The sequence below is a fragment of the Ovis canadensis genome, chromosome 4 (assembly GCF_042477335.2).
Source record: "Ovis canadensis isolate MfBH-ARS-UI-01 breed Bighorn chromosome 4, ARS-UI_OviCan_v2, whole genome shotgun sequence".
Taxonomy (NCBI): Eukaryota; Metazoa; Chordata; class Mammalia; order Artiodactyla; family Bovidae; genus Ovis; species Ovis canadensis.
This window is the reverse complement of record NC_091248.1, coordinates 49,411,762-49,483,850: the sequence shown is the minus strand read 5'-3', so window position 1 is coordinate 49,483,850 and position 72,089 is coordinate 49,411,762. Positions and strand designations below refer to the sequence as shown.

Genomic DNA, 72,089 nt, shown 5'->3' with positions numbered 1-72,089 from the left:
TAAGAGAGCATAATACCATAAAATGATAAACTATTTTACACTTTACTATGGTGGAGCAATTTGAAATTTTATTAATATATCTTTGAAATTTTCACAAGTATTGCCTTGAAAATAACATGATCTATATACATTTTACCAAATATATGGTATTTATCTACATTTTTTATGAATGAAAATTGTGATAATTTTAAGAGAAATTCTTAACTATATATCATGAAAGGTAGTTGAAAAGCATAATACTAATCAGGCTTATTTTTTGCTGATCCCTTTGTTTTTTCTACATCCAGCTAGAATGTCAAGTTGGATCACATGGAATTAGATGTCAATGTATGGCAAAACCAATACAGTATTGTAAAGTAAAATAAAGTAAAAATTAAAAGTTAAAAAAAAAAACAAACTACTGTAAAGGACATCATTCTGCTGCATTTTATGGCACAAAGGCCTTAATCTTGGAATCCAGAAGGAGTACTTTTTCTTAGGGTGTAGGATGTAATGAAAAGCACATAACAGCTACACCCAGTCATCTTTTCCTTTGTTATTTAAAAACTTGGATCATTTTTGGTACATTTCTCCCCAGTGATGTGGCTCCTTATGCAAAATATGCCCTTTGGACAGAAAAGTTTTATTCATTGTTCTTGAAATTCCAAGAAAAAGGATGGGATGCTATTCTTCATCTTCTCAGATGTCAGTGGTAAATTTGAAAAGTTATATTAGGCTTTCTATTGAATTATGGATCAAAGTGGTTTTCCTGTTCAGTCCTGCAGGAATCTGCAGAGGACAACAGAATCCCAGAAATCAATACAGAACATTTTGTGTCAAAATTAGTTCTGTCATGTGAGAAAATATTTTGTCTGAAGGAGATGGCTGGCACAGATAAAGAGGTGCTGGAGAGAGACATCCTCAGATACCTCTTGCATAGACTTGTCTTTTCTAGTATTGATGTTGATGCCCTCATGCCCTATCCTCATGCCCTTGGTTCAGAGCTTACTAAATTGAAAATATATGGAATTTAATGAGTAACTTTCCCCACTCCATTAGGGATGACCAGGGTCAGTTTCAGAATGTGAAATTATAATACATATGTTTCCGATTTATTTACAGCTAATTCAGAAAAAAAAATTACTGGCTCTGAGCAGTTTTGTGTCCAAGAATGCTACAGAAAAAGTCAAAGGTCGTCATCCTCCTCTATCCTCCCCTTTTGGTGTAGAATTCCTGTCTTGTCTCCACCCTCTTTCATTTCCCCTGATAAGTTTTGATAGACACAGGGTATCTTTTACTTCCCCAGGGAGTGGATTCTATAATCTAATCATTCTGTGGTTTCCCTAGAATTTAACATAAACTTTTCTGTGGTTTCTTCTCTATACAACCCAATATACATTTTATTATTATTTTCCCTATGACTGTAAGTCACTCTTCCTCTTTTAAGGGATACCTAATATTGCGCTGATAGCATATGAATCAGGAGCCGTTTTGACATTTTCTTTGCAATGTTTAAAATAATTATTTTAGTCATCAAGGAGTACTATTAGGCTGAAATGTGTATTAGGTTTTCAAGTGTCTGATATGGTTTAAAACTGAAACTTTTGAAGGGTGGGAGTGACTAAAGTACAGTCTGCCACTGCAGATATGCTCTATGTAATATTTATATAGATTTCTTTAACTCGGTTTTTAGTTAATTATTCCTTTTATCTATTCTGATCCATTTCATTAAGTCTACTGAATCAATTGGTGTTAATAGCATATAATCTTTCATTAATGTATTCATGAAAATGAAATTGTACTTTGCTTACAGCATTTGCTGTATTCTGTCATTATGTTGTCAGCATTTTGTATGTATTTTTATAGCCTTTATACATGTATTTTACCTAAATTTTTACTTTACAGTCTCTGTATAGACAAGACTTTTCCATAGCCATATGGATTCTTATTGTTTTTTGGTGTTTACAAATAGCATTGATATATAGATAGGCAGACAGAGAGATATAATATATTCTGTCTCTTTTCACAGCAATCCTATCCAGTAGGGTTACAAGAGATATTTTTCTTTATGAATTAATTAATATGAGAACTGAGATTAAAGAGAGGTAAAATGATATAGAAGAAAACATAACTCGTAAGTAGCAGAACTAAAATTAATATCTAAGACTTCTGATTCATTATCCAATCATAATTATCAACATTAATTAAATAGTAATCATATGAGAAATATTGAGTGATGTAAAACTTCACTGTTTACATGAAAAAGTAAACATTATCCTTACTACTCTATTATAGTGTTCTCTTCTTGCTCCAGTATCTAGTTATATTAATGCCATTAACAAGACAGAAATCCAATAAATGTTAAGTTTGAAAATCTCCTTTTTAGATCTCCGTTATTTTTTAGGTACCTTTATAGCTTTCCTAAGAAGGAAATAACTTAGTTACAAGGTTCTGGAGCACAATGAATGCACAATCTTTGTAATTACTATCATCTGAGTGTATAAATGGTAAGTGTGTATGCTAAGTCACTTTAGTTGTATCTGACTTTTTGCGACCCTATGGAGTGTAGCCTGCCAGGCTCCTCTGTCCATGGGATTCTCCAGGCGTGCATACTGAAGTGTGCCATACCCTCCTCCAAATGGTGTATAGATGTGTAAAATAAGATGGGCAATGTATTAGTGAATATTAACTATGTATTATCTCTCACACTAAATTTTAGCCACCAACAACAATTTGCCTATCCCCTAATTTCCTTTTCTGGCTTTTTCTACCTCAATTTCAGCTCCATTTAAACCTCAGTTTTCTTGGTGGCTCTCTAGAAAACAATCTTTTCCTATAATCCCAAATGATTCCAGGCCTAAAGCACACTCTAATTACTTACTTGCATTTTTTGCTAATTTAACTTGGGCACAAATCCCAAGCACAGAACATCTTTTTACCTAAAACTACTTTCAACTTCTTCCTCACTGCCTTCCCCACCCCTATTCATCTCAGTCACTTCCTGAGAGTCTTATTTCTTCAGCCTTTATATAGAATACTCTTGCTCCTTTTAATATTGAGCAATTTTCATTTTTAATTTGTTAATTGAATCTCCTGGACCCTATCAATTCACTTCTTATAGAATCATAGATTTGATAGATAGGAAATATTATATATGTTATGAATAAGGACAATAAGGACCAAAGAGATTACAGAAGTTTACATATCTTGAAATGTCTTTCCCTTACTGGTTTTATATTTCTGCCTTAATCCCATCTGCTTTTACCTGAAGTTGATTTTTTTTTTTTTTGCTAGCCACAAGATGTCTCTTCTTCAAATTTCAAGTTATGACCTATTATAAAATCATCACCCACAAAATTATGTTTAAGTAATATGTGTACAATTATATTTAATATGAATTAAAGGGGTACATGTATTCAAAGAATACTTTTGACTAATGTGCTTTTAAAAAAAATTTCCCATATTTGATATTAGAAAGTACTTTTCTGCTTTATCCATTTTTAAGATTTAGTCTTTTTAACTAATTGGAACTTGAGTTTTCATTTTGATGTTAAAATATGAGATATAATATAAAATCATAAATCCTAATTTAATATTATATGAAATATCATAAATATGAGAATCTTTAATTGTCTATGTCAGTTATAATTTTTGTTTAAGACAACTGCTTTCACTAGCCCATTAATCATATTTCAGTGCAACTGTTTGTAACCATATAAAGATATTTTTATGTTTCTGTTTACAGTATTTTGATTAATTTTTATTTTCTATGACAATGAATAACAAAGTAAAAATTATTTCATATAATAGTCCTCATAGGTATTCACTTTGACCAAAATAATTCTATTTTTCCTTCATTATCTGCAAATTTTAGTAAAAATAAGATTCCTTACTCACAACTGAACTATTACCTCAGCGTCAGATTATACATTTTTAAAGTAATAAAATGTTAATTGCCTTTGTTAGGTGCAGTGCTATTACAGGTTCCTATTACCCACATTTCTCAGAGTTTCATATCTTCATCAAAACCGTGTCTTTCAGAGATCATATTCTACCTTCTAGATATGATGTGAGGGTTGTTTATTCATATCCTGTGATTTTGAAGATGAAGAAACCGAGGTTTAGAAATACAAGTTTACAGACATGCTTTAAGTCACACCATTTTTAGATACCAGAATTGAAGCTATCCTTCCATGCTGCTTCTGAAATTCCCAAGAAGTGATAAGGATTTTTGAGTTTTTCCTTATGTTCCTGCCAGGGATGTTTACTGATTTCCAGTGCTTAGAATTTGAAGATAAACAATTTGAGGTTTTGCCCACATTTGACCTTTTATATCTCTTACAACTCTTGATTTTCTATTGTTTTTAGAGTAGCTGTGGTAGGCAGAATACTGATCCCTGCTGCTTAGTTGCCTCTGACTCTGTGAGACTCTGTGGACTACAGCCCACCATGCTCCTCTATCCATGAAATTCTCTAGGAAAGAGTACTGGAGTTGGTTGCCATGCCCTCCTCAAATGAATCTTCCCAACCCAGGAATCAAATGCTGGTCTCCTGCACTGTAGGCAAGTTCTTTATCACTGAGCCACGAGGAAAGCCCATACTCACTCCTAGGTGGTGTCTATACCCCAGTCCCTGAAGCTTATTGTGTTATACGACAAAGGAGAATTAAAGTTTCAGGTGAAAGTAAGATTGCAAATTATCTGATCTTCAATTAAGGAGAGTAGTTCTGGTTATTAAGTGGGCCCAATGTAATCACCAGAGTACTTAGGTGTGAAGGGGGGAAGGAGTAGAGCTGAAGAGTCAGAGTCAGAGTCAGGATGTTTGAGATCCTGCTGGTAAGTGCCAGTCCAAGAAATGTTGGCAGACTCTGGGAAGGAGCTTGGCCCCAATGACACCTTGTGATACCTATTTTGGACTGCTAGCCTTCAGAACTGTAAGATACAATATTTTTACTGTTTTAAGCTGCTTGGTTTTTAGTAGTTTGTTATGGCAACAATAGGACACTAATTAATACAAGTGGAAATCTTTCTTCCTAGCTGTTAACTTTGGAAAACCTGACTTATGGAAAATGTTCCACTGGGGCAGTATTCCACAGGGCTATTTTCACCTATGCTTTCAGTTGTTTTCACAAAGTCTATTCCCTGGTGGTTCAGCAGTAAAGAACCCACATGCCAATGCAGGAGGTGCTGGTTCAATCCATGGGTTGGAAAGATACCCTGGAGAAGGAAATGGCAATCTGCTCCAGCATTCTTGCCTGGAAAGCCCCATGGACAGATGGTCGGTTACCATCCATGAGGTCGGAAAGAGTTGGACACAATTGAGCACACACACACACAAACCCTTTGCTTACTGGATGCACAGTGATCATGTTTTAATTGTGTTTGTGTTGTAGAAGAGAGATGGCTCAGGGTGCGTTCTGGCCCGGGCAGGGTAATTTCATACAGCTGGGTTTGGATTTTTTTCACAGACCTCAGATAATTGGAGTATGGGAACTAGGGCATTTTGGAGTTTTCTTCAAAAGACAAACTGGGCCTTGGTAACTTCCCTACTGCGTACTGTTGACATGGTCTGCCTGACTTGAGTTCCTTCATCTGTGAATTGAATATAGTAATACCTCACTGGTGTTGTACAATTAAACTATGTAATACATGTGCAATACCTTGCACAGAAACTAATATACAGTAAACACTTTAAAGCCAACATTTGTTATACACACGGTCCTGGAACAGAGAATCCAGTTTATTCTTATTTGGGTGCATATCCTTTCTAAGAAGGGAAACAAAATATGAAGTGGCTCTTCTCTTGAGTTATTAATACCAACATGATAGGTAAAAAAGTTATGATTTGCTTTCCTTTACCATCCTAAAGCTTTTCATTTTTCTTTCTTTGTTGTATTAACAAAAACAACATGAAGATGTCTAAGTATTATCTTCATTTTTATTCTATAGTTGAAGCAAAAAATAATTTGTAAAAAAAGATAGCTTTTTTTTTTCCTTTAGAAAGAGAAACCAAATCAATTCTTATTTATAGGATGATCAGGGAATACAATTAAGTATTTCAAGATGGTATTGCTTCAAGTTCTAATTTTTGGAAGCCATCTTGATGTCAGAAACAACAATGATTTAATCAGGAGAAGTTTTCCAATTGCTGTTTACTTGAATAAAAGCCCTTGCTGGAATGATTCCCAGCCAGTGTCAATAGATTACCCACCTCTACAATAAGCTGTGTGTAAAAATGACCTCAGTTTGACTCATCAGAGCACACACGTCTGAGCATAATTTCCATTAAAGAAAAAAGGGGGAATTGGTTTGCAGATGTCAGGTCCCTCCTTAGATTTCTCTCTTCTCTTTTGCTCCTATATTCTCCATGAAACATCAGCATCTGGAATCCTCAACAACTCTTGAGTCATAAAACACCCTACAACACAAACTGCTCATCTTCAATCCAAGCTATTGGCATTGCTTCTGAAAATGAGGAAGTGTTCACTCACTTCTCTGCTCAATCAAAATCCATATCTGCCAAAACACTTCCATGCAGATCATTTGGCACACTGGGGAATATCAGTGTAGCTTATTCAGTTGTTAGTAATACTTCTTAATTGCCTTTTTAAATTTGCTGTTGTGATGTTTTTAATTACCAATTTTCTTCTGAGCTTTTCTATAAAGTCTAATTGGATTTCTTGTTTATAATTTGATAAAATTTTGCTTCCTGTTTTTGAACTTGTGATATTTATTATTTTCATCTACCTGGGGTGTTGAAGAGATTGGAGGGAACACTAAATGAGAATAGGAATGTGAAACTATAAAGCTATAATTAGTAGTAGCACTGCTGTATCTGTGACATGCTTGAATAAGTACAGAGATTGTATACATATGGAAAACAGAGCCTCACAAAAGGACAGAAAGTAAAAGTCAAAATCATGGGCAAGATATCAACCTATTTTTAATGATAATGACTGCATTATAATCATTAAATGTTACATATTATTTTGGTTGTAATTTTTATTAGGATCTTGATAAAACTGCATATTTTTAAGCAGCTGGGTTTTTTTTTTTCTTTCTTTCTCTTTCTATCCATGTTGTGTATATACATGCCTAGGTGTATGAAAGAGTAAGAACATGAAAGGGAGAAATAATGTGTGAGGAGATTAGATAGCTCTTGTCCACCCCCACCCCCCTCAAAAAAAAAAAGTGTTTAGCCCTTGCTCCTTGATGTCCCTGTCCCAGTCCCATTTGTCAAAGCATTTTGGAAACAAAAGTGTATCTGTGTGAAATAAAAATTCTGAAGTTTAGGTAAATATTAATCCAAATTAAGCATAGTCACACTCTAAATTCCAAAGCCTTTGATTCAGTTCAATAAACATCTATTAGCCTGGCTGAAAACAGAGGGATAAATGAAGCCACATTCAGGATAAAAAGGACATTTCCTTTGAGAAAAGAGACAGTTGGTTCTTGCACAGTAAGGTTATTGCAACTCAGACTATATGTCCATCTCTTTGTAGGAAGGAGTGTAATAGTACCATCAGACTCTTGTTTTATTCACCAGAAAATGAAAGATTTTTTTTTCAGAAATACTTCACACATTTCCAGTTTTGCCCCACTTGATAAGAAATTTGTTGTATGCTGACATCTAACAGCAAAAGAGAGGAATAACGGCAATACTTAGATGAGCTTGTTACTCTCCAAGTCAAAGATCTATGTTTTGTTAATAAGGATGAGGATGTGGGTATTGTTAAGTCACAAACAGTTTCTGCTATGTGTCCCAGGAAATGACATGGTTACTGCCAATGCCCCAGAAGAAATTCAAGCATTTTCAGAAAGTCTCAGAAAAAGAGATAAAAAAGTTAATTTATTCTCCATGGAACTATCTGTTAGATATGATTTGGTAGATACTACATGTTAGTGGATATTGTGATAGAGAAGGAAGTTTAAATAAAATTGCCTCAGTATTTCCTTTTAACTTGTTTCATGTAAGCTATCACAGAAAATTAAGTATAACTTGTTTTCTTCATAATGAAATTCAGGGTATAAGAATATATTCATCTCAAGTCTTTGCTTTGTAGTTACTGGTCTGGGCAGGGAGATGGGGTGGGGAATGGGGAATGTTCTTCAGTAATTTTCTTTCCATTCCTAAATTCTCTTTTCTGGAGTTAGACCTAAGCAGCAGTGTACATATGTGCTCAGCCTTGAGGTCAGTCGCAGAAACAGTCTTGGCATTTAGCGCATTCTGTTGACTCCTCTGAAGGTGGTCTGAATCAATTTTTATATTTTTAAATAATTTTTAAATAATCAGATTCTAATATCTTATTGAATTCACTTGGCTGTTTCTGTCCAGATACTCAATGTTTAAATTTAGAATAGATTTGAAATCTTATAGATGTTTACCACACTTAGTAATGTAGCTTAGTGGTTTTCAAACAGGGATGAGTATCAGATCTGTGTATCTCCAAAAAGTAAAGTGCCCGCATCTACTCTAGATCCTATTGGATTAGAATCAAAAGAGTGGTCTCAGAGCCTGTAACTTCTACACTTGATCTTAGCCAAAAGGCTGAGAAGCGATTATAACTTCTAATTCCACAGCTTATTCTGTCACATATCCCTCATGAGAGCTAGACATTTCTGGGTTATTTTATGTCCAAACATGATTTCAAAAGTCAAGTCAATAAAATCAGATAAAGATTTATCCTCATATCTCCCTACCATTTCCCTTTCCTAGGAGTTCAAGTAGTCTGTTCTAAGAACCACTTTGATTCCAAAATCATCTTTATTATTTAGCTGAATCCTGTCCATTTCAGATATTTCTGAAATTACACACACTTCTTTGTAGAGTTTGTCAGTGATTATATATTATATATCTGTAAGTGTACAATCTTTCCAGTTTTATGACACAATTACTATATAAAATATATATTTCAGATTTTTTTTTGTATTTTTACTAAGCATTGTTCTAAAGGTATATTAAAAATATTGCAAAAGACTAAAACTTCTCTGATGTAGATACCAATAACTTTCAAGGAGAGAACTTTAATCCCAAATATCAAAGAACATCTTTAGAGCAAATGGGTTAGGATGTATATACATGAAAGTGAAATAGAAAATGTTAGTTGCTCCATTGTGTCCAACCCTTCAGGGATTGAACCCAGGTCTCCTGCATTGTAGGCAGATTCTTTACCTCATTTGAGCTACCAGGTAAGCCTCTGGAGAAAGAGCGAGCAATTACCCATGTCAGGCAGTCAATGGTAACTCCATTTTATAGTTTAGGAAATGTAGAGACAGATATTACAATTTATCCAAAGGCAACAGTAATAGACTGCAGTATGGACCACAAGCAACTGTTTGCTCTTTGGGGGTGGGGGGGGAACTATGATGAACCTAGAAAGTGTGTTAGAAAACAGAGACATCACTTTGCCTCAAAGGTTTCTATAGTCAAAGCTATGATTTTTCCAGTAGTCATGTATGGATGTGAGAGTTGGACCATAAAGAAGTGCTAAATATTTAATGCTTTCAAATTGTCCTGGAGCAGACTCTTGAGAGTCCATTGGACTGCAAGGAGATCAAACCAGTCAATCCTAAATTAAATCAACCCTGAATATTCACTGGAAGGACTGACACCAAAGCCAAAGCTCCAATCCTTTGGCCACCTGATGCAACAAGCCAACTCATTGGAAAGGAACCTGATGCTGGGAAAGAGTGAGGGCAATAGGAGAAGGGGGCAACAGAGAATGAGATGATTGGATGGCATCACCCATTCAATGGACATGAGTTTGAGCAAACTCCAGGAGATAGTGAAGGACAAGAAAGCCTGACGTGCTGCAGTTCATAGGATCACAAAGAGTCAGACACGATTTAGTGACTGGATAACAAAAACAAAGGTAATAGGTGAAACTGAGTGCTAAGCATAAAATTAAATGTATTTGATTTTTAAATCAAAGCAATCTTAAGTTGCATCTTGTTCCCTACTCACTTTATTTCCTAAATGAAAATACACCATTTTTCTCTCAGACACATCATAATGTCTAAGGGATATACCTGCTTCCCACAGGCTTGGACATGTTATTTTCTATCCAGGTACTCAAGAAATATTACATAACTCACAATTGCTTAATACATTTTTGTTGTAAATAAAACTTCTGAATACATAAATGAAATAAGAAAGAATTACTATAGATTCTAAATTCAAGACAGAGAAAGTCATTGACAAATTATTAATAGATAAATTAGTAGAAAAAATGGCATTGAAATCTTTGTATTTTCTTATTCAAGAAGGAGTCATTCAAAGAATAAGATTCGGGGCGGTCCTAAGATGGCAGAGGAATAGGACGGGGAGATCACTTTCTCCCTCACAAATTCAGCAAAAGAACATTTCAATGCTGAGTAAATTCCACAAAACAACTTCTGAATGCTGGCAGAGGATATCAGGCACCCAGAAAAGCAGATCATTGTCTTCAAAAACAGGTAGGAAAAAATATAAAAGATGAAAAAGGAGACAAAGGAGGTAGGGAGGGAGCTCCATGCTGAGAAGGCAATCTTAAGAAGAGAGGTTTCCAAACACCAGGAAACATTCTCACTGCCGAGTCTGTGGTGAGCCTTGGAAGCACAAAGGGCAACAAAACAGGAAGGAAAAATAAATAAATAATTAAAACCAACAGATTACAAGCCCAACAGTAACTCCTCCAGTGGAGAAGCAGTGCAGATGCCTGCATCTGCCACTAGTAAGTGGGGGCTGGGCAGGGAGGCACGGGAGGCGTGGGCTGCAGTGCTTTGTAAGATTCTGGCTGGAATGCCCCGCGTGTAACCAGAGGGAACTAACTTGGGCTATCAAACCAGACTGTGGGAAAGCTACCACGCCAGAAGCCTGAACATAAGACACTGCCAGGACTGCGCACAGAACAAAGGATGGAACAGAAATAGCTGGCTGCAGACCATCCCCCGCTGGGAACAGGCAGCCAGAGCTGTAAGGGCTGGAAGGGGGAAATTGCAGCCCAAGAGAGACATTACCTACCAAAATGCAAGCAGGCTTCTTTGCTAACTAAGACTTCTGGGGGTTCTGGACAGTCATCAGCTGCCAGAGAAGGGACACCAGTGATACACCCAGAAAACTGAGCAGCAGAGACAGGAAAGGTGATAAGTCGCAGCGACTGCACTCGCCAAACACCTGAGCTACTTGGACATAGGAAGGGCACAAAACACAGGCCCAACTGAATCTGCGCCTCTGAGGGCTACCTGAGCGCCAAACCTGAGCGGCTTAGACTGGGGAGGTGCATGCAGCCTAGGGATGGCCTCAGATGGTTCCCGGCAGAGCAACGTAGAGCCTGAGCGGTGTGCGCCACGAGCAGGGGCAGGCCCAGGGGGGCTGAGACACTGCAAGCACACACCAGTGTTACTTGTTTGCAGCATCCCTCCCTCCCCACTGCAACTGAACAAGTGAGCATAAAAAGAAAGGCTCTGACAGGGCAGAAATCAGACACTGAAGAGACCAGCAAACAGAAGAAGTTAAACAGAGGGAACCGCCTTGGAAGTGACCCCACACTGCCCACAACACCAGAGAAAGGGCCAGATATATCTTTACTATTTTTACAATCATTCTTTTTTTTGTTGTTGTTGTTGATATTGTTGTGTGATTGTTTTTTCTTTTCATTTTCCTTTTTTTAACCTTTAAAAATTTTTAAGTCCTCTATTTCTCCTTTAATTTTTATTTTTATAACATACTATTACTTTTCAAAAAAAGGCCCTATTTTTAAAGCAAATGCCATATATACTCTTTCTGTGGTTGTTGTTTTTTAATAATTCTTGTGGCTTTGTTTTTTTTTTTTCATTCTTCTTCTTCTTTTCTTTAATACTATATTTTTGAAAATCAGCCTCTACTCTAGATTTTTAATCTTTGCTTTTTGGTCTTTGTTGTCAATTTTGTACATTTAAAAACCCAATCTTCAGTACCCAATTTTACCTGAGAGCAAGATTACTTGTTTGACCACTCTCTTCTCCTTTGGACTCTCCTTTTTCTCCACCAGGTGGTCTCTGTCTCTTCTCTCCCACTTCTCTTCTCTACACAACTCTGTGAATCTCTGTGTGTTCCAGACGGTGGAAAACACTTAGGGAACTGGTTACTGGCTGGATCTGTCTCTATCCTTTTCATTTCCCTCTTTTATCCTCCTGGCCACCTCTGTCTACTTCCTCCCTCTCCTCTTCCCTGTATAACTCTGTGAACATCTCTAAGCAGTCCAGACTGAGGAATGCACATAAGGAAGTGACTGCTGACTAGCTTGCTCTCCTCTTCTGATCCCACCTCATCTCATTCCAGTCACCTCTAACTACCCCCTCCCTCTTCTCTTCTCCATGTAACTCAGTGAACCTCTCTGGGTGTCCCTCAATGTGAAGAAACTATTCATCTTTAACCTAGATGTTTTATCATCGATGTTGTATAGATGGAGAAGTCTTGAGGCTACTGTAAAAATAAAACTGAAAACCAGAAGGCTTAAGTCCAAATCCTGAGAACATCAGAGAACTCCTGAATCCAGGGAACATTAATCGATAGGAGCTCATCAAAACCCTCCATACTTACACTGAAACCAAGCACCACCCAAGGGCCAACAAGTTCCAGAGCAAGACATACCACGCAAATTCTCCAGCAACACAGGAACACAACCCTAAGCTTCAATATACAGGCAGCTCAAAGTTACTCCAAAACCTTTGACGTCTCATAACCCATTACTGGTCACATCATTGCACTCCAGAGAGAAGAAATACAGCTCCACCCACTAGAACTCAAACACAAGCCTCCCTAACCAAGAAACCTTGACAAGCCACTGATACAACCTCACTCACAGTGAGGAATCTCCATAATAAAGAGAACACCACAAATTCCCAGAATATAGAAAGGCCACACCAAACGCAGTGATATAACCAAGATGAAGAGACAGAGGAATACCCAGCAGGTAAAGGAACAGGAAAAATGCCCACCAAACCAAACAAAAGATGAAGAGATAGGGAATCTACCTGAGAAAGAATTCCAAATATTGATAGTGAAAATGATCCAAAATCTTGAAATAAAAATGGAGTCACAGATAAATAGCCTGGAGACAAGGATTGAGAAGATGCAAGAAAGGTTTAACAAGGACCTAGAAGAAATAAAAAAGAGTCAGTATGTAATGAATAATGCAATAAATGAGATCAGAAACACTCTGGAGGCAACAAATAGTAGGATAACAGAGGCAGAAGATAGGATTAGTGAAATAGAAGATAGAATGGTAGAAATAAATGAATCAGAGAGGAAAAAAGAAAAATGAATTAAAAGAAATAAGGATAATCTCAGAGAGCTCCAGGACAATATGAAATGCTCTAACATTCAAATCATAGGAGTTCCAGAAGAAGAAAAAAGACCATGAAAAAATACTTGAGGAGATAATAGTTGAAAACTTCCCTAAAATGGGGAAGGAAATAATCACCCAAGTCCAAGAAACCCAGAGAGTTCCAAATAGGATAAACCCAAGGCAAAACACCCCAAGACACATATTTATCAAATTAACAAAGATCAAACACACACACACAAAATATTGAAAGCAGCAAGGGAAAAACAACAAATAACACACAGGGGATTCCCATAAGGATAACTGCAGATCTTTCAATAGAAACTCTTCAGGCCAGGAGGGAATGGCAAGACATACTTAAAGTGACGAAAGAAAATAACCTATAGCCCAGATTACTGTACCCAGCAAGGATCTCATTCAAATATGAAGGAGAAATCAAAACCTTTACAAACAAGCAAAAGCTGAGAGAATTCAGCACCACCAAACCAGCTCTCCAACAAATGCTAAAGGATCTTCTCTAGACAGGAAACAAAAGGGGCGTATAAACCCGAACCCAAAACAATAAAGTAAATGGCAATGGGATCGTACTTATCAATAATTACCTTAAACGTAAATGGGTTGAATGCCCCAACCAAAAGGCAAAGACTGCCTGAATGGATACAAAAACAAGATCCCTATATATGCTGCCTACAAGAGACCCACCTCAAAACAAGGGACACATACAGACTGAAAGTAAAGGGCTGGAAAAAAATATTCCACGCAAATAGAGATCAAAATAAAGCAGTAGTAGCAATACTCACATCCGATAAAATAGACTTTAAAACAAAGGCTGTGAAAAGAGACAAAGAAGGCCACGACATAATGATCAAAGGATCAATCCAAGAAGAAGATATAACAATCATAAATATATATGCACCCAACATAGGAGCACCACAATATATAAGATAAAGGCTAACAAGTATGAAAAGGGAAATTAACAGTAACACAATAATAGTGGGAGACTTTAATACCCCACTCACACCTATGGACAGATCAACTAAATAGAAAATTAACAAAGAAACACAGACTTTAAATGATACAATAGACCAGTTGGACGTAATTGATATCTATAGGACATTTCACCCCAAAACAATGAATTTCACCTTTTTCTCAAATGCTTATGGAACCTTCTCAAGGATAGATCACATCCTGGGCCATAAATCTAGCCTTGATAAATTCAAAAAAATGGAAATTATTCCAAGCATCTTTTCTGACCATAATGCATTAAGATTAGATCTCAATTACAGGAGAAAAACTATTAAAAATTCCAACATATGGAGGCTGAACAACACACTTCTGAATAACCAACAAATCACAGAAGAAATCAAAAAAGAAATCAAAATATGCATAGAAACTAATGAAAATGAAAACACAACAACCCAACACCTGTGGGACACTATAAAAGCAGTGCTAAGAGGAAAGTTCATAGCAATACAGGCATACCTCAAGAAACAAGAAAAAAGTCAAATAAATAACCTAACTCTACACCTAAAGCAACCAGAAAAGGAAGAAATGGAGAACCAAAGAGTTAGTAGAAGGAACAGAATCTTAAAAATTAGGGCACAAATAAATGCAAAAGAAACAAAAGAGACCATAGCAAAAATCAACAAAGCTGGTTCTTTCAAAGGATAAATACAATTGACAAACCATTAGCCAGACTCATCAAGAAACAAAGGGAGAAAAATCAAATCAATAAAATTAGAAATGAAAAGGGAGAGATCACAACAGACAACACAGAGATACAAAGGATCATAAGAGACTACTATCAGCAATTATATGCCAACAAAATGGACAATGTGGAAGAAATGGACAAATTCTTAGAAAAGTACAACTTTCCAAAACTGAACGAGGAAGAAATAGAAAATCTTAACGGACCCATCACAACCACGGAAATTGAAATTGTAATCAGAAATCTTCTAGCAAACAAAAGCCCAGGTCCAGAAGGCTTCACAGCTGAATTCTACCAAAAATTTCGAGAAGATCTAACACCTATCCTACTCAAAGTCTTCCAGAAAATTGCAGAGGAAGGTAAACTTCCAAACTCATTCTATGAGGCCACCATCAACCTAATACCAAAACCTGACAAAGATGCCTCAAGGAAAGAAAACTACAGGCCTATATCACTGATGAACATAGATGCAAACATCCTCAACAAAATTCTAGCAATCAGAATCCAACAACACATTAAAAAGATCATGCACCATGACCAAGTTGGCTTCATCCCAAGGATGCAAGGATTCTTCAATATCTGCAAATCAATCAATGTAATTCACCACATTAACAAACTGAAAAATAAAAGCCATATGATTATCTCAATAGATGCAGAGAAGGCCTTTGACAAAATTCAACATCCATTTATGATAAAAACTCTCCAGAAAGCAGGACTAGAAGGAACATACCTCAACATAATAAAAGCTATATATGACAAACCCACAGCAAACATTATCTTCAATGGCAAAAAATTGAAAACATTTCCCCTAAAGTCAGGAACAAGACAAGGGTGCCCACTTTCACTGCTACTATTCAACGTAATTCTGGAAGTTTTGACCACAGCAATCAGAACAGAAAAAGAAAAAAAGGAATCCAAATTGGAAAAGAAGAAGTAAAACTTTCACTGTTTGCAGATGACATGATCCTCTACATAGAAAACCCTAAAGACTCCACCAGAAAATCACTAGAGCTAATCAATGAATTTAGTAAAGTGGCAGGATATAAAATCAACACACAGAAATCCCTTGCATTCCTATACACTAATAATGAGAAAGTAGAAAAAGAAATTAAGGAAACAATTCCATTCACCAGTGCAACGAAAAGAATAAAATACTTAAGAATATATCTACCTAAAGAGACTAAAGACCTATATATAGAAAACTATAAAACATGAAAGAAATCAAAGAGGACACTAATAGATGGAGAAATATACCATGTTCGGATCAGAAGAATCAATATAGTGAAAATGAGTATACTACCCAAAGCAATTTACAAATCCAATGCAATCCCTATCAAGCTACCAGTGGTATTTTTCACAGAACTAGAACAAATAGTTTCAAGATTTGTATGGAAATACAAAAAAACTCGAATAGCCAAAGCAATCTTGAGAAAGAAGAATGGAACTGGAGGAATCAACTTGCCTGACTTCAGGCTCTACTACAAAGCCATAGTCATCAAGACAGTATGGTACTAGCACAAAGACAGAAATATAGATCAATGGAACAAAATAGAAAGCCCAGAGATAAATCCACACACCTATGGACACGTTATCTTCGACAAAGGAGGCAAGGATATACAATGGATTAAAGACAATCTCTTTAACAAGTGGTGCTGGGAAAACTGGTCAACCACTTGTAAAAGAATGAAACTAGATCACTTTCTAACACCATACACAAAAATAAACTCAAAATGGATTAAAGATCTAAACATAAGACCAGAAACTATAAAACTCCTAGAGGAGAACATAGGCAAAACACTCTCCGACATAAATCACAGCAGCATCCTCTATGACCCACCTCCCAGAATACTGGAAATAAAAGGAAAAATAAAGAAATGGGATCTAATTAAAATTAAAAGCTTCTACACAACAAAGGAAACTATAAGCAAGGTGAAAAGACAGCCTTCTGAATGGGAGAAAATGATAACAAATGAAGCAACTGACAAACAACTAATCTCAAAAATATACAAGCAACTTATGCAGCTCAATTCCAGAAAAATAAACAACCCAATCAAAAAATGGGCCAAAGAACTAAATAGACATTTCTCCAAAGAAGACATACGGATGGCTAACAAACACATGAAAAGATCCTCAACATCTCTCATTATCAGAGAAATGCAAATCAAGACCACAATGAGGTACCATTTCACACCAGTCAGAATGGCTGCAATCCAAAAGTCTGCAAGCAATAAATGCTGGAGAGGGTGTGGAGAAAAGGGAACCCTCTTACACTGTTGGTGGGAATGCAAACTAGTACAGCCACTATGGAGAACAGTGTGGCAATTCCTTAAAAAACTACAAATAGAACTGCTTTATGACCAGCAATCCCACTCCTGGGCATACACACTAAGGAAACCAGAATTGAAAGAGACACATGTACCCCAATGTTCATCACAGCACTGTTTATAATAGCCAGGACATGGAAATAACCTAGATGTCCATCAGCAGATGAATGGATAAGAAAGCTGTGGTACATATACACAATGGAGTATTACTCAGCCATTAAAAAGAATACGTTTGAATCAGTTCTAATGAGATGGATTGAACTGGAGCCGATTATACAGAGTGCAGTAAGCCAGAAAGAAAAACACCAATACACTATACTAACACAAATATATGGAATTTAGAAAGTTGGTAATGATAACCCTGTATGCAAGACAGCAAAAGAGACGCAGATGTATAGAACGGACTTTTGGATTCTGAGGGAAAGGGAGAGGGAGGGATGATTTGGGAGAATGGCACTGAAACATGTATACTATCATGTAAGAAACGAATTGCCAGTCTAAGTTGGATACAGGATACAGGATGTTTGGGGCTGGTGCATGGGGATGTTCCAGAGAGATGATATGGAGTGGAAGGTGGGAGGGGGTTCAGGATTGGGAACTCATGTACACCGGTGGCAGATTCATGTCAATGTATGGCAAAACCAATACTGTATTATAAAGTAAAATAAAGTAAAACAAAAATTTTAAAAATAAATAAATAAAAAATGAAAAAAAAAGAAAGTCTAGAGAAAATATTTTATTTTAAAATAAGTTAATATATTGGTAAAGTATGATTTAAAGTCAATACAAGGATCCAGAAGTGAATTTCTTAAATGAAAAAAAGTGAATCACTTCTTTCTCCTTTTGAAGTTAAAATAATGCTGTTATTGCATGAATAAAACAAAGCAAGAATGATTTATCATTTATTGTTGTCTAGTCACTAAATCTTGTCTGACTCTACGTATTTATTTGAAGTCTAATTAAAAATAATAGAAGCTATATTGTAAGAGAAAACTAAATCTAAATAAATATAAAACTAAATCTAACCAAATAAATAAAACTAAATCTAATTTGAGAGTCCTCAAATACAGTTACAATAATCAAGTCTAGCCTAGAAATAGTAATCAAACTAGTTGTTTCTTCTTGTAGATTACCAGTAACAGGAATTGAGTATGCCCCAAAATCAATGGAATGCGGAATGTGTGTGACTGTATGAATGACCTTAAATTAATACAGAACTGACGGTAGAATTCAACTATAGTCATCCCTCAATATTTAAGGAGGATATGTTCTCAGACCCCCATGGATACCCAAATCTGAGGATATGTAAGTCCCTTGAATAAAATGGCATAGTATTTGCATATTACCTACACACATCTTCCCATATACCTTAAATTATCTATAGATTACTTATGATTCATAAATATAATATAAATGTTATATAAACAGCATTAAAGTCTTAAAAATATCATTAAATATCCAAGCTCTCCAATTAGGAGAGTGTAATGAAAAAAAGTAATCTAAAATATCTACCAGAGATAACTATTTAAAATCAATAGTAATATTATATTAACAGGTCATGTAACATACTGGCCTATACCATTCCATTGTGTTCCTTGTTAGTGTAGTTTATATTCATCAGTGTTTCTCCAACTTAAGAGAAGCAACTTAAAAATAAGTTTGCTTTCTTTGCCAAAACTTTGAGCAAAAACAAAATTATATTTTAACAGTCTGGTTTAGTTATAGTAACATTTAGTTACAGTAATATAAATGAAAGAAAGAAGCAAAACTTCACCATTTAGAAAAAAGAATTAATTGCATATAAATAATTTTATTTTTTTACACTTTTTACTCAACTTTTTAGTATAAAATTGAGTTCAACTAAGAATATTTCAGATGAAAGAACTAAAAGCAATTTTATAAAGCCCAACTGTTGGGATACCATTTTTGAAAGTTAAAAAAATAAAATTATACTATAAACAGGAGATGAATAAAATTATCAAACCCATGGCTTAAAGATGTTGACAATGTCCTTTTGAGGACTGATCTTGTAAACATTTATTCTGTGGAGCCAGTTCCCACAAACCAATATGACTCAAGTCAAACTCCAGGTTTATTTAAACACTGTAAGGCAGAAAAGAGGCAACCATTTCAATAAGTTTTGTTTTTGTCTAACTGATGGCTGTATCGTGATGAAAAGGTTCTATATGTTAACTAAGTTTCAGTTGATATGTGTGTTTATATAATATCATTAATCCTCTAATAAAGACATAAAAATATGAAGTCAAAAGTATATCAATGATATGAAACAAACCTATATTTTTACATGATTTTCTATGTTTAAACTAAAGTACCAGCAATCCAAATGTGTGAAGTTTATTAGAGAAGTGTACATAAAATTTAATGGGAAGTTCCTTTGGGACATCTAGTGTTTCTCTTAATCTCAAGTTGTATTTGGAAATTCTGGAGTTGATACAGATATTCTGGAATCCAGCAATCTCAGTTGAAATTTCTTTTTGGGTTAATGGGGGAAGTTGGGAGAAATTCTTTGGCCATATGAAAGAAACATAAGCCACAGAGACAGAATATTGCCAGAAAACTGTAAAAGCAAATGAATTGTGTAGATAGAATTAGAATTTCATGAAAGCAAGGATTTGTTTCCAGGGTCAGTCCAGTTAGACTGAATGGTCTTAATATTTACATCTGAAATTACAACTGGAATCAAATTTCTATAAATATAATGTATTTTTATCTGAAGGGTTATGGTCTCTAATCTGGAAAATAATACAAAATTATATATCTAGCCAAAAATGAATTCCTTTTGAAATTAAAATAAATAAATAGACATTATTTCTTTTGAAACAATCATTTTCCTTTATAGTAACTGTAATATTTGATATTATAATTACTATCCCATTTATTCATTGTTTGAAATACAAGTGTGGGTCTCTATTATTTTATACACTGTTCTTAGACGAGAAGAAAGAGGCACAAGTTGATCAGGGCCACCAAGAAGATATTAGTGTGACAGAATTGAAAGTCTCTTCAAGGAAATATTTAGTCAAAAGTTTAAGAAAATGGGTCTGAAAATGGGGTGAGAGGAGGAATCAAAGGCAGAACATAGCACTCTTACAAGATAGTGTTTTTTGTTTTGTTTTGTTTTGTTTTTTTCCTTTTTCAAATTAGCTTTCTTGGAGTGAGAAGGAGAGAGTGGCTGTTTTTATATTAATCAGTGTTATTTTAAAAACACTAGTAAATTGAACTTAACACATAGAAATATATTAATTAAATCAAGATTGAATTAGAGAAGTGAAAGAGAAGCTATCACTGTCTTATACTTTGAAAATAGTCAAATGAATGCCTGAGCTTAAGGCACTAAAATGTTATGACTCCACATTGTTTTTACCAAAATTGTGTAGGTCCTAAGGCAATCATAAAGGAATTCACAAGAATCTTAAAGACTGGAAAGAGCACCTCTAAAAAAAAAATTTAGTAAGATATATTTTTATTTGTTTCATTGATGAAATATAACTGTCATACGTCATTGTATAAACTTAAGGTATCACAGCTTAACAATTTGACTTATGTATATTATGAAATAGTTGAATATTCACCATCTCATCTACATACAAAATTAAGGAAATTAATTTTTTATTGTGATAAGGACTCTAAGGGTTTATGTTCTTAACAATCTTTATATATAATATACAATGGTATTAATATTTATCATTTTATGCATTATATCCCTTGTACTTACAAATAGAAATTTGTATCGTTTGACTGCCTTTATCTACTTCACCCTCCTCTTCACCTTCCACCACTAAAAATCAAAAATGTTTTTCCTATGTTAGTTAGTTTTTGAAGTATAACTGACCTACAACACTATGCTAGCTCCTGTTGTGCAACTTAGTGATTTGCTATTTCTATACATTTCCCCTTATTCCCAAATTCAGAATTAAATTGAAGAAAGTGGGGAAAACCACTAGACCATTCGGGCATGACCTAAATCAAATCCCTCATGATTATACAGTGGAAATGAGAAATAGCTTTATGGGACTAGATCTGATATACAGAGTGCCTGATGAACTATGGAATGAGGTTCGTGACATTGTACAGGAGAAAGGGATCAAGAACATCCCCATGGAAAAGAAGTGCAAAAAAGCAAAATGGCTGTCTGAGGAGGCCTTACAAATAGCTGTGAAAAGAAGAGAAGCAAAAAGCAAAGAGAAAAGGAAATATATACCCATTTGAATGCAGAGTTCCAAAGAAAAGCAAGCAGAGATAAGAAAGCCTTCATCAGCAATCAATGCAGAGAAATAGAGGAAAAGAGCAGAATGGGAAAGACTAGAGATCTCTTCAAGAAAATTAGAGATACCAAGGGAACATTTCATGCAAAGATGAGCTCAATAAAGGACAGAAATGGGATGGACCTAACAGAAGCAGAAGTTATTAAAAGGAGGTGGCAAGAATACACAGAAGAACAATACAAAAAAGATCTTCATAGATGCAGATCATCATGATGGTGTGATCACTCACCTAGAGCCATACATCCTGGAATGTGAAATTAAGCAGGCCTTGGGAAGCATCACTACAAACAAAGCTTGTGGAGGTGATGCAATTCCAGTTGAGCTATTTCAAATCCTGAAAGATGATGCTGTGAAAGTGCTGCACTCAATATGCCAGCAAATTTGGAAAACTCAGCAGTGGCCACAGGACTGGAAATGGTCAGTTTTCATTCCAATCCCAAAGAAAGGCAATGACAAAGAATGCTCAAACTACCACACAGTTGTACTCATCTCACATGCTAGTAAAGTAATGCTCAAAATTCTCCAAGCCAGGCTTCAGCAATACATGAACAGTGAACTCCCTGATGTTCAAGCTGGTTTTAGAAAAGGCAGAGGAACCAGAGATAAAATTCCCAACATCTGCTGGATCATGGAAAAAGCAGGAGAGTTCCAGAAAAACATTTATTTCTGCTTTATTGACTATGCCAAAGCCTTTAACTGAGTGGATTACAAAAATCTGTGGAAAATTCTGAAAGAGATGGGAATACCAGACCACCTGAACTGCTTCTTGAGAAATCTGTATGCAGGTCAGGAAACAACAGTTAGAACTGGACATGGAACAACAGACTGGTTCCAAATAGGAAAAGGAGTACGTCAAGGCTGTATATTGTCACCCTGCTTATTTAAATTCTATGCAGAGTACATCATGAGAAATGATGGACTGGAAGAATCACAAGCTGGAATCAAGATTGCCAGGAGAAATATCAATAACCTCAGATATGCAGATGACACCACCCTTATGGCAGAACGTGAAGAAGAACTAAAGAGCTTCTTGATGAAAATGAAAGAGGAGAGTAAAAAAAGTTAGCTTAAAGCTCAACATTCAGAAAACTAAGATTATGGCATCTGGTCCCATCACTTCATGGCAAATAGAAAGGGAAACAGTGAAAACAGTGGCTGACTTTATATTTTTGGGCTCCAAAATCACTGGAGATGGTGATTGCAGCCATGAAATTAAAAGATGCTTGCTCCTTGGAAGGAAAGTTATGACCAACCTAGACAGCATAGTAAAAATCAAAGACATTACTTTGTCAACAAAGATCCATCTAGTCAAAGCTATGGTTTTCCAGTAGTCATGTATGGATATGAAAGTTGTACAATAAAGAAAGCTGAGTGCCAAAGAATTGATGCTTTTGAAGTGTGGTGTTGGAGAAGACTCTTGAGAGTCCCTTGGACTGCAAGAAGATCCAACTAGTTCATTTTAAAGGAGATCAGTCCTGGGTATTCATTGAAAGGACTAGTGTTGAAGCTGAAACTCCAATACTTTGGCCACCTGAAGTGAAGAGCTGACTCATTTGAAAAGACCCTGATGCTGGGAAAGATTGAAGGCAGGAGGAGAAGGGGATGACAGAGGTAAAGATGGCTGGTCGCATCACCGACTCAATGGACACGAGTTTGGGTAATCTCTGGGAATTAGTGATGACCAGGGAGCTATGGCGTGCTGCGGTTCATTGGGTCACAAAGATCCATACATGACTGAGTGACTGAACTACTAACTAATACATTTCTATATTTCCCACACTGTATTTTTTATACCTGTGACACATTTATTTTATACCTGGAAGTTTGTACCTCTAATCTCCCTTATTTTTTGTTTCCCCCCTCAACCCCTCTCCTCTGGCAACCACCTATTTACTCTCTGTGCTTATAACTGTTTCTGTTTTGTTATAATTGTTCATTTGTTTTGTGTTTTAGATTCCACATATAAGTTATATCGTAGAGTATTTGTCTTTCTTTGATAAAGTTATTTCACTTAGCATAATACCTTCTAGGTCCATCTATTTTGTCAAATATATGGCAAAATTTCATTTTTATGACAAGGCAATATATATACCACATCTTTATCCATTCATCTGGTTATGAACACTTACATTGCTTCCATATTTTAGCTATTATAATAATTCGTTATTAACATAGGGGTGTATATATATTTTTCTAATTGGCATTTCCACTTTCTTCAGATGAATATTTACCTAGAAATGACATTCCTGGATCATATTGCAGTTCCATTTTTATTTTTTTGAGGAATTTACATGCTATTTTCCTCAGTGGCTGCACCAATTTACTTCTCACCAACAGTGCAAGAGGGTTCCCTTTCCTCCATATCCTCACCAGCACCTGTTACTTGTTGTCTCTTGGATACTATTTATTCTGATGAGTGTGAGATGATATATCACTGTGGTTTTGATTTTCATATCCCTGGTGATTAGTTGTGTTGAGCATTTTTTCATGTGCCTGCTGTCTGTCTATCTTCTTTGGAAAAATGTCTGCTCAGCTCCTGTCTTTTTTTAAAAAATTGGGTTTTTGTATTTTGATATTGAGTTACCTGAGTTTTTATTTTATATATATACATATAGGATAGTAACTACATATCAGATATATCATTTGCAAGCATATTCTCTCATTCAGTAGGAGATCTTATGTTTTGTTTCATTTGCTGGGTAAATGGTTTTTAGTTTGATATAGTCCCTTTTTTTTTGCTTTTGTTTCTTTTGCCTGAGGAGACATATCCAGACAAATACAGCTAAGAGTAATATCAAAGAGCTTACCGATTGTGTTTTCTTCTAGGAATTTATGGTTTCATGTCTTACATTTAAGTCTTTAATCCATTTTGAACTTTTTCTGCATGGTATGAAAGAGTAGTCCAGTTTCATCCTTTTGTAGCTGTCCAGTTTTCCCAACAGCATTAAATCATATTTTAACATCTTTTAGTGAAAAATCTATACTTCTGATTTGATAGAAACAACACTACACTAGGAGTCATGGTACAATAACCTGTTTCTCTTTTCCCACTGATTAAATCTATCAGCTTAAGCCTGTTGTTCATCCTGTTTGGAATGTGTATATCTAATGAAAATGCAGAAGATAATCCCAGACTTCCCCTAGAGAACTTAGTCTGTGCCTTACATAATGTGGGTTATTGAGAAGGTGAAAACAGAAGGCAGAGAGAGGGCCAAGGACATAGGTGGAGTGGAAGTTGGTTTTAAAAAGGGTACACACAGGACATGGAACTGAGATTGGGATCAGCATTAGGATGGACTCAGAATGGGCTCAAAATTGGGATGATCAGAATAAAGAAGGGCTGCAGTTATACGAATGTGACTGGGAATTGCCAAAAGTTTAGGATTACTTTTTTTTAGTCATTCAGCCATGTCCGACTCTTTGTGACCATGTAGACTATAGCCCATCAGGCTTCTCTGTCCATGGAATTCTCCAGGCAAGAAGTGGGTAGCCATTCCTTTCTCCAGGGAATCTTCCCAACCCAGAGATCGAATTCAGGTCTCCTGCATTGCAAGCAGATTCTTTTCTATCCGAGCCACCAAGGAAGCCCAGGCAGGGAAGCATTAAGGATAGTAGATAACAAAGACATAGTCAAGAAAAGGAAATGAAAAATCAGTAAGGATAGAAGTCTAGAACTCAAACAAATGTCCAAAGATTGTATTTGAAATGCATATCCTAGGGTAAAGCAGTTTTCAATGGCCCAGGTGCATGGTGCTGGTCCAACATATTAAGGTCTGTTTCTGAAACTATCTAAACTGAGAATATTATGTCAAACTTTTCCATTTGGAGAAGAGATTGGATTTAGTGTTGGGATGCTTTATAATCCTGTAGGCCTAGGAAACCTTTGTTTTTTTCTAAACCTTATTAAATAGCCCCATTAACAGGGTCCAGAAACATCTGAATCTCCATAGAGATTTATCTTAGTTCAAATTGGAATAGCCTACATTTATCAGAGAGTTCTGTTTATTGCAAGAACTAAAACGATTAAGTTATATGAGCTTTTAAAATTATATGTAGACAAAATATTCATGGAAAGCTCATAATGAAAGAAAAGAAATACTAAATTGTTTTCTAAAAGGGTGCATTACAGAAACATACCCCCTTTTAAAGAATCATATGGCAAATGAATTTATTATGGAAGGAAAACAGCACCTTCTCAATGATTTGGATCAGACTTGAACAGTTGATAGCTTTCCTTGTACTACCTGCCACTAAGGCATCTGGAGGCGGGCCCCTCCCAAGCAACATTAATAAAGAAAATTTTCTTAAGTTTCCTTTCTTAAGGTGGATTATGCTTTTGCTTTGATCACCAGATTCCAGTGAACTTCTCATTATTGTTTATTTTACTCCTAATCTTTTAAAATGTGTATATATGTTTTTATTCATTTAACTTGTCAAGGATTTCCTATGAAGAGGCTTGAGCCAAGAAGCCACATTCTTGCCTCATGCCTCATTTACAGGGTTCTCCTATTCAAGCTGGCTCTGAGAGTACAGGGTATTTGTTTTCCCTAGGAAAGCAAAAAGAAATCTACACAATGTAATTGCCTCAACACTTAGCATTACCTTTATTTTATATATCATAATGTATATAAACTTGCAAAAGAAAATACTTTAAAAAATTTTATTGGCATTTAATTAAGTTTACTAAAATTGTAAAACACTTGCCAAAGATGATTTTCAGTTAATAACATTTTGTATTCAAATTTTTAAAAGGGCCTCAATTTCTTTTTATTCCCATTTCATAATTATTAGAGTTAACTGAAAAGCAAATTATAAGGTATAATAAATTGATGTACTGGAAATAATGAAAATACCATGAAGTTTCTAAGAGGTATAGTCATTTTCATCATGTTTCTAGCCCTTCAAGCAGCATTTTCACTCTTTAAACCATATAATTTTACTATAATATATTATATTATATTATATTAAAAGATAGGTAAAGATTGCATTGACCATTTATTTTCATGATTTCTATTTCAATCTACTACTATTCAATACTATCAATATATTAACAACAGTCAGTTTTTGTGCCAGGGTACTGAATCAGGTTTTAAATTAATTTTAAGTCAATTGGCTGGTACAATCAAACAGTTTTATTTAATTCACTGCTCATTTGAATTATTTAATGAAGCTGTTCTTTCAGAACCACAAGCTCTGCTGAAAAGGAAAATGGGTCAGGAGACTGGTTTCTGGACAAAGATACTGAGGGCAGAGACTCCCAAATGTCAGGGTGAAAACAACAGAAAATGTTACAAACTAAATTTAGAGAACTAACAAATTTAGTATTTTGTTAGGGAAATACTGGGGGAAGAAAGTTATCCACAGTCATTATAATGTTTAATAGAAAATATTTTTTATCTTTTCCTAAAATTCTGTAAGCTTGATACTATATCATCTGAGAGATACTTGAAAGATATAAAGAAGATCCAGTGTTTTATTTTCACTTCCTTACCAATATCATATCTTCATTAAGACATGATTGCACTTTTTATGTCAAGTCCTTCAAAGAGATATTCAAGGGTTAAGGAATGTGAGTACTTCCTGGTAACCATCTTTTTTTTCTTAATTTGTAATTTGAAGTTTATATTTAAATATATGTCAAAATATATAAATAGTATATATTATATAACAAGCATGATATATTTATGCATATTTATATAAAAGTAATCACTATGCTTAGTTCCCCTTCTTCAAAATTAGAATATTACCAATTCCAACGAATGTTCTAATGTTTCACCTTCCTATTTTATCCTCCTTTCTTTTGTCCATGGTTCAGTTCAGTTCAGTTCAGTCGCTTAGTCGTGTCTGACTCTTTGCGACCCCATGAATCGCAGCACACCAGGCCTCCCTGTCCATCACCAACTCACAGAATTTACCCAAACTCATGTTCATCGAGTCAGTGATACCATCCAGCCATCTCATCCTCTGTCGTCTCCTTCTCCTCCTGCCCCCAATCCCTCCCAGCATCAGGGTCTTTTCCAATGAGTCAACTCTTTGCATGAGGTGGCCAAAGTATTGGAGTTTCAGCTTCAGCATCAGTCCCAGAGTACATCATGAGAAAAGCTGGGCTGAAAGAAGCACAAGCTAAATCAAGATTGCCAGGGGAAATATCAATAACCTCAGATATGCAGATGACACCACCCTTATGGTAGAAAGTGAAGGACTAAAGAACCTCTTGATGAAAGTGAAAGAGGAGAGTGAAAAAGTTGGCTTAAAGCTCAACATTCAGAAAATGAAGATCATGACATCTGGTCCCATCCCTTCATGGGAAATAGATGGGGAAACAGTGTCAGACTTTATTTTGGGGGGCTCCAAAATCACTGAAGATAGTGATTGCAGCCATGAAATTAAAAGATGCTTACTCCTTGTAAGGAAGGTTATGACCAACATAGATAGCATATTAAAAAGCAGAGACATTACTTTGCCAACAAAAGTCCGTCTAGTCAAAGCTATGGTTTTGTCCCCAAGGGTAATACTATTCCAAATTGTATTTTTACCTTTTTATTTAAAATTTTATCTTATGTATGTAATATAATTTTGTTGTTGAACTTAAAGTGCTTTCAGCTCTTTATTTTCTCATGCCTTACTATTTTCCTTCAACATGCCCTGTTTGAAATTCTTATATGTTTTTGAAGCTGACATATGCACATTTTAACTGATATCATAATGTATGAATATAGAATCTTCCATAATATATGAGGTATCATACAAGATAATTTATTCATACTTCCAGTCACTCCTGTTGAGAGAAATCTTTCACATTTTTTTTGCTATTACAGCTATTTTTAAAATGTTCCTATGACTATTATAACTGAAAGAATATTCTAATCCCTACCCTCCAAAAAATAAGGGAGAGGGGCAAGATAGAAAGGATTTCAGATAAAAAAATAGATCCTTAATTTCTTCTCCTCACATTATTGCTGCCAAGGAAGATCTTATCACAAGTTAGTTTGTGGGGACACCAGCCTGGAGCTTCTGTGAATAGGAAGCACATCACTTTAACTCGACCCTATGGGCTGTAGACCACCAAGCTCCTCTGTCCGTGGGGATTCTCCAGGAAAGAAGACTGGAGTGGATTGTCGTGCCTTCCTCCAGGGAATCTTCCTCACCCAGGGATGGTACCTGCAGCTCTTATGTCTCTTGCACTGGCTGGCAGGTTCTTTACCACTAACGCCACCTGGGAAGTCAAACTTTGCACAATCAATACTTGTGGGGTAACAAGTATTATGATTATGATTATTGACCTGCTTGAGGAAATCAGTCCTGAGTATTCATTGGAAGGACTGATGCTGAAGCTGAAACTCCGATACTCTGGCCACCTGATGCCAAGAACTGACTCGTTTGAAAAGCCCCTGATGCTGGGGAAGATAGAAGGTGGGGGGAGAAGGTGACGACAGAGGATGAGATGGTTGGAAAGCAACATAGGCTCAATGGACACGAGTTTGAGTGAACTCCGGGAGTTGATGATGGACAGGGAGGCCTGGCGTGCTGCAGTCCATGGGGTCGCAAAGAATCGGACATAATTGAGACGAAAATGAATTTAACTGAACAAGATTATTATCTTTTGGGGGGCCACAGCGCCCCCTTTTGGGCTTTCCTGATAACTCAGTTGGTAAAGAATCCACCTGCAATTCTGGAGACCCCGGTTGGATTCATGGGTTGGGAAGATCCGCTGGAGAAGGCATAGGCTACCCGTTCCTGTATTCTTGCGCTTCCGTTGTGGCTTAGCAGGTAAATAATCCACTTTCAATGCGGGAGACTTGGGTTGGATCCCTGGGTTGGGAAGATCCCCTGGGGAAGGGAAAGGCTACCCACTCCAATATTCCGGCCTGGAGAATTCCATGGACTGTATGGGGTCGCAAAGAATTGGACAGGACTGAGCAACATTCACGTCAATGAAGACACTCTGTCGTCGTAAAATATTTCCTCTATAGGCAAGTATTGAACAAACCAATTTATAACATAGGACTAATGTGAAGGTGACCTAGAATAACTCATTAAAGTTCTTTAAAATATCAACAAACCAGATATTGATGCTAGCATACTTTTTCGTATTTCAAGAAACTCATTCATGTGTGAGGAATGTTCATATACAGATGTATGTCTCCAGGGAAAATGAAGTGCAGTTGCTCTTCTTTGCCTGGATATGATCTTTGTCCATTTTATCTTCAAATTATCCAGATTCAGTTGTGCTTCAACAGGTTGTCTATCAGCCCCAGACCCAGACTCTCTTCCTCCTTTTATATATAAAAGGGTCTCCTCAGTCTTTTTCTCTCTTGCTTCCTGGTGGAAAGGATGGTTCAGTTCTGTCTAATGTGGTAACTTACACAGATATAACACACTGAATCATAACTTTTAAATTGTTTTTCCAAGATTTCTAACATCTGCAGCTTTTGCCATTTTCTTTTCAGTTCCCATGTTTAGAAATGTCCTGCATTCATTTTCTTCTTCTTATTGTTAATATTCATCAGTAGTTTACTAGACCCTATGAAATATTAGAGTACGTGTGAGGCTTGCACAATATGTCATGGGCTTTATCCTCAAGGATCTCACAAACTAGGGCAAGTGATACAATGCTATAATACATACAGTTTAGATGACTTTCTCCTCGTTAATTCTTGGAGAAATGAGTAATTTCTTTTCATTTCCTGTTGTCTTTCCACTGCTTTCTTTAGCAGAGCTTCTTGATTGTGTACTCTCCTGCTACTGGGTATTTGATAAAACATACTGTTAATAGGGCTTTACACTTTTGAGTTTTATTTTTGGTTGCTCCAGAATTTACCATATGTATCTTAATCTAGCCAGAATTTACCTCAGAATTATACTAGCTGAATTTCAGTTAGAAATAGAAAATACTGTTCGTGTATAGCTCTATTTCTTTCTTTTCACTCTTTTTTGTTATACATGGTATGTTTATATGTCTTACAAAACTAATGGTACATTGTTATAATTATTTATATAATTTTATAGCTTTCCAAGAAGCTAAGAGGAAAAGGTGAAAATGTATTTAGAGTTCATTATATTAAAATTTTTACTTTTATCATATCTAGTTTTATTTTTTCCTGTGGATTTAACGTATCACCTTGGTCATAAACGCAGTTTCCTTAGTGGGAGCTACACAGCTCTGTTCCCAAGGCCTCCTCTACCTCTGGGCAGAACTTTTGTTGTCCTCGGTCTGAATGACCGCTTCTCACAGGGTGACACCTGTGTTCTATGAATGGAACATTTAGTGGTAGCCCTTGATCTTCTCAGCTTACCTCTAATGATGTGGAATCTTTGCCTGAAAGTCTGGTTTGGGGCAGAATGTTCTCAGGCTGCCCTGTCTAGAGTTGTGCTTCTTTAAGAAAGCAGCTGCATGGAGGAAGGGAGCCCCAGACATCTCAACTGCATTTGCCTGGAACATAGTTTCTGCAACAAGAAAAGTATGAGGTGGGAAGGAATGGGTGGCCAGATTAGCCCTACCGAGGAACTGGAGAGAGAAGGAGCTGTGTCTTCTTGGTTGCTGCCATGAGTGGAGCTTCCTGAGCGGGGGTGGAGGAAGAATGAAGGAGACAATGACTCAAGTTACCAAGGCTTGCACTTGTCACACAAGATGTAGTAAATTTTCTTCAGCAACTATTCTTCCACTTTCTGAAATCATCTGGGACCCTTTACAGAGATCTGAATGCTTGTTTTCACCAGTTATGTTTGTTCCACTGAAGTGAGGATCTGTAGAACTCCTCACATTGCCAGTCTGGAAATCAATTTCTATTATATTTTAAGTGACTTCTGATAGAATATGGTTGTTTCACATTTCAAAATTTTTACTCTGGCATTCTATGTTTTTATCGATGTGTTTAGGGATGTGAACATACCATATGATAAATATCTTCAAACTTAGGTCTGGCATTTCTTTTTGTTTGGTTCTTCTTGTTATACTTACTCTAGCTCCCCTTTCTATCTCCGAGTTATTTGAATATTTTTAAATTATTTAAATTTCTCTCTTCGTTGTCTTTGCATAATTCTTTTAGTGATTGTCCTAGAGATTACAGTTACATACTTATCTTTTTACTTCTGCTTAGAAAGAAAAACCTTAGCACAATATGTGTTCCTTTACTTCTCCCCTTGTGTTGTACTTGTATATTTCCCCTACATACACTGAAATTCTGTCAGATAATTTTACAATTTTGCATTCAACCATCAGATGCATTTTAAAGAACTCAAGTACAGATAAAGAGTCCATTGTATTTAGCCAAGTGCTTACCATTTCTGCTGTTCTTTCCTCATTCCTAATAATGCAAATTTACTTCTGGTTTTCTGGCTGAAAATTTCTGTTTAGTGATACTTTGAGTACAGGTCTGCTGCCAACACCTTCCCTCTTAGATTCATTTCATCTGAAAGTATTTTTATTTCCCCTTTGCTCCTAAAAGATATTTTCACTAGATGTAGAAATCTAGGATTACAGCACTTTTAAATTTTTGGCTTCACTCTTTCTGTCCTCAGTTATTTCTGAAATAAAATTTGAAGCCAATCTTCAAGTTGTTGTTCTTGCAAAATCGATGCATTATTTTCCTTTCTCCTTGCTTTGAAAAAGTTTTTTCTTTGTCTCTGATTTCCAGCACTTTTATAACAACTCATGTGGATATACATTTCTTCAGTGTATTCTGTTTGAGGTTAATGAGTTTCTTAAATCTGTAAGTTTATATCTTTCATAAAACTGAGGACATGATCAAACAATATTTATTCAATTTTTTTTTCTGTGTTACACTTAGTTTCTCCCTTCGTTCTAGGGCCATTTGATACCGGTCCATGTATTCCATAAGCTCTGTGCATTTGTTTCTCTAATATGTTTTGCCCCTGTTGTTTCGATTGCCTTCAAGTTTCCTTACTCTTTCTCTGTCATATCCACTCTGTTATTAAGCACATGTAGTGAGGGTTTGGTTTTAAGTTATAAAATTCCCATTTGATTGTTTTTCATATATTCCACTTATTTTCTGAGCTTTTCTAGCTTTCCATTCATTTTAACAGTGATCATTTTTACTTGTTGGAATTTTTTTTAAAGCTGCTTTGAAGTCTTTGTCAGTTCCAACAATTGTGTCATGTCATTGGCAAACATTGGTTGTTGTATCATATGCCTGTTGATATTTTCCTTGTTCTCTGTCTGCAAAGTATTTTTTTTAATATAGGACATTTTAAATATTGTGTAATGAGACTCTTATATCTTCCAAAAGCTCTCAATAATGTTTATACTTTTTTTTAAACAATCTTGGTTTTAAGCCATACATTCCACCCACCCCTCCATCCATCTCTGGATTGTATATTTAATATTATTTTTTCTATTGCCAGAGTATGATGCACACTGGAATAGTCTGGGAACTGTCTGGCTGGCTGTCTCTGGGTTTAGTTTCCAAGGTCTTTTGTCTACTTCTTAAGACAGATACATACATGCATATCTTGGTGATTGGGGTCAAGGTGAAGGGTAACCCAAAAAGTTTGTCAATAGAGATTTTCTTTCTCAAGTTCTTTTTCTGTAAGAAGTATCTTCCAGTTCCCTGCAAGTCCCCTTATAAGTTCTCCAATTATAATGCTGGCACTTTATTTACCCTATACTATTTCACATTACCTTTGTGTTTCATTTGCTAATAAGAATTCTTAAAACATGTTTTAACCTTTCCTTGGGACGGAGTATAGAAATACTAGCCCTTAGAGTCAAACTTTCCTTCCAGACAATGTCACAAAGATGATTTAGTGCCAAAGCATGCTTAGGAGTGGGCCCATTATGCCATGACACAGAGCAAAACAATGCATGAGTTGAATCTGAATCATTTTTAGAAAGCTGTTATCATTTAATATACAAATTATGTATGAAAGAGAAGTTCCTGTAAGACATCTGACTTGGAGCAGCAATAAGTCATTTTTTTTGAAACACCATTAGATATTAAAAAATATACACCACCACTTTCTTATACCATATTACTTAATGAAATACAGCTCAAGATTTCAGTGAATTTTAAGTTCAAAATTGGGCATGGTAAATTAAACTTCATTTACAAAGAATTAACGAGAAAGAGACCAAAGCAAAAAACTTAGTCCCATAGTCATTATTCTGGCTAGATTTTACATTATTTTGCGCTGTGTCAACAATGTTGGTGACTGTAAATTACCCACAGATCCCAAGATATGAAAAGATCAAGCACACACATTCCACACTATCTATGATGCCAAAATACAGTACAGAAATACTCTCTGAACTCAAGAAAATCCACTTTGATATTCAATACATAATCTCTTTTTGATAAACTTGTAAAAGAAACAGTTTGTACATCAAATGGTAAAAGTGGCTTACTTTAATTAGGGGCATTATTTCAGAGTGTTTTGGCAAGCTGCCTGCTATGTATATGTGTAGGCAGTTACAAGATCAGCAAAAGAAAGTCTTTTGATAGTATAAATCCAATGTTCCCTGCATAAGGTCACTTTTTGTGAGATCTAGGCTCTATCCCAAGCCAGTGGTCAGTTAACAATAATATGGAAACTGGCTTCTATCATCACTGCAGCTGAGTCCATTGAGTTTGCAATAATAACCTAGAACAGACTTTGGGTGATGGAGGCAAAGCCAAATGCCAAGACTGAATTATGATGGTTTTGCAGACAAGACCTCTCACGTTACCACAAACCTTTTATGGATGATAACTGGAATGTTTTAAATTATGACTCATACCATTTCATCTCCTTGAGTTATCTTCTCTGAACATCAAGTGGATATTCATATGGTATGTATGATTATTATGACCATCCTGTTTTTCCTCGGTAGGATAATCTTGGGTTTGGGTTTTACTTAAGGGTTTTTTGCATGCTTTCTGAATTTTAAGCAATTTAAGCAATGTAGTAGACACAGCGTTCGGGATTTGGATTTTTCCTTAAAAGGCAGTCTGTTCCTTTGAAATGTATTACATATGCATTTACTTGATGCTGGAAAATCTCAGAGTCAGTATCTAACTTGAAATGTATTTGAGAGACTAATGTGGTTATACTTAAATCTGATACCTAAAAGAGAATCTATATATAGAAAATGTGATCAATGATATGCTGTACTGTAAGATAGGGGTGTGTGTCTGTGTGTGTGATGAATTTTACATACCTAGAGAATAGTATTATATTTATAGTAGATTGAGATTACTTAGTCTATATTCAGGAGTTATGTTCCAAATCAACTTTGAGGGTTTTATTTTTTTTTAATCACAATGTTTTATTAATAAAATGTCTGCTTAAAGGGTCCAAATTTATTATATTTATAAAATCTTTCATGTTAAGATAAGCGTAAGTTCTGGCAGCAAATATATATGCTTACTAATAGCAACATAATCGTTCACACTTATTTTAAGACTGAGTCTTGGATCTGTTTATAAGCAGTGACTTCTGTGGTCATCTAATATTTTGTTATAGATCCAGACTGTTGTGTTTTTTTCCACTAGAGTGCTTCTGTCTTTTGCTCACTTGATCTTTTTTTATTTGTCCTTAACTCCCATAAGTTTTACCCCTTTTACTCCATCTTTCCATATCTTTTGAATGATTCTGCATATAACCACTGAGACCAGCATCTAAAAAAGTAGGCCCTTCCATCTCTATTTTAAATTTCAGTGTGGCAACCTAAGAACTAAAGTAACTGTTGTAAAATTGCTGTCCAAACTGTCAAAATCATAGGTCATCAGAAACAAGTTACACAAGATTCTATCCAGACGGGCCTGTGTCAAAATATTTAACTAGAATATGAGGATAAAATGACTTATGTTTTCCTCATTTTTGGTTAATTTCAAAATGATTGAATGATTTCCTAACCAATACATTAAATCACATTTACATCTGTGAGATACATATATATATATATATATATATATATATCAACATTTATTAAATAATTTCATATTATAATAATGTAATCACATAAACTGAAGCCAATGCAATTCTAAAATAATTAATAGCTATGAAACAAAGTTGTGTGGTGTACTATGGTTACAGATCTAGGTATGGTAAAGTGCTTGATTTGATATCGTTATCAGTATTACAATAAAACAATGATAATAACATATTATTATTTCTGTTAAATACTTTTGAAAATAAGAGTCTAATACTAGATATCATTTTAGATATGTGATCATGGAGGATCCTGGTTTCTTTAAGCATCAACTTGATTTGTGCCAAATGCACAGCCAAAATGTAGCAATTTGCCTAAAGCTCAACATTTCACTATTACTCAAAAAGTAATTATGTCATAATACTATTACTGTAAAATAATGTCATTAATTACAAACAAAACCCCATAAATGGCACACTTCACTTATTTACCTTCCTCTTTTACTTACTGCCTGGAAGTAACTGATATAGTGAATGGCCTTTGTGTTGTTTCAGGATTTCTGAAAGTATTTTTAAAACTCTGTCTCATGTGTCATATGTCCTTTGTAAGGAACTGAGCATGAAAATCATGCAAAGCTATTTATAATTATAGTTGTTCATGTAATTAATCACTTATGCAAATAAGATTTTTTGTGGCATAACTTTTGTCCTGATGGCATACATTGGATCTTCAAGCATATCTTCATAGTAACAAGGAATTACACCGAGAAAAGAGTTTATATCCCAACCATTACAAATATTAATAATTTTCTCTATTGCTATACTGAAAGCTACTGGGATAATCAGAAGTAGCTAAACTATTTTCAATAACATACCTAGGTATTTTTATTTAATTGCCAAGAAATCTCTGATTTGATCCTTAGAAGCATTCAGATTTACAAAATTTAATAAAATCTTTTCCTTAAATTATATGAAAATCAAAGCTTATTTCAACTTTGATTAAATGACATTTATTTGTGTTGCTTGAAGTTCACAACAAAACTTAAATACATAAAACATTAAAAATGGAGGAAGATGTTCTTATGCCAACTTCCAATTCCCCTTCACTTCTATGTATGACAAATTTTTCCTCCATGTCAGATGTACTGAGAATTATCACTCTTTGTCCTAAGAGTCTTTTTAATATTTTCATGCAGTCTTCAAGTTCTGATAAAGTAATTGCTTTAATGCATTTTGTATACATATATGCTAACTCTGGAGTTGGAAAGACATATTAATACAAAGGAAAGCCTCTATGTTAGAGCTTTAAATTTCAGTATGATATTAATTCCTAGATGCCTATTTTACTTGTTAATCATAAAAGTATGTGTTAGCTCATCTCTCATTTGACTATTTTGCAGTTAATCTGTATTCCTAGTCATTTTGCAAGTAAGAATGTTTTAAAAGAAATCCTCCACTCTCTTTAGTGACAGTAACTACTTTCCTATTCTCCTGTAAACATAAATAGGGAGACTATGACACCATATATGATATCAGTAAACAATACAGTTACCTAAAGTTTGGTATTTTCTGACACTTAATGAATGAAGTATACTTACAAAAGTTGAAGTATGTGCTGACTTTTCTACAAAGATGAATTTCATAGGCATGTTTGTGTTCACTTGAACTAGAAAAGTCTGGGTATTGTGCAACTTTATGTCATAGCCTAAGGGATGCAACAATAGGAGGACAGAGGTTATACCAAGTTACCATTCTAATTTTTAACATTGACCATATAGTCCTTTTTCCTGAGGAAAGGTTGAAGAAAACAAAATTAAGTAGAGATAATGAAACATGTGCATGTCATTGATATAGGACATTACTGAAGTTGATGAGACTGAGGGATTAAGAGCTACAGAGACTGTAGAAATAGGAGTTGAGAGGATCTAGTGCTGCTGATAGGAAGAAAAAAGAGTCCTGCTGTTACTTCAGTCTAAGAGGTGAGCCTTGAAATGTACATTGTTCTTTGCATTGTGTGATCTTTGATTCTCAAGGTAGCATAGCCAAGGTGGTTAATTTAAGTGCCCTTAAGTTAACTTAGGTGGCCTTAAGTTTTTAAGGCCAGACTCCCTAACTAATTGACAGTGGGTATAGTTTGCAAATTGATCTGTGTTGGTTTTACCATCTGTAAAACTGAGAGGACAACAGTAGTACCTAATCTGTAAAATTATTTGGGGGATTAAACCAGACTCTTGAGAGTCCCTTGGACTGCAAGGAGATCCAACCAGTCCATTCTGAAGGAGATCAGCCCTGGGATTTCTTTGGAAGGAATGATGCTAAAGCTGAAACTCCAGTACTTTGGCCACCTGATGCGAAGAGTTGACTCATTGGAAAAAGACTCTGATGCTGGGAGGGATTGGGGGCAGGAGGAGAAGGGGATGACAGAGGATGAGATGGCTGGATGGCATCACTGACTCGATGGACGTGAGTCTGAGTGAACTCTGGCATGCTGCAATTCATGGGGTCGCGAAGAATCGGACATGACTGAGTGACTGAACTGAACTGAAACCAGATGAAATATGCAAAACACTTAGAATAGTGTCAGGAAGTGAGGAATAACTGTGTAATTGATGGATTCTTACTGTTACTATTCACATCTTTGGGAGCTTGTATTCTCTGTTTCCCAGTAGCTATGTTGCACCTGTTTACCTATTTAAAAAGAAGAAGGAAACACAAAGCCTTCAGGAAAACTTTTGATTGACTACAGGAATTTTGGAATCCATGCTATGATTGTGTTTCAGATTGGAGACAGCATGTTGACAGTCTTTTTATAATAGATAATCATAAATTTGACAATACCTCTTGCTATTTCTGAATTTGTTTTTACAAATTTCAGTTTTGATTCATCAGCTAAAATACCACTTCAGTACTATTAACAGCTAATCATAATAACAAAATCATTATAAAATCAGTCGTGCTTAGCAATTTGGGGATAAAATTCTGATAAAAGTTACATTTTTTATTTTTAAAAAAAACCCTGAAAATATTTTTATTTTAGAAGTTTCTTTGAACTCACTGAATTATATCTTGTACCTCAGGCTAAAAACCTCTGAATAAGAGGTTATCTCATGAGCAATTTGGATACATAATTATAATTCTTTGCTTCAGCCAAGTTCAAGTTTAACTCCTTGATAGAAATAATACCCAATCACAATTTTATTATTAGAAAATGCTCAATATAGAATAGGTTATTTTTAAGATGTTAAATTGTAAGGTCACTGTTGGTGGAGTTATTTTCTGGGTATAATGTCAGCTGTTTTAATGTTTATGTTTAAACATAAAGATTTGAAAAAAGAGAAGTTGCTTAGAATTAATCCATATTCTCTAAAGCCAAGCACAAGAAATAGCCTTCACACATTGATGGATCAAGAAGATGAGCCAGGACTCATGTATCCTTAGATCTAACCATTGATTATATTTCCAGGCACTCTCCTGGCTCTGGAATGCTACCTCAGAGACCACCAAGTTTCCCCAGTGACTTGGCATATCTGTGAAAGAATAAAAGGCTGAAGTAGAAAATTGAGACGAGGTGTTATTCTCTCATGTTCTCATAATGTAGCCGGTAAGTTTAGATTGCTTTCACAGAATTGCGAGACTAACTGGATCCACAAGAAAAAAAAATGTACTGGGATCCTTCTTAGGAAAAAAATAAAGAAAATCAGATGTATCTGAGTAAATTAAGGGTGAATGAACTGCCATATTTTCTACTCAAATACTATAAACACCATTGCTTTGTAATCTCTAGTTAGTTCTTAAGTCAAAGTCACCTTTCTTCAAATTAGGTTTAACACATGTGAGTCTGTGGCAGTAATTCTAGTTTGTATACAGTAATTATGCCTCTTATTAGTACTGCTTACTAATATAGATTGTATATACCATGTGCATATGCAACACAGTACGTGAACTACTGAAGATTTTGCAGAAATATTGAAATGCCAGACCCCATTTCCAGTGAGCTAGAAGGATTTTCTCATAAGTGAAGTTTCCAAACAGGCAACAGAATACTGGACATGATTTTTCTGTTTATAGTAGGCTATATCCAAAACGAAAAGAAAAATAATCCTGAAATTCAATGCTGATTAACAAAGTGCAACAGAGTGAAGTTATCAGATAACTTTTTATTCAGTGGAATTCTATTTTTCCATCTTGGAATATTCAGTTTACTTCTTTCCTATATGATTTTGTAATCTTACTAGGAGACCTAAAGAGAATAATCATTTATCAGAGTTTAAGAACATAATTTATCAAATACACAACACTGATTATTACTCAAACTGCCAATTCTGTTTTTGTGTGTGTGTGTGTGCAGGGGTGGAAGGGGGATCATAAATAGTGAGCTCTAAATACACAAAGGCTTTCCAGGTAACTCAGTGGTAAAGAATCTGTCTGCCAATGCAGGAGACACAGGTAACAAACTCTGGTATTCTTGCCTGGAAAAATCTCATGGACAGACGAGCTTGGCAGGCCACAATCCATGGGGTCACAAATAGTTGAACACAACTGAGCACATATACATACACACAAGAGATAAATACATGAATAGAATTCAATTTCTTTCCACCTAGCATTATTTATCATGTCAGATAAACTGCCACTTCCAAGACTGAATTTTAAATGAATCATAATTGTGTCTCCAGCTAAGCTTGGGATTGTATTATGCTGAGGGATATTTCCCTTCTGTGGATGACATTCACTTAATTAGAGGGGGTGCTGGTGTACACAGTTTGTCCTCATATTCTGTGGTCAGTATTTTTTTTTTTTTTAAGTCTCAAACTGGTTGATGCCACCTTTCTACTTGCACTGTTAATTCAGTTAGTGTGATTTCGGTCATGGTTTTCAAACTTTAAAAAGATAACCATTTCTATATATGAAAGCTATACTTTCAATGCATATAAGAGAAAGAAGAGAGGAACAGACCTAGCTGAAGAGTCAGATATTGGATGGAGAATTCCACCTTTTGGCTCTGCCTCCATCCCCTTCCAAGTTCTTGTGGGGCTGAAAACAGCTAACAGAAAATTATCTTCTTTCCTTACTGTAATGTAAACTGACAGAAGTAGGGGATTTTTCCTGTTCACTCATCAAAAGAGTAAGAGCTTTTAACTGTGTGGACAGAATGGCTGATAACCTGCCATTCACTTTCTCTCACATAGACACTGTCTCCTGAGTTTGTACCTATAAAACATCCCTAAAAGTTTCCTTGGCCCTAGTCTAAGACACCCACTGGAACTCACATCAAAAAAGAGCCTACATACCAAGCAAACAGATTCTATGCTTTACACATCAGAAAACCCTGACCATGTGTAGGCAGGAAAGAAAGCAAACAAATTCTGTTTTCACTCATTTGCACATTACATTACCCTAACTTTTACCCTTTCCAAATAATATGCAGATGGAAAATTAGGCAACATACTGCTGTAAATCACAGTTAGTGCTATTGTGGTGGCAGGAGAAAACAGTTAAGGGATTCATTTTTCTTCCAAGAAAATCATACTCTGCAAATCCATCTGAAACACAGCCAAAGGATTACTTCTTATCTGGCTGTAACAAGCGCTCCTTCCGCCCATCTTGGAAGTGAAAAGAAACCAGCTCATTGTACTAAAAAGTGCCAGGCCCTCCAAGGTCAGCTACAGTTGCCCAGCTTTGCAAGAGGCACCGCAGCTTATGTTTTTATAGGGGTTAGGTGAACTACGGATGGGGATGTGGTTCCTGCTTTTAAACATCCTGTGTGAACAGTCTGTAAATGAGTCTGAGGTCTGCTTGGTCTTTATGGTAACACACTTATTTATTGGATTTTTGAAAACAAGAAGGTACTCTGTTCTCTAGGATGAGGAAAAGACCCTCATAGGAAATGACAGAGGCAGTGTTAGAATTATGACAAGTCAACCCCCGCCCCCCACAGGAAGTCCTCCTGAGATTCTATAAGGTACTCATTTTCACGTTCATGCATTTGAGAAGGAAATGACAACCCACTCCAGTGTTCTTGCCTGGAGAATCCCAGGGACAGGGGAGCCTGGTGGGCTGCCGTCTATGTGGTCGCACAGAGTCGGACACGACTAAAGTGACTTAGCAGCAGCAGCAGCATTACCATGATGAGAGAGGATGTTGTTGTTTAGTTGCTCAGTCATGTTAGACTCTTTGTGACCCCATGGGCTGTAGCCCACCAGGCTCTTCTGTCCATGGGATTTTGCAGGCAAGAATACTGGAGTGGGTTGCCATTTCCTTCTCCAGAGTGATCTTCCCAACCCAAAGATCAAACTTGCATCTCCTGCGTCTCTCGCAATGGAAGGCAGATTCTTTGAGCTACCAGGGAAGCCCATGAAGAAGGACAGGAGAACTGAAATAAGATGAATCACCCAAGTCTTCAGCATTTACTCTGGACACATAGGTCCAGGTGATAAGACTGCTTAAAGCCAGCCGAGATTCATGAAACTCACAAATACTTCTTTCTGCCAGCCTCGTACTGCTAAAAACCTGTTGGAATCATGCTGAAATTCTATACAGTCTGTATGTTTAGACGCACATGACAGCATTCATTGCCAGTTCCAAATCCCCACCCTGCTTCACTCAATGTATAGTTTCCAGAGTTATGAAGATGAGGGATCCTTAAAATGTCACAGCTTTCCAAGGTCTTAATCAGATAAGGAAAACAGTGGGACTAGGAACCCAATAAGAAAGATAAATGAGCCTACATTTCACTGTTGTCAGTTTGTGAGTTAAGAACAGGTCTAAACATGGTGCTATGTCCAGGAAAGAAACCTAAAAACAAATAATTTACATGAAAAAAATGTGAAGTTCGGGTGATTATCCCTGAGGGAGTCACCAAATAGAATTGTGAGTTGTGGCATCTCCAGCCAGATGATTGCATCCTGAGGGGCACAATGATTTGGGCCCACTTATGGGGAAGTTGTAGGGATGTGGGAAACTTAAATGCTTTTTTCCTTTCTGTATAAAAGTGGCTTAAGCTATACATTTGCCTTGGCAGACAAACTTTGTGATGTTGATTTTAGATTTATTTCAGGGGAAATAATAAAAATCAATGCATTCACCAGTGGGTGAAAGAATTCTTCCAGATTATTTAAAACTATGAGAAGATTTTAATGGCTAGAAAGACCTTACAGCCTTTAAAACTCATTTCCAGCATAGTCACAGTGATCTTTGCTACTTGTTATTTTTTGTAAACAGGAATTGTAGCTAACTTTTGTATATTTTCAAGCTTACTAAAAGATATTATGGAGTTTGATTAAGGAGACATATATTTAATAGAAATTGCTAGTCAGATATTCCTTTTAATGGATGTATTTGGGCTTACTTGCTTGCTTTCCAGTAACTTATCTGTAACATACACATAAATGGACAAGTCAAGAAGTAGAATATCACCAACACCTAGAAGGACTTATAATACTTCCTTCCAGTCAATTACACCACCTCCTCCCCCATTCCTATCTGGATTCCTTGTACTAAAGATGTTTTGTCCATTTTAAATATTATATAAGTGGAGTCCTAAGGGCTGTATTTTTTATATTTGGAATCTTTTGTGCTACAGTTTGTGGGTGAGATTCATCTGTGTTGTTGCACTTAAGACTAGTTTGTTGTTGTTGTTTAGTCACTAAGTTGTGTCTGACTCTTTGCAACCCCATGTACTATAGCCCACCAGGCTTTTCTGTCCATGAGATTTCCCAGACAAGAATATTGGAGTGGGTTGCCATGCCCTACTCCTGGGGATCTTCCTGATCCAGGTAATGAACCTGTGCCTCCTGCATTAGCAGACAGATTCTTTAGCAGTGAGCCACCTGGGAAGCAGATACTAGTTAGTTTAACTTTATTAGTGGGTATTGTTCCATTGAATGAATATGCCACAGTTGTTTCCTACTATTGATGGATTTGGGGTTATTTTCTGCCAAGGTTAATACAAACAGTGCTGCTATAAATTTCTTAAACACAACTTTGGGTAATCAAATATACATTTTTTTGAGTCTCCATTAAATTGAAAATCTGGGTAACAGGGATTATGTATATTTAGCTTTAGAGACTGTCAAACAATCTTTCAACATGAATGTACTGATAAAACTTACACTCCTAATGTGGGAGAGTTCCAGTTTCTCTATATTCTTGCCAACACTTGGTATCTTGGCCCTTTTAGCATTTCTGATTGCTGTGCAATATAATTCTAGGAGTTTTGAGTTTTTTGTTTGTTTGTTTATGTTATAAGCCCTTTTCATTGAGTTTTCTGCAGCATTTATATTGGTTGGTGAAAAAAGTTGGAATTGTCCATTTGGAGGATAATTTCATTTGAACCGATCAGTCAGGATCCATCATATGGAACATCTCCATTTCCATGAAACTGAAGTGATTGCTGGTGATGACGAACAGCTGTTTCCCATAGGCCACCAGGTGACTTAGGACAGCAAATGTTTACTTCACTCTCATGGTGTACTTCTCTGTAACCCTACTCAATCCACTGATATATGAGGGCATGTCTTGTGTGGCATCTAGAATGACCTCCATCATATCCATTTATTGGTGCATGTGGTCAAACTCCAGATCATGAGCCAGGAAGTGGTCTGCCATGCAGAATAGTGACATCTCTGGCAGTAGAAGACATCCATGAAATGCATGATGGAGGGACTTTTGCTGTAGAAACTGCCCATCTGCTATAGGGGTATTATATGCTGGGTATCCCATTATAAGTGAATCACTTCTTCATCCTGCACAGTTGGGGGCACTCTGGGCAGGCCCCAGGTGTATGTAATGGAAGATATAAGTATTCATCTGAATGCTCTTCTGAATGTCATAGTGGAGGCCCCAAAGGCAAACTTGAAGTTGTAGTCATACTTCTGAATCACCTCTGAGCATTTGTACTTCTCAATCAGGATGTCATGTGTGGCACTATAGATTTCTAGGTGCAGTGCATCTGTGTATGGGGATAGCATCTGGTCATAAGTTCAGTTCAGTTCAATTCAGTCACTCAGTTGTGTCCGACTCTTTGCGACCCCATGAACCGCAGCACACCAGGCCTCCCTGTCCATCACCAACTCCGGAGTTCACTCAGACTCACCTCCATTGAGTCAGTGATGCCATCCAGCCATCTCTTCCTCTGTTGTCCCCTTCTCCTCCTGCCCCACTCCCTCCCAGCATCAAAGTCTTTTCCAATGAGTCAACTCTTCACATGAGGTGGCCAAAGTACTGGAGTTTCAGCTTCAGCATCATTCCCTCCAAGGAAATCTCAGGGCTGATCTCCTTCAGAATGGACTGGTTGGATCTCCTTGCAGTCCAAGGGACTCTTAAGAGTCTTCTCCAACACCACAGTTCAAAAGCATCAATTCTTTGGCACTCGGCCTTCTTCACAGTCCAACTCTCACATCCATACATAACCACTGGAAAAACCATAGCCTTGACTAGACAGACCTTAGTTGGCAAAGTAATGTCTCTGCTTTTGAATATACTATCTATGTTGGTCATAATTTTTCTTCCAAGGAGTAAGCGTCTTTTAATTTAATGGCTGCAATCACCATCTCCAGTGATTTTGGAGCCCAAAAATATAAAGTCTGAATCCACCACGGGTGGAGTGGATTCATGTCAATGTATGGCAAAACCAATACAGTATTGTAAAGTAAAATAAGTAAACATAAAAATTAAAAAATAAATAAATAAATAAAGTCTGATACTGCTTCCACTGTTTCCCCATCTATTTCCCATGAAGTGATGGGACCAGATGCCATGATCTTAGTTTTCTGAATGTTGAGCTTTAAGCCAACTTTTTCACTCTTCACTTTCACTTTCATCAAGAGGCTTTTTAGTTCCTCTTCACTTTCTGCCATAAGGGTGGTGTCATCTGCATATCTGAGGTTATTGATATTTCTCCCAGCAATCTTGATTCCAGCTTGTGTTTCTTCCAGTCCAGCATCTCATGACATACTCTGCATATAAGTTAAATAAGCAGGGTGATCATATACAGCCTTGACGTACTCCTTTTCCTATTTGGAACCAGTCTGTTGTTCCATGTCCAATTCTAACTGTTGTTTCCTGACCTGCATACTGATTGCTCAAGAGACAGGTCAGGTGGTCTGGTATTCCCATCTCTCAGAATTTTCCACAGTTTATTGTGATCCACACAGTCAAAGGCTTTGGCATGGTCAATAAAGCAGAAATAGATGTTTTTCTGGAACTCTCTTGCTTTTTCGATGATGCAGTGAATGCAGGCAATTTGATCTCTGGTTCCTCTGCCTTTTCTAAAACGAGCTTGAACTTCAGGGAGTTCACGGTTCACGTATTGCTGAAGCCTGGCTTGGAGAATTTTGAGCATTACTTTACTAGCATGTGAGATGAGTGCAATTGTGTGGTAGTTGGAGCATTCTTTGGCATTGCCTTTCTTTAGGATTGAAATGAAAACTGACCTTTTCCAGTCCTGTGGCCACTGCTGAGTTTTCCACATTTGCTGGTATATTGAGTGCAGCACTTTCACAGCATCATCTTTCAGGATTTGAAACAGCTCAACTGAAATTCCATCACCTCCACTAGCTTTGTTCATAGTGATGCTTTCTAAGGTCCACTTGACTTCACATTCCCGGATGTCTGGCTCTAGATTAGAGATCACACCATTATGATTATCCAGGTTGTGAAGATCTTTTTTGTACAGTTCTTCTGTGTATTTTTGCCACCTCTTCTTAATATCTTCTGCTTCTGTTAGGCCATGCCATTTCTGTCCTTTATTGAGTTCATCTTTGCATGAAATGTTCCCTTGGTATCTCTAATTTTCTTGAAGAGATCTCTAGTCTTTCCTATTCTGTTGTTTTCCTCTATTTCTTTGCAGTGATCGCTAAAGAAAGCTTTCTTATCTCTTCTTGCTATTCTTTGGAACTGTGCATTAAGATGCTTAGATCTTTCCTTTTCTCCTTTGTTTTTTGCTTCTCTTCTTTTCACAACTATTTGTAAGGCCTCCCCAGACAGCATCTGGTCATAGTGGACACTATAGACCTCAGTGTCACTCATGTTGGTCTTGTTACTGTCATAGATGGCTGCCAGGTTCAGGGGACTGTGGACCTTGCTGGGCAAGGTGAGTTCAGGAGTTTCTGCCTCCATCTCTGTGTCCTGGTAAGAGCCTGTAGGTGTGTACTGAGCTTGTCTCCTTGGGTAGGAGCAAAGCATGCACTACCCTGATTCCAAAGCCAAGAAAAGTGCCTCACTCTTTGCCATTAAGAATCTTCAGTCTGCTATCGTGCTACTCTAGTATTGCCCAGTAGTACACCAGAAAACCCTGGATGCTGCCAGTGACTCCTGTTAGCAATACTGTCACCAGTTCTGATGGCACCAAGTCACCCGTTACCATACCTGCTGCTAAGTCACTTCAGTCGTGTTCAACTCTGTGCAACCCCATAGATGGCAGCCCACCAGGCTCCTCCATCCCTGGGATTCTCCAAGCAAGAACACTGGAGTGGGTTGCCATTTCCTTCTCCAATGCATGAAAGTGAAAAGTGAAAGTGAAGTTGCTCAGTCATGTCTGACTCTTTGCGACCCCATGGACTGCAGCCTACCAGGCTCCTCCGCCCATGGGATTTTCCAGGCAAGAGTACTGGAGTGGGTTGCCATTGCATTCTCCATTACCATACCTGGTGACTCCCAAAAGGGAGAGGAATTTTTTTTCTTCTGGAAGACATTGGATGACAAAATAGTTATTTTATTATTTTTATTTCAATTATTTTCTTGTTAATTTAAAAAATTGAGATAAACTTGATGTGCTAAATTATGAAATGACCATTAAAATAGGTATAGCTTGCAATTAACTCCTTTCACCTATTTTGTACTCCCCAACTCTTTTCACCTCTGGTAACCACTAGTCTGTTGTCTGTATCAGTGAGTGTTTTATTTGTTTGTTGTTGTTTTAGATTCCACATAAGGGTATAATTACATGGTATTTGTCTTTCTCCATATGACTTATTTCACTTAAATTACTATCTTTAAGGTTCATCTATGATGTCACAAACAGCAAGATTTCATTTTTTATAGCAGAATAGTATTCCATTGTGTATGTCTCTCTATATATATGTATATGTGTGTGTATATATATATATATATATATATATATATATATATATATATGTCAGAGAAGGCAATGGCACCCCACTCCAGTACTCTTGACTGGAAAATCCCATGGACAGAAGAGCCTGGTAGGCTGCCGTCTATGGGGTCGCACAGAGTAGGACATGACTGAAGCGACTTAGCAGCATATATATATATATATATATATATATATATAATGTCATATCTTCTTTATCCATTCAACCATCAACATACTTAAGCTATTTCCATATATTGAATATTGTAAATAATGCTATAATGAACACAGGGGTGCATTTATCTTTCAGAATTACTGTTTTTGTATTCTTCAGATTAATAGCCAGAAGTGGAATAGCTTGGTCATATGGGTATTTTGTTCTTAATTTTTTTTAAAGACTCTTCATACTGTTTTCTATTGTGGCTATCAATGGAAATGTAAATTCCTATCAACAATGCACATCTTCTACATTCTCATCAGCATATGTTACTTCTTGTTCTTTTGGAACCATTCTAAAAAATGTAGGGTGACACCTAATTGTGGTTTTGATTTACATTTCCTTGGTTAGCAGTACTGAATACCTTTTATCAACCTGTTGGCCTATGTTTTCTTTGGCAAAATGTCTGTTTATATCCTCTGTCCATTTAAAATCAGATTGTTGCTTTTTGATATTGAATTGTATTAATTTTTAATTATTTTGTACATTAGACGCATGACTTGCAAGTATCTTGTCCCATTTAGTAGGCTGCGTTTTCATTTTGATGATGATTGCCTTTGCTGTAAAGAGGCTTTTTATTTGATGTAGTCCAACGTTTCTTTTTTATTTTGTTTCCCTAGCTTTTGGAATCAGATCCACAAAAGCCTTCTAATAACAACGTCATTGAGGTTCCAAATATGTTTTTTTTTAGGACTTATGGTTTCAGGTCTTACATTCAAGTCTTTAATCGAGTTTAAGTTAATTTTTGTGTATGGCGTAAGATAGTGGTCAAATTGTATTCTTTTGCTTGTGGCTGTCCAGTTTTCTCAGAACCATTGGTTGAAAAGACTGTTGTCCACTGTGTATTCTTGGTTTTTCATCATAAATTTAATATCCGTATATCTGTGGGTTTATTTCTGGTTTCTTCATTTTGTTCCATTCATCTATGTGTCTTTTTTCATGCCAGTATCACACTGTTTCAATTTTTTTTTGCTTTACCTTTTATTGCAAATAAAGCATAATCCTTGTACAAAGTTTAGAAACTAAACCAAAATATTAATGTCAATGAAGATCTTTATTTTCTTAATCTTGTTTACTTAAATTTTTATGATACTTCCTTAAATAGAACCATACTGTTAATATTGTTCTATATTTTTTCCATTAACATAGTGTCATACTTTTAAATAATATAGGTTTATAGTATAGTTTGATATCAGAGAGCATGGTATTGCTAGCTTTGTTGTTCTTCCTCAAGATTACTTAGGTTATTTGCTTTTTTGCTGTTTTTCTTTTGTTTTTTTCTAGCTCAATACAAATTTTAGCATTACATGCTTGAGTTCTGTGAAATATGTTTTCGGCACTTTCATAGGGGGTCACATTTAATCTGTAGGTTGCCTTTGGGTAGTATGGACAGTTTAACAATATTAATCCTTGTATTTCATAATATGAAATGTCTTTCCATTTATTTGTGTCATCTTCAGGTTTTTTCATAGTGTCTTATGGTTGCAGTGTACTGGTCTTTTACCTCCTTGGTTAAATTTATTTCTAGATATTTTGTTCTTTTTGATGCATTTGGAAATGGGATTGTCTTCTCAATTTCTCTTTCTGTATCTTTACATGTAAAAGAGTGACATTTTACTTCTTCATTTCCAGTCTGACTGCCTTTTATTTCCTTTTTCTAACCCAATTATTGTTCCTAGGACTTCCAATACTACGTTGAACAATAATGAAGACAGTGGACATCTTTAGAGGAAATGCTTGCAATTTTTTTTTAATGTTGTGTACTATGTTAGCTGTGTTTTTTTTTCTTATATGACCTTTACTATGATGAGTTATGTTCTCTCTGTAACCACTTTATTGAAAGAATTTATTATAAATAAGTGTTGAACTTCATCAGATGTTTTTTCTGTACCTGTTGAGATGGACAAATAATTTTTATCCTCCATTTTAAAGTGGTATTTCATATTAATTTGTGGTTGTTGAACCATTCTTGCATCTCTGGAATAAATCCCGCTTGATCACGGTATCTGATCCATTTAATGTACTGTTGAATTCTGTTTGCTATTTTTGTTGTTGTTAAAGATTTTTACATCTGTGATTAACAGAGATATTGGCTTGTAATTTTTTTCTTGTAGTATCTTTGTCTGGTTTTTGCAACAGGGTTATACTGGCCTTATAAAATGAGTTTGAATGTCTTCCTTTTTCTTCTATTATTTGGAAGAGTTTGAGAAGGGTTGGTGTTCTCTTTTAAATGTTTGAAGAATTGATCTGTGACTCATTGGTTCCTGGACTCATTTGTTGGAAGAGAAAAACAGTTATTTTAAATTTTTGTTATTTTTCTCCTCCAGTAAATTTTCTCTAAATCACTGAGACACAAGTCACTGGAGATCAGTTGAACAAATATATTGTCTCTATGCTTTTAGCAAAGGAAACTATCTTTTTTGAAGCTTTCATATCAATTGTGTTTTTCTCTTTCCATGAATTATCATCTGTACCACTAAGCTTTGTAGAGTGCTCATAAATAAGCTCCTGAAAGAGGCCTATAAACATGTCTAGACATATGGAATCTTAGTGGCCAAATAGCTTATGATAAAAGGAGAGTGGCACATTCTCACTGTCCCCACCTTAAGTACACACATACAAGTGTAATATATTTGTGCATAAAACATTGTTTTGACTGTGTAAAGAATAGAAGAGGGAAAAAAAAAAACCTATTTGAGGCTATATGAAATTGCATCCCCAAATTCCTACCAGGTTTTGTAAAGCCAGATTATCAGTTTTCTCATATTAAAAGCTGCTCTGTCTCTCACAAAGTTTTTTAAAGTTCAGATGAAATAATAACCATAAACTTCCTTGCTTACCACAGAGAGGAAATATAAAATAAAGAAAACTCAGCAGTAAAATCATGTCTCTGCAGTTCATGCTGACAGCAAGAACTAAGTTATGCAAATCATTGTTCACTTAGAATGACTTTAAAGTTCTATGTAGCACATATTATATCATAACAAAAGGCTGGAGCCTGAGCATTAAGTCTTTAACACAATAGAGTTAGGAACAAAAATCTGTGTTGCGTCAGTATTTCCATTTATGAGTGACATTAATTAATTCATGCATTCAACAAGATAGATTGTGAGCACAATATGTAAAGGCATTATTTTAGACACTTGGTAATTAACCTCTTTGAACTGCAGATTCTTTCTCTTTATAGTGAGAGAAAGAGAATTGGTCTGGTCCAGAAGTATGATATCTATTAAGTTCTAAATTCTTTGATAAAAAATAGGCAACTGGAAGAACATACACTTAAAAGAAGCCAACTCTAGAGGGAACACATATTTAGAAGGCACTAAACAGAAGCATGTGATATGAATGGCATTCCAAAGATAATAACTTTTACTGAGAACTATATTTTAGACATTTACATGATTTCTTACAAAATATGGAAATTTATGCATCCCACACATCTACAATTCCTGATTTTCTTCATATATAATTAGAGACAATAATACAACATTTGATGGTCTAAATTTCCTGGAGGATTATGAAAAAGATTCTTTGTTTTCCATAGATACTCAATCTGTAAACCACTTACCACACCACTAGGGTAAAGCACATGGACTATTCAACTTGGCAGCTATTTTATTATCTTGATTTTTTTAAAGCTGTTTGTAAATCCATACGACATTATATGGATTTATTCTTTCAGGTTGTGTCCTCATTTTGGTTAAATTCTATCAGCCCCTCCTGCCGGTAGTGGTTATCTTTCAAGACTTAATACAATTGTGCTTTGGCTTCACAAGACATATGTCTTTCACAACTACCATGTAAATGACTAAAGAAATCCTATTCTGAGTTACCAGAGGGTTATTATGTACCACGTGGACTATTTCAGAAGATGGCTGATATCAATCTTGATTTCCACAGAGGAAATATGTAGGTTGTTTATTAGTGCTTTGCATCCCTTTTCTACCTTGGGTCTTAACCAGAGCCATGTGTTTAGTGGGATATGTAAAAGGAAACAGGCTCACACTATTTCATGTCTAAAGGGGATAGAACCTAGCTTAAAACAGATTTGTTAAGACAGGAACATCCGCTAATTACCAATTAAAGTAATCAGGACAGAAGAGGTGATTGAATGGGGAATTCAGAGGGTCTTCCAAAGCTAAGTAGCATTTTGGGGATAAGAATACTTTGCATTTGCTTGGGAATATATTGTATTCAAGATATTTTGTAAATTCCATCTCAAGTAATTTTTAATATTCAATTTTGTAGACAGAATATATTTAATAATAAAAATAATAAAACAAGAACAGCAAAAGCATTTTCTAGGTACCACTCTATTTCATGTGTAGTATGAATAGTAATTTATTTAACCCTCTCTATTATTCTGTGACTTACGTTTTATTTATATGTCTAGTTTATACCTAAATAAAAAGAAGCAAAAAGATTAAATAACTTGGCCAAGAGAACAAGTTTAGGAAATGGTGGGGCCAGGCTATCTGCTGATGTCACATCAATGGCCATTCAACTAGGCTAGTATCTTTTTACAAACAGATATGTTTCTTTGAATGAGCCTAAGATTAAAAGAAAGACAATTCAGAGATCTTAGGCTATCGATTAAAGAGAAACTAAATGAACAGTGTATTGGTCTGGTGGGTTTTTATCCCCAATCATCACTTTAATCACACATTAAAATGTCCATGAGTGTTTTGAGTTTTTGATAGTCATTGAAAGCACCTAATAGAGATTAAAGCCCGAGCCCTTCTACAGTGTAGTATACTAGAAAGTATGGTCTTCCCTGGTGATTCAGTGGTAAAGAAACTGCCTGCCAATTCAGAAGAGGTGGGATCGATCCCAGCATTGGGAAGGTCCCCTGGAGAAGGAAGTGCAACCCACTCCAGTATTCTTGCCTGGAAAATCCCATGGACAGAGGAGCCTGGTGGGCTACAGTCCATGGGGTTGCAAAGAGTCAGACACAACTTACCAACTAAACAACTAATCTAGTAAGTAGCTGAGTGGACATGGACCACATTTCCTTTATATCTATCTCTGGCCATTGGACTGGTTCTCAAATAAAATGTGATTTAAAAGAAGTTAGGTTTTCTCTTGCTCTTCTCTCATTTGCCTATCTAAACATGATGACCAGGGCAATTGTGTCAAGCTTTAGAAGATGGAGTAGGAGTCCAGCAATCTGGATTATCCATTATGAATTTTCATGCATGTATGTTTTAGGATTTTAACTTTGGACACTGTTTGTTTAAATTTACCTATATGAATGACTTTGGGGAGTTATAATTTCAAAAGCAAAAAAAAATAAACACACAGATCCAAATTACAAAAATTGTATAATTTATATGCATTTTTCTGTGCCAGTGTTGTGGGAAAGAGTTGGTAGTTTCTTACTATTCTGAGTTTTTGAGATTTTCCTCATTTTCCCACCAGCCTTAAGTACACTTAAAAAAACATTGAGAGGAAGAGAGATCCATGGATCCTCCTCTTTACTTCTAAAAAAGAAAATGAGAAAAATAAATTCAAATTAGCAGATACATATAAAAAAGAACATGCAAATAAATGACAAAATAAGTATAAAATAAACGTAGAAAAATTCAAAGAATAAATCCCAATATTTCAGTAATTGCAAGAAATTTAAATCTATAGAAAGGACTTTTATATCTAGCAATATGGAATACTGGATATCCAGGAAAAATTTTCCCAATAAAGTATTCAAGAACTGTGGAGTATTCTTGACAAATAGCTCAATCTTTTTAAATTTTCACATCAAAACAGATTATTTAGCAAAACACACACACACACACATACACACACACAACTCACAGTATTTACAGCAAAACTAAGGGGGAAGTTATCGCTATGGATGCAAAATTACAAGTAGATAGAATTTTTGAAAGAAGATCAATAACCTGCATGGCACCCTTATCTGTGAGGGGAAAAAAAAAAAAAAAAGCTACAAGGTTCCTGACCTGAAAGTAATGGATATCCTCAGAGCCAATTTGAAAACAATAGCTGAAATGGAGAGAAAATTTGCTTTGTTGTTGGGTACAATGACTGCCCAGTAACCTCTAAAGAACTAGGGGTCTCTGTGCTTAGGCATTCAGTCATGTCCTATGCTTTGCGACCTTATGGACTGTAGCCCACCAGGCTCTTATCCATGGGGAGCCTCCAGGCAAGAATACTGGAGTGGGTTGCCATGCCCTCCTCCAGGGGTGTCCCACACCAGGTCTCCTGCATTGCAGACAGATGTTTTACCTTCTGAGCCACCAGGGAAGTCCAAGAATGCTGGAGTGGGTAGCCTATCCATTCTCCAGGGGATCTTCCCTATCCAGGAATCGAACCAGGGTCTCCTGCATTGCAGACAGACATTAAAAACTCCCCAAACTGTCTGGGGATCCCTGCCAGGACAAAGCTACACATGGAGGAGAAATTGCTGAGTGCAATGAAAATTAAGCAACATAAGGACAGAGACAGAAAAAGGAAAATGACTGGATGAAGTGAGGTTGATTAAAAAGACCAAGAAAAGTTCAGAAAGCATGGTTGTATTTTTCTAACACTCTTAGATAATAACAAAAAACGGAGCACTGTAAACTTAAGTCTCTGAACCTTGCCTTTTTATAATATCAGAAAAAATTTCCATAAAAATAACCAAGAGATCATTGCCAAGGTCAAATTCCACACATTTATTATAAGATAAAAAGGTAATAACGTGAAGAAAAACATCCCTAGAGAAAATGAATATTTTTAAGATGAATTATAAACCATCCTGTGGTCATATATGGATGTGAGAGTTGGACTGTGAAGAAGGCTGAGCACTGAAGAATTGATGCGTTTGAACTGTGGTGTTGGAGAAGACTCTTGAGAGTCCCTTGGACGGCAAGGAGATCCAACCAGTCCATTCGGAAGGAGATCAGCCCTGGGTGTTCTTTGGAAGGAATGATGCTGAAGCTGAAACTCCAGTACTTTGGCCACCTCATGTGAAGAGTTGACTCATTGGAAAAGACTTTGATGCTGGGAGGGATTAGGGGCAGGAGGAGAAGGGGGCGACAGAGGATGAGATGGCTGGATGGCATCACTGACTCGATGGAGGTGAGTCTGAGTAAACTCCAGGAGTTGGTGATGGACAGGGAGGCCTGGCATGCTGTGATTCATGGGGTCGCAAAGAGTCGGACATGACTGAGTGACTGAACTGAACTGAACTGAACACTTTCAACAGCAGTGCTTTTTGTCAAAAAAAAAAAAAAAGTAGTACTGCGTATTTAGTATATTCAAGAAAATGAAATGAATGTGAGTCAGCATAAAATCTGGCAGAACTGATTTCCATTATAAAGGCATAATCAGTGTTTTCTCAACATGGAAGAATTCAGTGAATTTTGCTCCCTTGAGGCTTCTAAATGGAAGAAAATAATAGCAAATGAAGCAACTGACAAACAACTAATCTCAAAAATATACAAGCAACTTATGCAGCTCAATTCCAGAAAAATAAACGACCCAATCAAAAAATGGGCCAAGAACTAAATAGACATTTCTCCAAAGAAGACATACGGATGGCTAACAAACACATGAAAAGATGCTCAATATCACTCATTATCAGAGAAATGCAAATCAAAACCACAATGAGGTACCACTTCACACCAGTCAGAATGGCTGCGATCCAAAAATCTGCAAGCAATAAATGCTGGAGAGGGTGTGGAGAAAAGGGAACCCTCCTACACTGTTGGTGGGAATGCAAACTAGTACAGCCACTATGGAGAACAGTGTGGAGATTCCTTAAAAAATTGCAAATGGAACTACCTTATGACCCAGCAATCCCACTTCTGGGTATACACACCGAGGAAACCAGAATTGAAAGAGACACATGTACCCCAATGTTCATCGCAACACTGTTTATAATAGCCAGGACATGGAAACAACCTGGATGTCCATCAGCAGATGAATGGATAAGCAAGCTGTGGTACATATACACAGTGGAGTATTACTCAGCCATTAAAAAGAATTCATTTGAATCAGTTCTGATGAGATGGATGAAACTGGAGCCGATCATACAGAGTGAAGTAAGCCAGAAAAAAAAAACACCAATACAGTATACTAACACATATATATGGAATTTAGAAAGATGGCAATGACGACCCTGTACGCAAGACAGGAAAAGAGACACAGCTGTGTATAACGGACTTTTGGACTCAGAGGGAGAGGGAGAGGGTGGGATGATTTGGGAGAATGGCATTCTAACATGTATACTATCATGTAAGAATTGAATCGCCAGTCTATGTCTGACGCAGGATACAGCATGCTTGGGGCTGGTGCACGGTGATGACCCAGAGAGATGTTATGGGGAGGGAGGTGGGAGGGGGGTTCATGTTTGGGAACACATGTAAGAATTAAAGATTTTAAAATTAAAAAAATAAAAAACTAAAAAAAAAAATAACATAAAAAAAATAAAGTTCTTGTCTACTAATCCCCCCCCCCAAAAAAAGAAAGAAATCTACTAGAGAATGATCTCAGACAACCAAAATAGCTCTAAAGGCAAGGACATAAGGAGGATGGTGAACATTAAACAGAGTTACTTATAGACTTAAAATTGAATTAAAGATGAAATAGAACAGTATGTAATGACTGTATGCTTAGATATTATATTTATTTATACTAGATATAAAACAACTATTAAAACTAGGGGATATTGGGAAAACACATGTAAATAAGCTGTTCTCAGGAATTATACACATCATAGAAGTGTTAATATCATTTTCTGGCAGTGTGTGTATAAAGAGGGAGAACTTTAAATAATACTTATGAACTATACAAATTTTGCTATGCCATGTGCCCTAGGCAACTTGAATTCTCAGTGTAAAAGAAAGCAGTCATGAATGTAATATGGAACATAATATGTACAAAGTTTTGTGGTCCTAAATTTGAATAGAAGTATCAATAAGACCTCACAAAGCACAGTATCTCTTAAAAGTGCCTATGGCCATTTATCATCTATCTAATCTCTCATCAGCATATATGCTTTGCTCAGTCCACTGAGGAGGCCTAAAAAGAATGGCCAGCCTAGTACCAGTAAGAGTCCTTATACACAGATTGCAGTCTTAATTACTTTTTCTCTTAGAATAATGGCCAGTTCCAATTCTGGAGAGAAAATTTCCAAGGAAATCTTGGAACAGTGTCACACAGGATAATGACAAAGACTTCATGCTTGTGTGTGCTTAGTCACTCGGTCATGTTGATTGTGACCCCCAAAATGTGACCCCTGGGGTCACCCTGCCAGGCTCCGCTATCTATGGGATTTTCCAGGCAAGATTATTGGCGTGGGTTTCCATTTTCTTCTCTGGAGGATCATCCCAACCCAGGGATAGAACCCAGGTCTCCTGCATTGCAGGCAGATTCTTTGACATCTGGATAACATCAAAAGAAACGTGTACATGCTTCAGTCATGTCCGACTTTTTGTGACCCTATGTACTGTAGCTCACCAGCCTCCACTGTCCATGAGATTCTCCAGGTAAGAATACTGGAGTGGGTTTTCATATCCAACTCCAGGAGATCTTCCTAACCCGAGGGTCGAACCTATTTCTTTTACATTTCCTGCATTGGTAGGTGGGTACTTTAACACTAGTGCCAATTAAAATTTTTTTTAAATGCTCTTGCTAAAGATGGGACAATTTGAGCTTTGAAAATGATCATTACAACTGATGGTAACCAGTCATAAATGCTGAGATACATATATACTGGGATTCTCCTTAAGTAAATACAATTAAAATATTCTTGATTTTTTTTTCTAGAAAATGTTATCAATGATATCATGAAATTTGGATCTTAGCATTTTGTTTGTTGAAAATTTTAATACAGAGGAAATATATATTTTGTATTTTTTTCAGCTTGGGAATAAAACAGATATCGTATAGGAGAAGATACTAGGGTGACCCAGAATTGCTGCCAGTTTCCTCCAAATGATGACATTTTGAGTGGTTCATCAGATTCCTTTTAAATGTCATTTTTAGGAGATGTCCCCACTACTCTGTAAGAAGAAATGACCCTTCTCCTTCTAATCTGATAACACTACCTGTATTTCTCATGATGATTTAATATTATAGTTATTTATGACCATCAGTTCAGTCAGTTCAGTCACTCAGTCATGTCCAATTCTTTGTGACCCCACGGACTGCAGCACGCCAGACTTCCCTGTCCATCACCAATTCCCAGAGCTTGCTCAAACTCACATCCATTGAGTCAATGATGCCATCCAGCTATCTCATCCTCTGTCATCCCCTTCTCCTCCTGTCTTCAATCTTTCCCATATCAGAGTCTTCTCAAATGGATCAGTTCTTCACATCAGGCGGCCAAAGTATTGGAGTTTCAGCTTCAACATCAGTCCTTCTAATGAATATTCAGGACTGATTTCCTTTAGGATGTACTGGCTGGATCTCCATGCAGTCCCAGGGATTGTCAAAAGTCTTCTCCAACACCACAGTTCAAAAGAATCACTGCTTCAGTGATCAGCTTTCTTTATAGTCCAACTCTGACATCCATACATGACTACTCAAAAAACCATAGCTTTGACTAGATGGACCTTTGTCAGCAAAGTTTGGCTCTGCTTTTTATTTGCTGTCTAGGTTGGTCACAGCTTTTCTTCCAAGAGGCAGGCCTCTTTTAATTTCAGGGCTTCAGTCACAGTCTGCAGTCATTTTGGAGTCCCAAAAAATAAAGTCTGTCACTGATTCCATTGTTTCCCCATTTATTTGCCATGAAGTGATGGGACCGGATGCCATAATCTTAGTTTTCTGAATGTTGAGTTTTAAGCCAACATTTTCAACCTGCTTTTTCGCTTTCATCAAGACACTCTTTAGTTCTTCGCTTTCTGCCATAATGTGGTATCATCTGCATATCTGAGGTTATTTCTCTCAGCAATCTTGATTCCAGCTTGTGCTTTATCCAGCCAAACATTTCACATGGTGTGCTCTGCATATAAGTTAAATAAGCAGGGTGACAATATAGAGCCTTGACATACTCCTTTCCCAATTTGGAACCGGTCTGTTGTTCCATGTCTGGTTCTAACTGTTGTTTCTTGACCTGCATACAGATTTTTCAACAGTCAGGTCAGGTGGTCTGGTATTCCCATCTCTTGAAGAATTTTCCAAAGTTTGTTGTGATCCACACAGTCAAAGGCTTTGGCCTAGTCAACAAAGAAGAAGTAGATGGTTTTATAGAACTCTCTTGTTTGTTTGTTTGTTTGTATTTTCCTGTGATTCAGTGGATGTTGGCATTTTGATCTCTGATTCCTCTGCCTTTTTTAAATCCAGCTTGAACATCTGGAATTTGATGTTCATGTACTGTTGAAGCCTGGCTGGGAGAATTTTGAGCATTACTTTATTAGTGTGTGAGATGAGTGCAATTGTGTGGTAGTTTGAGAATTCTTTGGCATTGCCTTTCTTTGGGATTGGAATGAAAACTGACCTTTTTCAGTCCTTGGCCACTGCTGAGTTTTCCAAATTTGCTGGCATATTGAGTGCAGCACTTTCAAGCATCTTCTTTTAGGATTTGAAATAGCTCCACTGGAATTCCATCACCTCCACTAGCTTTGTTCATAGTAATGCTTTCTAAGGCCCACTTGACTTCACATTCCAGGATGTCTGGCTCTAGGTGAGTGATCACACCACTATGGTTATCTGGGTCATGAAGACCTTTTTTGTACAGTTCTTCTGTGTATTCTTGACACCTCTTCTCAATTTCTTCTGCTTCTGTTAGGTCCATACCATTTCTGTCCTTTATTGTGCCCATCTTTGCATGAAATGTTCCCTTGGTATCTCTAATTTTTTTGACAAGATCTCTAGTCTTTCCCATTCTATTGTTTCCTCTATTTCTTTGCTCTGATCCCTGAGGAGCCTCCCTGAGGAAGGCTTTCTTATTGTTGTAGCCACGCGTTCTGGGAAACAAACTCACTCAGAAGGACAATGCAGATAGTGGAGTGCAATTTATTACACTGGAGGGCCCAAGGCAGAGTCTCCTCTTAACCAAGGACCCTGGCCAGCATTTGTGAAAATCTTTTGTACCCCATGTGTACGTGTCTGAACCCACCACTCCAAATTCCTTGAGACTTACATAAACCAAGAAAAATACAATCCCAATAACCCCATGATTCATGTGCTATGTGCTCATGTGCTGAAACAGTTAAACAACTAGCCAATACTCAATAAACCTGAGGTTACACTCCAATAGATACAGAAAAATTTATGGCCTGTCTGGAGGAAGGGGTGATTAGTGTATGTTTTCTCTTAGGCGATGAGTAACCTAGATACAATCTTCAAGGTTCCCCGGTCTGGAGGGGGTCTTATTCTTCTGTTGTTGTTTTCATAGGCACTAAACACAGAGTTCAGAGTCCATTGGAAAGGTGGCTGAGCATGATCAGCATGAACAGGCCTAAGATGGAGTCCAGGCCCTATGAATTCCTTCTTCATTCCCCCCTCTTGATGCTCTTAACTCATATTATGAGCATCATTCATAGGGATATATTGCACCCAGGCTTTCTGACCGTCAATTTGGGGAAATGACATCAACCTTCAGGTTACAAAGTTCATAATACATTGTAAAATTCAGGGTCCACAAAGCAGAACTATCAAAGCAACTATAACAGTGGTAAATGTATTTTTCCACCAATCGCCTTTCACCCAAGATAGGACCGAAGTCCAGAAAGGAATGTTTTCATTTGACATTGCTTTTACCTGGTTTTTCATGTCTCTAAAGCAGTCGATACATTGCCAGATAAGTCAGGAATGTATACACAACATTCAACCTTAATTATGGCACGGGCCCCTCCTTGAGCAGCTGTGAGTATGTCCAAAGCCATACTATTATGAATCACCGCTTTCCTCATTTGGATTTGCTCTTCATTTAAGGCTTGGATGGCTTTTGTTCTATCTAGGAGGGGCTGTTTTTTGAAATTAGTCAAGGCCTCTACTTTAATCATGATATCTATTGTCCCTATAAAAGATACGAATAAGGCAGCAATATACTCATATCATTGAAACGTGGATCTTGTCCACCTTGCATGTAAATAAGGTAGATTTACCAGGGCTACCGGGGTAGATTACAAGTAGGTTAGGCTTTTGTTACACTGGCATTTATATAAAATGTAACCCTATGACCCCAGTCTATTGACTGTAGGTCTTACACCAAGAGAGCAAGGAGAGGTTATGATTGACAAGAGAGAGGAAGGTCTCTTTTTTGTCATCCCAGAAAAGAGCAGAGTGGATTAAAATCTCCTTGGCAGAATGGTGACACCCACCAAGGAAGTCCATCCATCACTGAGAGAGGCACAGCCCTACATACCCAGCAGTCGGAAGTATTGTGGAAGTCTGCGTAGGAATGTGCCCATGAGATGAAAACATTGACCTGAGTTGAAACGGAAGTTAAATTCAAAATCACGTTGATGAGGCCAAGCAGCAGGAGTTGATTGTGCGGCTTCATCCTGAAGGGGCTCCTCCAGGATCTTTTTTTCCTTCTTCTTAAGGATGGTCTTAGTCTCTCGAGGGTCAGCGGGGTCCCTCTGTGCAGTCCACTCAGCATTTTCTGGGTCTGTGTTGTATGTTCTCTTCACCCTCGTAAGATGGATCCAAGGGACAATACCTACAACTTTAACTGCAGTAGGGGTAGTTAGAATAACATAAGGGCCCTTTCACCAAGGGGCTAGGAAATCATGTTTCCAATCTTTGACCCATACTTGGTCACCAAGCGTAAACTCATGAATCTGTTCCCCGAGGGGGAATGGCACCCTTTTCTTGTACAAACTTAGTTACCCGATTTATTACCTTACCCAGTTCCATCTGCTGTGATATCCTATTCCCCCTTACCTGAGGCAAATTTGTTGACACCTGTTTTATTATGGGAGGGGGCCTCCCATTCACAATTTCATATGGAGAATAGCCCTGGGACTGTGGGGTCATCCTGAGTCTGAGCAGAGCCGTCGGAAGCAAGTCCACCCAGGAGCAGTCAGTCTCTATGATCCACTTGGAGAGTCTCTTTAATGTCCAGTTGGTTCATTCCACCATCTTAGAACTCTGGGCCTATATGCAGTGCGCAGTTTCCATTTGATGTTTAGAGTTTTGCTTACTTGTTGTACTAAATCAGCTACAAAAACTGGGTCATTGTCTGAATCAATGCTGGTAGGAAGTCCAAATCTGGGAACTATTTCCCTAAGCAGGCACCGGGCTACTTCTGATGCTCTTTTAGTCCAGGCAGGAAAAGCTTCTACCCATCCTGAGAACGTACATACCATGACCAGCAGGTAACAGTAATGTCGGTGAGGTTTCATTTCAGTGAAGTCCACTCCCAGGTGTTCAAAGGGCAGCATGCCTTTCTGCTAAATACCCGGAGGTTTTTGTCTGAATACCCGAGAGGCACCATTAACCTGTGAGCAGGCAGCATGGCCTAGGTGGGTCGCTCGGTGTGTTTGGCTTAGCAGAGTGTGTGCCAGCTCCTCCAGTACCAATAATTTGCCACTTGGCAATTCCCGCCATCCCTTTTCAGTCCTAATGGTCCCTTCTGCTTTGGCTAACCTGACAGTTGTTGTCCTTGTTTTATCAGGCTAGTGTCATCAGTATGTAGGACCCAACTAGGGTCTGGAACCTTGTGTCCTCCTTTAAAACAAACCCCAGATACCTTACCTCCTCCCTGCAGATCTGTGCCTTCTTCTTCAACACCCGGTAACCTGCTTCCATCAGCAGCTGGAGCAGTGCTTTTATCCCTTTCCAGCATTTTCCCTTGGTTTCGGCAGCCAGCAGCAGGTCATCCACATATTGTAGGAGCCAACATCTATACTCTTCTGGATGGAATGAGTTCAGGTCAGAAGCCAAGGCTTTCTCAAAGATGGCTGGGGAGTTCTTAAACCCTTGTGGGGGAGTCCAGATGAGCTATTACTTGGTGCCCCCAACTGGATCTTCCCATTCAAAGGCAAAGATCGGCTGTGACACTGGGGCGAGGTGTACACAGAAGAAGGCATCCTTGAGACCTAGCGAGTATAAACTTTAGTCCTCAGCGGGAGGAGGCTAAGTAAGGTATAAGGATTTGGAACAGTGGGGTGTAAAGTCACAGTAGCCTGGTTGACTAGCCTGAGATCCTGTACAGGCCTATAGTCCTGTTCTTCCTTTTTGACTGGCAGGATCAGCGTATTCCAAGCTGACTGGCACTCTACTAGAATGCCCGTTTGTTTCACTCTATTGATGTGGGGCAGTATGCTGGGCCAGGCCTCTATCGGTAGCAGGTATTGGTGCTTTCTAACCAGGATGGTGCCTGGTTTGAGTTCTATTATCACTGGGGCTTAATGTCCAGCCAGCCTGGTGGGAAGGGGGGTTTGTCTTTCACCCAGATCTCAGGGAATAATTGAGTTAGCTCTCTCTCATGCTCTTCCAGCCCACCCGGTTCTGCCTTCGGAGGCTCATGCAACCTCCACTCATCTTGGGGTGGTATTGAGAGAGAGAGCAAATAAGTCATAGTGTCCATCCGGAAGGTGGGCCTCTCCTCAGGGGGAAAGTCACTTGTGCTCCTAGTTTGGAGAGCAAGTCTCTTCCCAACAGGGGTACTGGGCACTCAGGAATGTAGAGGCATTCATGAATCACTTGGTGCCCCCCCCCCCATCTGACATTTTCTGGGCTGGCAAAACAATTTAATCATGTCTTCTCCTGATACCCCAGTTACAGCGATAGTCTTTTCGGACAGTGGTGCCACAGGTTTTGTTACTACCAACAATTCTGCTCCTGTATCCACCATGAAGTCAGTGTTTTGGTCCCCCACTTTTAAGGTTACCATGGGCTCTCAGGGACCTGATATCTCTGAGCCCCGGCAGCCCTATTTAATTTCCAAGTCAGCAAGCCCCACAACTGCGGGAGCTTCCTCTTCCTTCCTTGCCTTAGGGCATTCATTCTTCCAGTGGCCAAAAGCTCAGCACCAGGCACACTGGTTTGGCTATAACTGCCCAGGGCCTCTGTTGGGATGGGTTGAAGGACTGTCCTGTAGCTGGGGCAGAGGAGGTTTTCCGGAGGGCCCGAGATAGACTTCCCAAAGCAGCAGCTCACATTGCAAATCTCTTGTCTGTTCTCTTTCGTTCCCTCTGGCTCTCTGGCAGAGCGCAGTCTCTGCTTAATTCCAACAGCTCCCTCCCCTTCTTGTCAGTACTCACTGGGAGAGATGGGTATAGCTTGGGCGGTTAGGCTGGAGCCGGATCCTGGAAGTGCTGGCCAGAGGTTTCTGTCACTGGGATCAGAGCCTGCCGAGGTGGCGGCTTTATGACCTCGGGAAGAGCTGGCAGAGGAGCAGTGGTTGCTGCAGGACTTCACCTGGCCCTGGATTGGGCATTAAGGCGGCCTCCAGTCCTGGTGGAGCAATGAGGCAGGAGCATCATTATCCAGTATGGAGGAGGGGTCAGGTCGACCCATCCAAATCCTGTAGAATTTCCTTTTTTATAATCAGTCAATTTTTGTGCCATTAATATCTTCCCCTTTCCTTTCTGGATACAGAACCTTGTCCAAGTAGGAGCTGCTGCTAAGTCACTTCAGTTGTGTCCGACTCTGTGCGACCCCATCGATGGCAGCCCACCAGGCTCCCCCGTCCCTGGGATCCTCCAGGCAAGAACACTGGAGTGGGTTGCCATTTCCTTCTCCAATGCATGAAAGTGAAAAGTGAAAGTGAAGTTGCTCAGTCGTGTCCGACTCTTAGCGACCCCATGGACTGCAGCCCACCGGGCTCCTCCATCCATGGGATTTTCCAGGCAAGAGTACTGGAGTGGGGTGCCATTGCCTTCTCTGTCCAAGTAGGAGGGTCTTGAGCTGACCCTAGCCGTGAGTCAATATATGGATATTGATCCAGGTGTCCCGGCTCTCCTACTCTATAGACTGCTTCCACTATTCTTAAGTTCATGGTGTTCTCTGGTGGCCATCCTACTCCCACAGGGGGCCATTCAACCTCACAGAGTATGTGGAGGTGGTTAGGCTTCATCTTCACCTCATAGTCTCCTCCTAATCCCTTCTTAAAATTTTTAATCATGCACTCCAATACAGTTGCCTTGGATTCACTTCCTCCCATCTTGCTTACCTTCTCTGACCTTCAACTTTTCTTTTTTGTTCTGTCTACGAAGTTCTCAGTACCTTATGTACTTATGTACATATGTACTTATGTACTTATCAGTACCTTATGTACTGATATTTCCACTCAATGACACTTACATTGCCATTCTGCCTCCTGCCTAATTGGGGTGAGAAGAGCCTTACCTGCCAGATCTCAGAGGGAGAAGGGGGATCAATGTGCCTTCGCCTGCCGGTCAGCACAGCTGAACCAGAAACCAGGTGGTCCAAGACTGTTTCTCCCTTAAAGTCCGTTCTGCCTTGGTGGGCTTGATCAGGTGCAGATGAAAACACAGATGGGTTAAATATACCATGTCCCTGGCTATCTCTGGGAAAGCCAATTCATATTCACTTATGTATCCCCTTCCTTCTAGCCTAACAGTTCCAAGGGGGTCAAGAATTTCACAGCAGATGGGACACCTCCTGGGGGAGGGCAGAATACGAGCATACAAGGACCAGTTTCCTATCCTAAAAATACCCTGGCTATCACTGGTAATAATTTTCCCTGAGACGGTGTGGACACACCTCCTAAATGACCTTCACAAATTTCCTTCCTAAACCATAGCACGCTCATCGACCTGTGTACCAAGCAATCGCTGCTGCCTGCTTATTCCAGGCCCCTTTGGGTCCGTGCCCCTTCTAGTCCCTCCCAGGGGGATGATCAGGCCCCGTCTTCCACCCTGCCAGGTGGGTTCCTCCTCACCTGAGCGCTCAGTTCCCTTGCTGCCTCACTACCTGCCAAAGCAAAGAAACCAGGCTTTGAAAGGCTGAATTCTTCCAGAGGGGTGAGGTGTCTTCCCCCCTCGAGGAGATTCAAGCCGCAAAGCCTCAGGGTGGCCTCAAATGAGACCTGTCTCCTCAAAGTGAGGAGTTTCCCAGCCAATGCACCAAATGTAGCCACGCGTTCCGGGAAACAAACTCACTCAGAAGGACAATGCAGATAGTGGAGTGCAGTTTATTACACTGGAGAACCCAAGGCAGAGTCTCCTCTTAGCCAAGGACCCCGGCCAGCATTTGTGAAAATCTTTTATACCCCATGTGTACGTGTCTGAACCCACCACTCCAAATTCCTTGAGACTTACATAAACCAAGAAAAATACAATCCCAATAACCCCATGATTCACATGCTATGTGCTCATGTGCTGAAACAGTCAAACAATTAGCCAATACTCAATAAACCTGAGGTTACACTCCGATAGATACAGAAAAATTTATGGCCTGTCTGGAGGAAGAGGTGATTAGTGTATGTTTTCTCTTAGGCGATGAGTAACCTAGATACAATCTTCAAGGTTCCCTGGTCTGGAGGGGGTCTTATCCTTCTGTTGTTGTTTTCATAGGCACTAAACACAGAGTTCAGAGTCCATTGGAAAGGTGGCTGAGCATGATCAGCATGAACAGGCCTAAGATGGAGTCCAGGTCCTATGAATTCCTTCTTCAGTATCTCTCCTTGCTATTCTTTGGAACTCTGCTTTCAGATGGGTATAACTTTCTTTTTCCCCTTTGCCTTTAGCTTCTCTTCTTTTCTCAGTTATTTTTAAGGCCTCCTCAGACAACCATTTTACCTTTCTGTATTTCTATTTCTTGACAATGGTCTTGATCACTGCCTCCTGTACAACGTCATGAACCTCCATCCATAGTTCTTCAGGCACTGTATCAGATCTAATCCGTTGAATCTATTTGTCACTTCCACTGTATAATGGTAAGGAATTTGATTTAGGTCATACCTGAATGGCCTCGTGGTTTTCTCTACTTTTTTTAATTGAAGTCTGTATTTTGCTATAAGGAGTTAATTATCTGAGCCACCGTCAGCTTCCAGTCTCCCTGAGAGCTCAGTTCTTAAAGAATCTGCCTGCAATTCAGGAGACTCCATTTCGATTCCTAGGTCAGGAAGATCTCCTGGAGAAAGGATATGCTACCCACTCCAGTATTCTTGTGCTTCCCTTGTGGCACAACTGGTAAGGATCTGCCTACAATGTGGGAAACCTGGGTTCTATCCATGGGTTGGGAAGATCTTCTGGAAATGGGAAAATCTGCTCCAGTATTTTGGCCTGGAGAATTCCATGGACTATAAAGTCCATGGGGTCACAAAGTAAGCGACTTTCATTTTCACTTCAGCTCCCAGTTTTGTTTTTGCTGACTGTATAGAGCTTCTCCATCTTTGACTGAAAAGCATATAATCAATCTAATTTCAGTTTTTTCCATCCGGTGATGTCCATGTGTAGTCTTTTCATGTGTTCTTGAAAGAGGGTGTTTACTATGACCATTAATTAGTTCTCTTCCCAAAACCCTGTTAGCCTTTGCCCTGCTAATATGTTTATGAACATACTTTATATATATATAGGAAATAATTTGTGAAAAAGATTCATGTCTCATTTATCTATGTATCCTTTGTCCACTGTCCTGTAAATAACAAAGAAGAAAAAAAATTGTCTTTTTTTTTAAGAAATCTAGATATTAGCTCTTTCAGTAATAATTTAAATACTTTGAGATCTGATCAGTTTAATTTCCTGTGTGCCTAAGTAGTACATGTGGGTAGCCTGATTTAACTACTTTGTAATATGTCACTTGTGTTGAACTAAAGACAAGACATAATTACATCATTTTGTAAATTAAGTAAAATGATATTAGAAGAATAAAATGACAAAAACAAAGTTACTTCAAGAAATTAACCAGGAAAAATTTACTAAGCATGATATGGTCTGAGTCAGTTATGGATGTAAATCTAAAAAGTTGAACACAAAAGAAAAGGACAAAAAAAGTACCAGCCATCGCAAAGCAGGGAGTTTTAAATGTTTAAAGACTATTTAAATGAAGAAAAGGATAAACTTAAGAGAGCTTTTTGGCCCCAGGACGAAGCTTGGAGCTTGCTGTGTCTGCCTTGTGCCCTACAGGAAGAAAAGCTTTTTTTCTGCCTGGATCACTTGCATAATTAAGCCATAGCTGAAGGAGAAAGGGTCTGTAGAAAAGAGCAGGGTTGGAGGGCTGACCTTGGGTTACATTAATAGTCAGAAATTAGAGAGAAACAGAGACTGAAATGGAGCGACATGAGAAGTCTGGGAAGCTCTGAGAGGGATCTTGCCCAAGAGGGAGAGGGCTGCTTTAAGAAAGAAAAGCTTTTCAGATGCTCCAGAATGCTCAAGGGTGTCTAAGACTGGTAAACAACCATCAGTTTTGGTAAGGAAGAATGTGTTGGTGATCTTGTAGAAAATAAATTTTGGTGAAATTGTAGTACATGCCTCTGTGCATGCTCAGTCAGCAGAGGCCAAACTGGAGATAGTTCAGAAGAAACTGAGGGAAAAAATTGAAAACATGTACCTCTAGCACTTGCTGGAGAAGAATGTGAGGACAATGGAGGTATTTTTGTTTTTGTTTTTTAAGACAGGAGGGAGAGAGGAAGAGGAAAAGTTTCAATAAGAAAGAGATATTTCATTTTGTAAAGAGATTTTTGTATTTTTTTAATGTAAACAATTACCCTGAGGATGATATGGAGAAATCTTGGTTTGAGATTATTAAGTTACTGACTCAGAGTATGATAATTAGAGGTAAAGTAATATATAAATTAATTATCTTAATAACTTGACATCTTGCTGCTCTGGTTAAAAAAAAACTTCCTATCAAAATTTTAACTTTTAATAAGATGAGTGCCCATTAATGGAAAAGTCACACTTGCACATTATGTGATTTTTTCTTTAAAGTACTTGGTTTCTGTGGCTTAGTCTGTTTTAAAAAATTCACTGAAGGTTGTAACACACTGATTTTTTTTAAACTTTAAAATTTTTTAAGAATTTTTTTCCTCTGAGTCACTATGAACTATATAATCTCCTTCCCTTAAGTTATATTAGATAAAACTACATAATAAAGTATGCTGACACATATGAGTTCACTCAAAGACATGTACCATTTCCTGTTCCTTATGAATATCATATGCCAAATAGCTATTCTACTGACCTCCAAACTGTATATACAGAGCAGGTCTGTTCCACTAACAACCTAAAAAATGTAGTAATTCATTATAACACCATTCTTATTGTGCCAAAAGTTTATTACTACCACCTACAACCATAAATGAAGTAATTATATACATATCTACCTTCAGTTGTCATTCTTTAAATACATTACAGCATTCACATACTTATGCTTTCAGGATTATTCACATTTCATTAGGGCATTCAAGTCTTGCCAAAGTCTTCAACTCTTAGGGAACACTGTGGGAGATTAAAATTGGGATGAAACTAGGAAGCTTCTAGTGCTTTTGTATGCTTAAAACTACATTTTCTGCCAGGGTCTGAACTATTTAACCATCATTGTTGGGTTATGAATCTATCTGAAACATTCTGCCTATAACTTAAATGAAGAATGGAATCACCCAGGCTTTCTAATGTTAATATTTTCTAAAAGAGTACAAATCATTATTTTAGCAAAAGTTAACATGAATGGAAAGATACAAGTATATCAAAACCTGTGCTGCTATTAAGACTAACATTTTTGTCACATACTTAAATGTAAACCTCAAACGCCTCTGTTCCCAGACCGTGCCTCACTACCATTTCTCTGTGGATAATGCATGGGTGGAAGGACAAGTGTACATCATGATGACGTTGATGGATCGACTGCGTATCAACACCCAAGTGATAACACAGAAACGAAGAAGGAAAAAGCAGATATCAGAACAAGCCTTACAAGAGACTCCTTGCCTAGCCTATACCTTCTTAGAGACACGTTCAGACCAAGAAAGGTGTTGATTAGTTATACACAGTCAAGTAGGAAAGCTCACTGAGTGCCATTGAATTAAGGTTTTAAGAACCAAGGGAGGACCACTCTGTCTCTCTTCCAGGCTGTAGCATTCGTAGAATGAATACAGGAAGCATTAAAGGTAACAAAGACTAAAGAGTAATTTAGTGACAGGGTTAGGTTGATAGAGTTAATACAAGATGTCACAGCAATTGTAATTAAAAAGGAAACGTCATCCTATGGTCTAAGATATCCAATAAAGGAAAGCTGATGTTTTTAAGTTAATATAATTCCAAACATGCAGAACAATTTCAAAGCATATTTCAAAGAATTCTAATATGTAATTACTATATTATTTACTTTTCACTATTTTTTAATATTTGCTTTATTTCTAGCTATGTCATTTTTCTTAACCATATGAGAGCAATAGAAATCATATTTCCTACCCAATAGTTTAGTATCTATTTCCAAGGAACAGAGATTAATCTTTTTTAAAGTGAAATTTCCAAAATTAGGTAAATTATTATTGGTTCTCTTAGCTAACTGAAAGCCTGTATCTAAATTTCATTCATCATCTAATCTCTATATGGCTTTTTCCCCTCAGCCCAAATTGAGTCAGTGATCACGCATTGTATTTAGTAGAAATGTTTCTATGTTTTCCTTTATTCCTCAGCTTTTCTTTGTCTCTCATGATTCTGAAAGAGTGCAGGGCATTACATTCATAAAATATCCCTCAGTTTAGGTTAGCTACTTCTTCATGATCTGGTTCATTTTGTATCTGTCTAGCAAAATGATAAGAGTGATTGTGTGTCCTCAGTATATCACAGCAGTAATCACACAGTATCAATTTGCACCATTACTCACAATATTAATTTTAACTACATCATTAAAATGGAATCCACTATGTTATTACACAAGACAGTTACTATTTTTCTCTTTGCAGTTAATGTTTGTGATGAACTACTTGAATGCTGTGTCATATATTTTTTTCAGCAAACATGATCCCAGTTGTTTAATCATCTACTAATCCTTCTTGTCTGAATCAGTTATTGCCATCATTATTGTGGAATAGTGATTTTTTTTCTCCTCCAAGAACTGACATACTTTTTCTTGTTTAAATATAAAAAGTGAATTAATAAACATTTACACTGAAATCAGGAGTAGCTAGAAACATTTTATTTAGCCTTTATTTTTAACAGTTATGAAATATTTTTCCAGCATATTAAGACATGATACAGGAATAAGTGACCTATTAGGATGGTGGGGAGATAATATCATCACTATTTCTGGTCCATTGTGCATAGCATAATAAAAAAAAGGTAATGATAAAGAATTTGAGAATTCTTATTTTTAATGCAATGGTATGAAAATGTAGCTAGATGCAATTAAAATGTACAGAAGTCAATGGCTGATTAATTTACACCCCAAGTAATCATGATTAGTTTTTAATAAAATAAATAAAACAACATATACCCATAATAATAAGAGTAATTTCACATAGATTAGAAAATAAATTAATAGTCCCATCCATGTATATATTATTTTAATAAGAATAAAATTATAAAACTTGATACTAAAGGATTTATTTGAAAAAACAAGAAATATATGTATATTTTTGAAATTTTATTTGAGAGAAGAGCTAAAATTTTTAAAGCCAGACTCCTCTGTCCATGGCATTTCCCAGAAAGAATACTGGAGTGGAATGCCATTTTCTCCTCCAGGGGCTCTTCCTGACTCAAGGATCACACCCGTGTCTCCTGCATTGGCAGGCATGTTTTTTACCACTGAGCAACCAGGGAAGACTACCTGGACCACTATTTATAGGAGAGGATGTGACTCTTGCTACTAAACATTATAATAAAAATTAGCATAAAGAGCTGCTTGCATAAGAGTAGGCAAAGGGAAAGCACAGATATCACAGGGTCTCTATTTTAAATAAAAGTATTATCTAATAATTCAAAAATCATTATGAGTGCATTATACATTAATTATTACACATTACTGTGAAAATTGGACAGTGATATTTTGGAGGAAAGCAGGATAACTTCTCACATTGTATCACAAAGAGTTTTCTTTTTTTAAGTGGCCTAATTAAGAATGGCTGACATATATTGAGGATATTATATACTGTATAGATTATGTACTATTCATGTCCATGATAGTTTTTATTTTGTACAATGCTGACACATACACCAGTCTTCTTTAGTATTGGGTAGGCCAGAAAGTTTATTCAGGTTTCTCCATACCATATTATGAAACTCAAACAAACTTTTAGGCCAACCCAATATATTACTCTTTGTGGAACACATTAGAAGACATATGCTCTGCATTTTCTAAATGAGAAAGCTTAAGATATGGTTCATAGCTCATGTGTCCAGTTTCTGGGGAGATGAGCTTGATATTAAATCCTAAAATTCTTAATTTTATACAAGTTAAATCTTGCTGCATTTGTGCACTACTTGTGTATAGTATAAGAAAAGC

At 37.2% G+C, this 72,089-nt stretch overlaps 1 long non-coding RNA gene across 1 annotated transcript; it reads left to right on the top strand.

Moving 5' to 3' along the window:
- Window positions 1–34,269: 34,269 nt before the first annotated feature.
- LOC138438787 (uncharacterized) lies at window positions 34,270–70,938 on the top strand. The gene is made up of 4 exons (XR_011256467.1): window positions 34,270–34,391; window positions 37,327–37,451; window positions 38,936–39,073; window positions 69,407–70,938. It is a non-coding gene; the product is annotated as an uncharacterized lncRNA (long non-coding RNA).
- The last annotated feature ends 1,151 nt before the right edge of the window (window positions 70,939–72,089 follow it).